This window comes from Coturnix japonica, chromosome 1, assembly GCF_001577835.2.
Source record: "Coturnix japonica isolate 7356 chromosome 1, Coturnix japonica 2.1, whole genome shotgun sequence".
In the NCBI taxonomy this organism is placed as follows: domain Eukaryota; kingdom Metazoa; phylum Chordata; class Aves; order Galliformes; family Phasianidae; genus Coturnix; species Coturnix japonica.
The window spans coordinates 116,373,952-116,446,040 of NC_029516.1; the positions used below are offsets into that span (position 1 = coordinate 116,373,952).

A 72,089-nucleotide genomic window follows, 5' to 3' on the forward strand; every position below is an offset into this window, starting at 1 on the left:
GTTTTCAAAAGAAATCCTATTTTGGTTATTACACATAATTACAAGACAGGAAAAAGTTTAGCTTTCTATCCTCTCTGTGTAAGAGCTGAAAACAGACCAAACTAGACAACCTTTCTATAAAGTCAGAACACTGTCCATGTAATCCATTCTGAGTTCCATGTCTCCAGTCAGCTATCAAAAGTGTATCAAAAAGTGTAGTGGTTTATCTCTGTTGATACTTTACATAGAAAATTTACCTGTATTTTGACTGTATTATTGTTTACTGTCATAAAACAATTGTATTTAGTGAAATTCATGGTGCTGATCCAACTCAGTTCTGTTTTCCACCAATTCAGCGTCAAATTTTGGATGGGTGAATCTGACATTTCCCCTGAAATTATCACATAATAGGATTGGTTAAATTCAGGTTTTTGGGGTACAGAGGTTACTACTTACCAGATCTAAGACAAAGGGCAACAGGAGGACAAATATGTCTAAAGAGAAATGTCTTACACTTCACCTAAGAGGATATCTGCAGGAAGTGTTCTACTCACAGTTTGTGCACTGCCAGTCATCATACATCTGGGCAACCAGCAGCATCCAGTGTGTCATGAAGATGAGTCCAAGACAAGCAAGCATTTTTTCTTCCTTGGAGACAGAAAGCAGCAAAAGTTGTCTGGTGTGACAGATGTCAGAGAGAACTGCTCTCCTCTGAATTGGTCTGGTCTGGTCTGCTCATTTTACTTGCTTCCAAGCTATCTGCCTGTCTCAAAAGAAAAATTAGGTACGAAGAGGGGTGGGGATGTAAATCAGGTCACTAGAACAGAGCCTGTATGTAATGTCCCAGTGCTTGTAGGAGACTGATGTGCTAGTTAGAACCCACAGTCTTGTGTTTTGGTGAAGGAGGATGACTCACCCTTTTGTATGCAGTACACCAGGGTTGGTGTGATGTTGGTGGCTATGGAAACACCTGAGTATGGCCACGAGGGTATTAGATATACTGCCATTCAAAAGGAGTCCCAGCTCAGGTGCCTTTACAATAATGTATGCAGCATGGGTAATAAACAGGAGGAGCTGGAGGCCATTGTGCCGTTGGAAAGCTATGATATAGTCACCATCACAGAAACACAGTGAAATGACCCACACAGCTGGAGTGCTGAGCTACTGGCTACCAACTTTTCAAAAGAGGTAGGCAAGACAGGAAAGGCAGTGGTGTAGCCCTCTGTGTTAAGAAAGACTGTGAATGTATTGAAATTAATGATGGTGATGATAGGGTGAAGAGCTTATGGGTCAGAATAAAAGCAAAGGCTATAAGACTGATATTATTGTGGGAGCCTGCTATAGACCACCCAGCCAGGATGAAGAGGTGGACAAGGCACTTTATAGATAGTTGAATGAGGTCTCAAGGTCACTCCCCCTTATTCTTGTGGGGAACTTCAACTTCCCAGACATCTGCTGGGATTTATAATACAGCAGGTAAGGAACAGTCCCAAAGGTTCCTAGAATGCATGGGAGATAACTTCCTGTCATGGCTGGTGCGGGAGCCAGTGGGGGGAAGCAAAACCCTGGACCTGCTGTTTGTTAACAGAGAAGGTCTTATGGGGATGTAAAGGCTGGAGGCCATCTGGGGCAGTGATCATGAGATGCTAGATTTCTCAGTCCTTGTTGAACCATAGAGGGGAGTCAGCACAACTGCCACCTTGGACTTCCAGAGGGCAGACTTTAACCTCTTTAGGACCATGGTTGAGAGGATCCCTTGGGAGGTAGTTTTGGAGAGCATGGGAGCCCAGGAAAGCTGGGAATACTTTAAGGAAGTTATATTAAAGGTGCAGTAACTGACCATCACCAAGTCACAGATGATGAGCTGACAGGCAAAGAGGATGCATTGGCTAAACAGAGACCTTTGGCCGGAACGCAAGAACAAAAGGAAGTTTATGGTTTCTGGAAGAGTGGGCATGCTACTTATGAGGATTACAGGTATGCAGTGAAGCTGTGCAGGAGAAAATTAGAAAAGCCAAAGCCCAGATAGAACTGAACTTGGCCACTAAGGTAAAGGATAAATAAATATTTTTATAAATGCATCAACAGCAAGAGGAAGGCTAGGGAGAATCTCCATCTCATGTTGGATGCTGAGGGCAACTTAGTGACCAAGGATCAGGATAAGGCTGAGGTACTTAATGCCTTCTTTGCCTCAGTCTTTAACAGTAAGACTTGTTACTCCCTGGGAAAACAGCCCCCTGCGCTGGTAGATAGGGATGGGGAACAGAATAAGCCCTGCATGATCCATGATGAGATGGTTTTGGACCTGCTCTGGAAGCTGGATGCTCACAAGTCCATGGGGCTGGATGGACTGCACCCTAAATTGCTGAGGGATTTGGCGGATGTGGTTGCCAAGCCACTCCATCATTTTTCGGCAGTCCTGGCTACCTGGGGATGACCCAGTGGATTGGAGGCTGGTGAATGTGACACCCATCTTCAAAAAGGCTGGAAAGATGATCCTGGTAGCTACAGGCCATCAGTCTCACCTTGATGCCCAGGAACCTATGGAATCTTGGAGCCATCATGGACCAGTTAAAGGTCAATGAGGGGATCAGGCCCAGCCAGCACGGGTTTACGAATGGTAGATCCTGTCTGACAAACCTGATTTCATTCGATGACAAGATGATCTGCTTAGTGGATGAGGGTAAGGCTGTCAATGTGGTCTACCTGGGCTTCAGTGAGGTCTTTCACACTATCCTCCACAACATCCTCATGGAGAAGCTGGCTGCCCATGATTTGGATGGGTGTACGCTCTGCTGGGTGAAACAATGGTTGGATGGCAGGAATCAAAGAGTTGTGGACAAGGAGTTAAATCTATTTGGCAGCCAGTCACAAGTGGTGTCCCGCAGGGCTTGGTACTGGGGCCACTTCTATTTGACATCTATATTACTGATCTTGATGAGGGGATTGAGTGCACCCTTAGTAAGTTTGCAAATGACACCAAGTTGGGAGGGAGTGTTGATCTGCCCAAAGAGAGAAAGGCACTACATAGGGACCTGGATAGATGGGCGAAGGTAAACTGTATGAGTTTCAATAGGGCCAAGCGTCAGGCCCTGCATTTTGGTTGCAAAAACCCCAGGCAACTTGACAGGCTTGGGGAGGAGTGGCTGGAAAGCTGCCTGATGGAAAGGGACCTTAGTGTACTGAAGGACAGTTGGCTGAATATGAGCCAGCAGTGTGCCCAGGCAGCCAAGAAGGCCAATGGCATCCTGGCTTGTATCAGGAATAGTGTGGTGAGCAGGACTAGGGAAGTAATTCTGCCCATGTACTCGGTGAGGCCACTGGTGAGGCCTCACCTTGAGTACTGTTTTGGGCACCTCAGTACAGAAAAAATACTGAAGTGCTGGATCAGGTCCAAAGAAGGGCAACAAGGCTTGTGAAAGGTTTGCAGAATATACCCTGTGAGGAGAGGCTGAGAGAACTGGAGCTGTTTAGTCTGAGGAAAAGGAGGCTGAGGGGAAACCTTATTGCTCTCTTCCAGTATCTGAAAGGTGCTTACAGCGAGAGCAGAGTTGGTCTCTTTTCACTGGTGACATGTGACAGGACAAGGGGAAATGGCCTCAAGTTGCACCAGGGTAAGTTTAGGTTGGATATCAGGAAAAACTTCTTTACAGAAAGGTTTGTTAAGCACTGGAATAGGCTCCTCAGGGAGGTGTTTGAGTCACCATCCCTGGACGTGTTTAAAAATCATTTGGATGTGGTGTTCAGGGACATGATTTAGTGGAGGGTTGTTAGCTGTGGTAGTGTGGTTCGGTTGTGGTTGGACTCAATGAACTTAAGGTCCTTTCCAATCTGTATGATTCTATGATTCTATTTTACGATTCTAATTCTTGAGCAAGAAAAGATTGTATGGACATTTCAAGCAGCCAGAGTATCTTTAAAATGGATGGTAACAAAATCAACAAAGTTGTTTTTCACTGCAGCAAAATAATTTATGTGATGTTTTATAAAGCTGTTGATTTGGGAACCGTTCCAGAAATTCTACGTACATTCACCTGATGACTGCTTTCTTAATGTCTAAAGATTATCTATCAGGATAAGTAGACCTCAAGCATGTGAACAAACAGCCGCAAACAGAAAACATCTGAATTTGTCACCACAAAATCAATTTGCTCTAGATACTCAGTGATCAGTATGTTAAGTTTGGTTAAGGAACTTTCTTAGCAGGCAGTAGATATCTCACTTGTAAAAATCTTTATTCCACTCAGCTCATGTATTTCTGTCAGCTTTTGAGATTATGCCTGGGTCATCGTCCCTCCAGCCCCTGGCTTCCTATATTTATTTTAGAGCATTACCAGATAACCCCATAAACAGAACAGAAAGGCAAAAACAGACCTACCTTGTATTTGAAAACTTCTTTGTTTCATTTATCCTTGTATCATAGTCTTGAGGCTCAGAGAAGATGGAAAGACTTGCAATTGCAATGGTTATACAGCTACAAATAGGGCTGCCTCCTTGTCTCTTACGTTTTAGGGAACATTCATATCATCGGAAATGTTGCAAGATGTGATGCTCATCACTTCCCTTCCGACTGTTACAAAATCAAGAATCTTGACAATTTTAAAACCCACATTTCATGCAACATGAACAAGTAGTTAGCCGGTTAAATTTTCTTTGGTGTTGTATAGAATCCGCTAATACTTTGGAATCCAATGAATATGTAAAACCATTTCCTCTTACAGAGATTTCTCTCTGGCTGTAAATAATTCTTAGTAGTACAAAGCAGAACTCAATACAAAGCATATCTTCCCATAGACCAAGCATGCTTCCCCTGGTGCTCAAGGACCAGGTCCCATCCAACAGCATGACCAGGAGCAGGCAGCGGGGGATATGGGGCACTCCCACTTGCCTGGACAAGAGACAATGGTGGGCTCAGTTGGGCAGGGGCCATGTCAGGGCCAGGCAGGGCTGTAGTGAGCTGGAGCTTGGCTATTCTGCAGTCTCGCCGTGGCAGGGGCTGGTGGCCCCTGTGGTGATATTTTAAGGAGAATGGAGAGCCTGGGACAATAAAATTAGAGCCATAGCAAATGCCAGGGAGAATCTAATAGGGTTTTGAAAACTGAAGGAAGACAGAGTTTTTGTGCATCTGTCTCTCTCTCCCCTTTCTCCTTGAGAGATATCCTTTGTCTCCCTCTTCCAATAGCATAGTTCCTAGATTGTTTAGCAGTCTCCCACCCCATTCCTGCAGCAGATACCTCCAAAGTAGGAGCTCTGCACCCCTTCTGGCACCTCACACTGCAGGAGAAGAGAAGGAAAAGTGTTTAGGTGAGCCCAGAGATTAGGCTGTAAAGGAAGAAGGCTGGAATAAATTCCACCGAAGTTGTATTAGTTGATCCTGCACCACTTTAAAAATGGTGTTTAAGGTCAGCTGATGCTCTGAGGGGGCTGTATCTCCAATGCCTACAGACATTTCCTGGGAGAAGCAGTGGAAGCACAAGCCCATATATGGCTGTGGCAGGATGGCTATACAGTGCCTGTATGTGACTCAGATGTTCATCACACGGGTGCAGACGTAGTGGGATGCTGGACAATTGCATTTTCTGTGTGCCTAAATTTGGTTCTGGGAAGTGCTATCAGCTTCCAGATTTCGAGCCCTCCCAATTACGGGGCTCAGAATGAGTGAATAAAGAGAAACACATCCATGAAGCACTGGAGTCTTTTTCTCCAGTGCAACTCCACTCCACTAGGTGGTTACTTGAGCCTCATGCTCTGACTCTGAAGAGCTCTCAAGCCCACAGCAAAAAGCAGAGGAGCAACACACTCTGGTACTTTCTGAGATTATGCATCTAAGCAACACATTGAGGAAGTAGGGGTTTTGAGGTTTTGGGGTGCAAATACTCCTTTTTCTTTTCTTTTTCTTTTTTTTTTTTTTTCCTTTTCTTTTTTCTTTTTTTTTTTTCTGTAACTAGAATATACTGTAGGAGAACAAGCCAAACAACCCACAAGAACAGTGCTGTTACCGCCACAAAGGAACTCTGTTACCCAGGGGATTTCTTTGCTTATCTATATTTAGGGCAAATCCTTCCTGAGATTTAAAAACTGTAAACAAATTAAAAAAACAATAAAAATCACTAAGCAAAACTGTTGCAGTTGGTGATATTATCAAAGCCTTGAAGTCCAAGAAACCTGTGTGGAGTGGCTTCACTGTAACCCAGTAGATGAAGAATAATAGGCTCTTTCCAGAAGTAATGGAGGGCAGAGATAATGAGAGTGTTCTTTTAGTTCTATGAGGATCCTGCCACTACCAGATCAGAATCAACCTTCCTAGAAAATCCTAAAGCTTGAAGACTATTTCATTCATCATTCAACTTCAGCAATAGGAGTGCTCACATGTCTAAACAAGTGCCCACTGTCCAAACATTTTTTATGGCAATATGTTGCAGCTTTTGTATAGATTGCAACTTTAGAAATAGGAGTCAACTCTCTTCTTGGTACTTGCACTACTTCCTTTTTTTTCAGAAAATAATATATAGCAACAGGAGACCAGAATACAAGACTTCTGTCTGTGTGAACATCTGAATCACACAGTTAGGTTACACAGCCTGATCACCCTTTTCCTTACTTGATGATCATTACTTTGGGCCTTTGCCCAAGAACAGGAAGCGGATGCTCTAACCCCACCTTCTCCCACCTCCACTGTCTCATGTTGTTCTGTTGGTTTCATCAGTACATTAGAAGTGAATTCCAGATTTCTGAAGGGGCTTTGCAGCCTCACCATCTTCCCTAGTGAAAGCAAAGGGGCTGTAAATAAATAGTCCACTAATGGTTGTGACTGTGAAACAGAATAGAGAGAATTCAGTAGACATTACATGTTTTCAATTCTGTAGTAAGTTTTGGGTTTAGTTGGACATTTGTGATGCAGGAGTTCTTATTGTTAATAAGTTATAATTTAAAGAGCATGTTCCTTCTCAACTTCTATTTTTAAAGTTATACAAAAGAAATTGTTGATAAAACCTTATTTAGAAACACGAAATTAGAAAAATCTGGCCTCAAAGGAAACCTCTTGATCACACGGGGCTAGTGGATGTTTATCATCATCACTGAATTTTGTCTACTAGGATGGGATTTCAGCTGCCTGAAAAGACTTTAACCATTCTGAAATCTGGTGGAAGGGCAACATGGCAGGGTATGGAGAATTAGAGAGATCATCAGGAATCACGTTTTAATACAGATGCTGAACAGACCAAATACAGAAGGTACTCAGCTGGATTTGTAACTCATCAAAGAAGAGTTGGTCAAGGATGTGACAGTCAGTTTCAATCCTGACCGCAAGAACTGTCATGTGGTAGACTTTAAGATACTGTGGGAAAGGAGGAAGGCAAATAGCATAATATATATCATTAGGATATCAGTAGGATATCATTAAAGTAGTGCTTAGCTTGCCTGCCAGCAGCCTAGATTTATCTTCCATGTCCTTGTCTTACTGTGTTTTGGATATCATGACACAGACTACAGCTCCTCCCTTCGAGTCCCAAGTAACAGTTCTTGACATCTGCAACCTTTGCCTTACACAAATTCTTCCATGACAGAGCCATCCTCTCATAATTCATGGATTCAGATCTCATTGGTCTGTCCCCCCACTTGCTTCCTTCTGACACTGGGGATTTCCTATGCTGCAGAAGCTGTCTTGGTGCTTGTCTGATGGACCTGCTTTACATTATGGCATGACTCAAGGCACATTTCCCTCCAGTCAGGGCTATACTCTAGGCAGAAGTGAAATTCCCACTGGAAGCTCCAGTTCAATGAAAAGAAACTCATGATTCTTCAGTTAAAGGTATCCATACTGAGCCTTTCTTTGTAAATATGGCATATTTTTTTCTTAACATTGTCAGCACCTCTCCTGTTTCATGAGAATGCAATTTGAACATGCAAACCATTTGAGATATTCTGGTGTGCCAGGGTTTGTTTTATGATTCTGTTTTTGTTTGATTGTATGCTTTATACTTGCTTTTCTTTTTTTTTTTTTTTCCATTTATTTTATTTTATTTTATTTTATTTTATTTTATTTTATTTTATTTTATTTTATTTTATTTTATTTTATTTTATTTTTTTCCTGGTATAAACACAGACAAAAAGTATGAAATTCATTTCAGAAGTAGCTGCTTTAGTAATTTCAGAAAAGGCATTGGAAAAGCCAGTCAGGAACAAAATTGGACAGAATTACTTAGTAGGCATAGGAGATCTTCAGTATTTATTCTGGAGGGAGACTTCAAGTAATGCTCCTTACTATTTAGAGTATTCCACTAGTTGGAGTATATAACTCAAAATACTTACAGAAATAATATATTATTTCCAAGCAAATTATACAGAGGTTTTTTTTAATGGCAGACTATAGAAGACTGACATGATCAGGCAATGCTGTATCTCTGTTTACAAGATGGAGGATATAAAAAACCTGTAAATAAATGCCAGCAAGTATATATATAATCATTTGCATGAAAAAACAAAACTCTCTTATCTTGCACGCCATTATGCTGCTTCTTCAACAATTGTTATTTCTTCAGTTTCGTGCTTAATGAATTGATTCTCTGTCTGATAAAAGAAAAATAAAATATTTTGTTAACATTTAATGCATGAGATTGATCACTAGTTTATAATTTGAAAATGTTATTATTCAAGTTGTTACTATTTAATTATTATATAGAAGATGTAGTGGGACTCTGACAGTGAGAGGACTGCAGTAGATGAGTATATATCTTCCCTTCCTAATGAGCTCCCCAGAAAGGATCAAAGGACTTTCAGACTGAAAGGCAACTCTGGATGGGAAAGCTCATGTGACTAAGGAAATGAAAGTAGGATTTATAGAAGCTTCCAGCATGTCCTTGTAGGCATGTTTTTGCTTCCAGACCTGCTCATTGCCAGCTAAAATACTCTCTGACTTGTAGCAACTTTTGCACAATGCTCTCCAGACTGGAAGTTCTCCCATTTTTACTTGTGATATTTTCCTTGTTCTCATGAGTCTCTTAAGCACTCTACGTAGATCAGAACCTCTCAGCTTGCTGCTGTACTTTTTTTTGCTTGCTGTACCCTAGAAAATTCTCCTCCTTCAGCAGTATTGTCAAAATACATGGTCTCAACATCTGCTACGAGAGAAGTATTTTTAACCAGAAGTAAATTTCAATGTCTCTCCCTCTGCATCGCTACCAGCGGTCTGAATCTACATTATTACTGTACTGAAAAGCTTAGGCTATGGAGAGCTGGGTGAAATTGTTTATTTAGCCAATATCAAATATCTCTGAATAGAAAAAGAGAACCAAGAGAATTATTTGCATACAAAGCTCATCTTTCAATACCCCCAACAGAAGAAAAAGAAAGAATTATATCTTGTGCTTATAAACATTTTCCTGACATTTAGTTCATACAGTTGAGACTGCAATGGATCCTCCTTTCCAGATAATTTCAGGGAAATGGAAAGAAAACATACCTGGAAATTCACTGGAGAGATATCATGGAATGGATCTTTTGGCTGTAGTACAATAGCAGGTACTGTTTTCAAATAAATAGTTCTACAAGGTCAAAAAAAAGGTGGAGAAGAAAAGACTCAATATACACATTTATAAAAATGCATTCTATTATTACAACACTGAGACCTTATTTTCTGTCTCTGAGACAAAAATAATGAAAAAGTATCTAAAATTTACATGGGTCTAAGCCAGTGGCATCAGTTCATTGTTCAGAATTTGGATTATTGCAGTTTATTTTATGACTTGTTAAAGAGTTACGGGAAGTTGCCATTCTTTATCCTCTAAAACAGAAATATCCTTAAGCCAAGGGAATTATTTTACTTGCCACCCTCTACACGGCAGTACCTAAAGGCAGGAACTAAAGAGGAACTGATCTAAGACCTTATACCTCAGTTGGAAGGGGTTGTGCTATATTGATCAAGTAGTTAAAAAACATTTGGAATCAGAAATACTTGAGGCTCTATGGCTAGGAGGTCATGATACCTGCTATAATTCATTATCACCTTTCCCCCGTCTCCTCTGCTTAAAAGATATCATAACATTTCTGCTGGGGAGAAAAGAAGTTATTTCACATTAGAATGCAGTATACAAGTTTTGCACAAGAAAAAGACTTACATGATGCAGATGAAAAGTACAAGACTTGCTGCTATTGCTGATATCAGAAGTAATGTGTATGATGAAGTAGATGTCAGTTGTTCTCTTCCTGAAAGACAATAATCATCAAAGTGTTTAGTATCACAAAATAGAAAGGAATGTAAAGCATTTACTCTGATGCATGATGGTGTTTCACGGCATCATCCCATCACTTCTTCCTTGGCCTGGCTTCTCATTGCCTTGTAATATGTGAAGGAATGGGATGGCAGAGAGAATTTCTTCAGCAACTCGACACTTTACCAATGATTTTCTGAGGATCAGAGGTCTACATATTATTCCAAAATCAAAGTTGACAGAGAATAACAGGGAAAATGATAAACCTGTAAAAACAGAAGGAAAACAGGTGGCAACAGAGACTTGCAAAAGATGTGCTTTATCCACTGTTTTCTTGCAGGAAGCACTGTCACTGCAGAACAGTTGAATGCCTCCCTCATATTGAGAGGTATGCCAATTCTTTTCTCTTCTTCATCCCAGAAAACTGAAGAGATGTGCAAATTTTAAAGTGTTTCTACCTGGGAAGTAATAAGCGAGGCAGACAAATAACAATTGAGGAAAAATTTGTCAAGAAAATGATTTTCATTCTTACCAAACTCTACAGGTGTACTCCACTCCCCCCAGTTTTCGCTCACTAAGCAGTCATTGTTAGTAGCTCTGATTTTGACGGTGTACCTTTTATTTGCATTGAAGCTTTCAAATATATAGGAATTTCCTGTGATGATTCTTTCCTAAATATAAAACAACTAGACTGAGAGCTTTGCCTTCACTAGATGTACAGGTGTTAATGTATGTATCTGCTTCATTTAATAATGTAAAAAATTACAGAAGAACAATTTTTACATAATTCTGTGGACAGATGAATGACATTTTTTTCTTCCTCCTCTGTACTGACTTAATCTTTCAGGTGGTATTTTCCTGTTTCCTTCATCTTAACCCCATCCTGAGAAGTCATTCATTTATGAAGTAAAATTCTTCTCAGTTATCCGAATTTTGTGTCTCCAATCGTAATGTGAAATTCTGATACGTATTTCTACATATACATGAATTTGCTAGGAAGTACAATGAGCTGTAAAATGGAGGATGTGCGATTTGCGTAGGTGTAAGTTCCATGTGTGCAGGTATTGTTTGTACCATGTCTCATAAACAAAAATTTAAAACTGTACTGAGGAAATTTGTCAATAATAAGCATATTATACACTGCTATGCTGAAGCGAAAGCAATATGATCGCAGGATGTTCTTATACAGTAGGCTTTTCAACCCAGCATAAATTTGAGATTAATTTAGTAATAAAGACTTACCATCTTAGATGTGTCTTTCATTCTCTCCTCAGGATCAGCCTAGCAACAAAAATGAACTTCAATTTTTATGATTGTTCCTTTTGTTACTATATAATAAGATGTCCTACTTTAGAAATAGTTGATTTTTAGGAAGAAAAAGAGTACATTTGATATTTTGAATGCTTTTCTTTATACACTGTGAAGTTAAGCTGTTCTTCCACTGGAACATTTTTCCTTATCACCTGTGCTCTGAAATAATGAACCCTTTAAATGTGATTGCAGAGCCAAGAATCAAATAATTGAAAAACAATAACAAAATAAGCTTTTTCTTCACATGCCCTATGTGTGAATGATGTATGTCTTATTTGTACTGAAAAATATCTTGAAAAATACGAGCAAACAGTGTCATTTTTTTCCCCCCTCGAAACTGTGTATGTGTAACTTCTGCATTCTTAATCATTTAAATCAGCTGTTACGTCTCCCTATTTATTTATTTATTTATTTATTTATTTTATTATTTATTTATTTGCAGTTGGAACAAAGAACTCATGACTGATTCCACAAATATTTCAAACAGTATTCTTGATGGATATTATACTACTGTCCTTATTCATCCAAATCTTCAAAATAGTTGCAGTTAATGAACAGTCAGTCCACGTTAAGACCTGGAAAACCTGGATATTCTGTTTCAGTGTTATGATAGAATATTTCTTTTGTATTCAAAAACATAGCTGGCTATTTCCACTTGAAATTAAAAAGAAATGACAATGAACTTAAAGAAAACAAAGACAAAACCACACACATATAATAAAGCCAACAATACAAAGAACTGATGTGTATTGCTACCCATTAACACGTTTGTGATATCTGCAGTGCAATTCACGACAATCCTGACTGTATATAAGGTGCAGACTTACTTTAGCTAAGCCTTGGAACTGGATGAGATACAAACTTCAAGGTCAATCAAGTGGTTAGTGCAATCTGGCAGAGATGTTAGTTTATACAAAAACTGCATCCAAAAGAAATACACAGCTCCAGTTAACAGCAAAACTAGAAACACGGAACAATGAAACAAAGAACAACAAAAAACTAAGGAGTGCTTTGCTCAGACAGTACTATGTGTGCTAATTGATGCTGTCCACGTTATCATCTGCTTTTCTTTGCACTCTTTTTCTCTGGTGCTCCACAAATGAGTTTAACTTCATATATTTCCAGTCCTTAAACCAGCTACCTATGTTGAAATTCAGCCTTTTGGCAATTTTGAGCACTCACAGCAATGTAAGAATAACCAATGTACACTGAATTCACTATCTAATTCATGTTCTTGCTCAACTTAGTCTTTAACAGAAATATTTTCACCATTATTCGGACAGTCAACTTCCATATGTAGCAAACTCAAGAAGGTCAAACTAATGTGTCTTTTGGAAGAATGGACAATGGGGAGGGGGAAAGTCATGTTCTGTGTTTGTGCTAGAATAACTGTTCACCCTTGGTATGGAGAATTCTTGACCAGTTCCTTTAACGGCCAGCCAAAAATTGGACTGAAAGTAGTCCTGCAAATTGCTGAATCTATCTGTAAATGGCAGGTGTTCTCAGCTCAATTGCAAAGGTACTACATAGAAAAACAGAGAGGTAACTCAAGAAGAGAAAGAACGAACAGGGCATTTGTTGTATGATAGTGCAGGTTGAAATGAAGGCATGTGAAATAAAGTTAGGCGTTACAATCCATTCTCCTTACCTTGTTTTCTATGACAATTTCATATTTGAAACAAATGTCTCTGTCCACATGACTTGTATGAGGTCGTTGCCACTGAATTTCACAACTGTGATAAACTCCTGTACAGTTCACAGTTACATTTAATGGAGGGGTGAGCTTCTCTGAAATAATTTAATCAGAAATACAATTATTATAGGAATATGGCTGATTAAAAATCTAGTCTGTTTGCTCTGTCTTATAAAAAAAACCCCTGCATCTTTATGAGAATTACCAGATTCACCCTGTATTCAGAAACAGGACTTCCTGATTTAGTACTTAGTTCAAGAGTCTGGAGTATCAGACATCACTGTAGGTTAAACAAAACAGAACAAACTCATCGCTATATTTTACTGAATTCTGAAATATAATCTGTGCATTTGTTTTGTTTTGTATAGTTTTTGTTCACTGTTTTAAGGCATTTGGTTTTTTTTGAGGATTATTTATTATTTATTTATTTATTTTCTGTGCTTCAACAGAATTCAGAATCATGAGATAAAGACATAAACCCAACATCGAGATATTCCCACTCAGGGCATCCATAATCCATGGCTACTTTTTCCCAAAAGATGACTTTGTTCTTTCATAGTATATATGTGACGTCCGTCTTCAGAATTCTCCAATCTATAATATCAGGGTTGTCTCTGCATTCCTTTTTTTTTCACTCTTTTGACTTTTCAGTCACAAAGGCTGGGAAAAAAAGAAGTCTGAGGAACAACATTTCAAAACTTATGCTTGTTTTTCTTTTTCTTTCTTCCCCTCCCCCCCCCCGCCCCCTACTCCCAAGAGTTGAATTCCTCATTCTTTCAGCACAATGCTGGAAATAAAAGAAAAAATATATATATAGTCCTTACCAATTTTGTACAGATAAATTACTGTTATGTAGGGCAAAATATTTTGTCCATTTCTAGACTCATTCACCAGGAAATAAGCTTTCCTACTCCCTTTTATTGTCACATTTTGGAATCTGCATCCTGTGTGTCTTCCACAATTATCTTCAATGTAATTTTGGCATCTGACGTAATCTTCTTTCCTTTATATGACAAATTTCTTCAGTTTAATATTGATAATGTTACATGTCAGATGAGATTTCAAATTTTCCAAGGCAAGAAGACCTACTCACCTTGAGGTCTTCCAGTAGAGGAAATACTGAACATCTCCTGAAGCGTTCCTGTCCACATGCCAAGTGCAGTTCATGAAGGAAATATTATATATCACACAGACAAAATTTTCAATGGCTGCGACACTCATGCCTGCAAACATAGGAAGAATATCTCCTGTCCCCTCTGTGGAAAGACTGTATAACTTCTTAAATAGTGTAGAACTCTGCATGCACATTTAGTGATTTTTAGGCACCTGATTAACAAGCACAATCGCATACTGTTTGGGTCTTTCAGTTGGACATTTGCATCAATACAGCAATGATTTTAACCGTGTTGAGTCTGAAGATTGTCTGCCACTGTTACAGATGCTGAAGATATGGCTATGATTTAATTTGTTCAGGCACAATGACATAGTGGAAACTGCTAACAAAGTCAGACACTGGTGTGACTCCCACCTCCCTTTAGATATTTATAAACATTGGATCTGATAAATGTTTATAAATATCTGAAGAGAAGTGGGAGTCAGATGGATGAGGTTAGGCTCTTCTTGGTGGTGTGTAGTGATAGAACAAGGAATAATAGCCTAAAACTTAAAGAGAAGAAGTTCTGTACTAATGTGTGGAAAAACATCTTTACGGTACGGGTGACGGAACACTGGAGCAGGCTGCCCAGAGATGTTGTGGAGCCTCCTTCTATGGAGATACTCAGCAAGCGGCTGGACACCTACCTGTGCAACCTATTGTGGGGTGCCTGCTTTAGCAGAAGAGTTAGACTTGATCTCTTGAGGGCCCTTCCAACCCCTGTGATTCTCTGATGTTGTGATTCTGTGATGTGTCCTTTGCTTACATCCTCAGTTTATCAAAGGTCTAGTCTACAGTGGAATATAAATTCTCCAACTATGAGCCAGGGAAGTTATCTCTCCTGTGTATGTGTTAAGTGCTCTAAACTTATGAGGGTGAACTTACAAAGGACTAAGAATTTAATATAAGCTGCCCACTACTATTTTTTTCTGTGTTAAAACTAGATGATTACAACCTAACCCTATGTCTGTTTTCTGAAGGTAGGCCCTACAGAATTGTCATGATTTTGATGAGAGAATAGCATATTTTGGATCTTTAATTTAGAGCCATTGCTAACCCATTCAAGACTGATGCAGTTTGGATTTAATTGTTTGCATGTAACTTTGATAATATCCATATTATTAATACAGAAAGGTGTATCTTTCTTTTCTCTCCTCAACAGTGATGTATGAAAAAATAATTCTCCAGAATAAAAAGGAGCTTAAATGCATTCTTGTACCTAATATTTATATATTTGGTGGCTCCAGGAAGTTGCTCAGCTGTATGAAGGTATTTGGATCTTCTTTGCAGAATGTTTATTTCATTTGAATATATAATGAATGTAAGAACTTAATACGTGTCCTGACTCAAAATTTCCCGAGGCAAAGGCTGATATTTAGGAGAACTAATACAACGTTCTATACCTTAGCTACAAATACATATAAATGAATAACTTCTCATCACTCAGAACACCTCAGGGGAAACATCCTCTCAGGGGAAACATCCTCTTCACACCCAGCACACTGGTAATCAGGATCCACTAGGGGAATTATTATCAAGGACAAGATATTTCAATGGAGACCAAGCAACTATCTTATTTCTTAAACATCTGAAAATAAAGATGAGTAATTCAGGAGACAAAAAATATTGCCAAAATACTCCTGTTGATAGAGACATGTAAGCATTCAATATAGAGTTGTTTATATCTGTCTTACATATGTGTATCTATAAGCATATTACAATACACTCTTTAGAGTCCAGTGAGTATATCATGGTACTAAGATGACCAAGAGCATCACTCATTTCTCTGTTATTTTACAGATTAACCCAGGGTCAATCAAATCTATGCACTTAATTTCCCCATTTACAAATGGGGAATACTTCTGGATTGGAAATAAGGAAGTCAAAGAAGTGCAACAGCCTGAAGTATGGTCATAGGCACTGTGCAAGGATCTTAGAGGTTTAGGGTTTGTAAAGCCTTTGGTGATGCTGTAAATCTAAATGAAAAAGGGTTATTCTGACGTCAAATTCAAAAACAACCTGGTTTGGGTATGTACCAACAAACAGGTTGACTGAGGACATAATAGGGTAAAGGGAACTCCTAGGATGGCACTGTGGCATTGTGGTTGAAGAAAAGGCAAATGAAACCAGTTCCTTGACCTCTTCTGTTGTAACTTCAGCTTTTTATAACTAAGAGGAGCATATAAAAACACCCAAGTGTTCTTTAAACTTATGAGCCTGTGTTCTGCAGCCACGATTTTATTATGCCTACAAACAGACATGATCAGCTGCAGAATTATTTGTGAGTCACTTTATTCCCTTTATGGATAGAAATTTCTATCCAAACTCTGGGAATTTTTAATTTCTTCTTTATTTCCCTTTCCACAGTATGCAATACTTTGACTACCTTTTTTTTTAGGGAGCTGTTTATTTTTGAGTCTATCCTATTCAGTATAGTGTTACAATTTTGCCTTCATTTTTAATAACAGCTAAGTTCCTGAGATATTTCTCCCACTATCTTCAATTAGATATATTTCAATTAGATATTTAATTTTTTCTCCCTCCAGTTTATACTTGAGAGCTTGCCAGATTTTCTTAGTGCTTTCTTGCTCTACAATTTCTCTTTTAAAAACCCTTTATTCATCAGTTCTCTATCATCATTTCATTAAAGGTAGGTAGAACCATGCTGCCACGTTTCTCCTCTTTAGAAAAACAATTACAGTAGAAGAACAATACTTTTCTCCTTAGAGGTGGAAAGCTCTATCTTTTACATCTCATGCAATTGCTGTGAAGATTATTGGCCAAAATCATAAGGAAACATAAAGTATTTCCTTGCAGAGCTACTTCCACTATGCACCCATCATGCACTGTTGTTTAGGGCTACAGTTAGGGTTTGTGTTGCAGAACAACCCATCTTCTATTTCTTCTTTAAAAAATGCTCAGCCCTGACACATGTCCACAGGAGATGTCCATTTTAGACATTTGGAAATATCAGCTAGGTTGAAATCCTTCTACATTATCTGTTCTCCGGACTGATTAGTGCTCATAAGATGAGAAAGAACTGCCTAATAACATCCTGGTTGTAAGTAACATCTGACCCTGTAGCTTATTGTAGCTTATCAGAGCTTGTATCATGTTGGACACTACAGTGACTTTTTTAAGCAAAGGAAATAAATATTTATTATTGAAAATAAAATAATAATTAAAAAAAAAAGTAAAAGATTTTTCTTATGTCTTTTAAAAAAAAAAATTAAAATTATTTTATTTTAAACTCTATGCCTTAGTATGCCTTTAAGGCATATTCATTTTATGCCTTCCTTCTTTTGTCATTTTCAGTTAACTCTGCATATATGGAATATGCTACTCAAGTATTAATATTGGAATAAGAGAAAAGACACTTAAAAGTTCCATTTAACTGATGCTTAAAGGCAGCACTCCTAAAAGGAACTCACTGTTACAGAGATTTTGCTCTTTGAATGTGAAAATCTGAACATTTCCAGTCAGACTGGGCTTTCTTCAAGAGTATACTTGGATGAGCCCAGTAATACTGGAAACATGGTCACTCTTCATTTTCAAATATTTATACATAATACATAAGCTGTAGAAAAAAATATGCCCATATGCCATCCAAAAGTTTTGGCTACATCTGTCTTTGGAGACAAAAGCAAGCATTCTGCAGATAGTACCTATCCATCCCTCAAAGAGTTATTTTAAGAACATTAAAATTAACACAAATGTCAAAAACACAGTGTTTCTTTGCCTACCTTCTTTGTGGTAAAACTGTACAACAGATAAAGTCAAAAGCAAACATACCTTCTCCTTGCAAACCTGTTTCCCTTTGGCGGTTATAGCAATGGGGCACAGAAAAAAACAGAAGCTGTGAATACAACTCAGTGGCATATTTTTGTGTGCTTTGACAGTGTTATTTCATTATTAAGTTCTTCTAAGCCTCACGTAAGAGGGTGTGAAATCCCGCCTACATCTATTTCTTACTCATTTCCCTTACAGTGCACTTCCGTAAGGCAACGGGCAAACACAGACCATGTATTGCTATAGGGAGGCAAAAATAAAAGTGGTCTGACAGCTTCTTCACCACTTCATTCACATAACTTTCTTCTTTTTCCTGTTGCATGAGTTTCATGTGGTCTTCTGTATAGAGCACAGCCTCAGTGGCAGATGAAGATGTGAGATAAATTTCTGGGTTAGATACAGGTCGGCACCATTGTTTCAAACCACTATTTTCATCTTATTGCTGAGGGTCACCTTTGCATTATGCCTGATGCTGTGAACTTTGTAACAGCAGTTTCCATCTCTGCTCTATTCAACCTCAAATGCAGTTCCTATGGAAGCGTAGCAAACCAATGTTTCTAGCTCCCACAACTTCTTTGTCAGTCTTCCACTTGACAAGGTCTTTCTTGTGAACACACTTTTTTTCTTGGTACATCCAATGGACAGTCAAGTTAAAGTTTCTTTTGTCATTTAAAAGCCCTGAGGGTACCAAAGCAACACTATGGCACCTGTCTGTGTTAGTGCAGTGGTCCTTGGAGGTGTGCAGCATCACTTGCATGAACTTCAGTGTCCTCATTCAAAATGCATACAGTAATATGAGCACAGACCTGAGCTATCACACACTGCCCATTAATGGAGATAAGGAACTGCACAGATTAATAGGCTCTGAAGTGAGTAGCAGAAGGCCTTCTGCTATCTTGACTGATTTTGAGACCAAAGAATGTGCTTGGGTTCTGGAAGACATTTACCCAAGCAAAGCAGCTTTCTGAGAACTGAGAAACATAGCATCTGCCTTTCAATGTACTACATAGTACCTGAAGGGCACATTTTTGACTGCTTAGGGCATTAGTGCTTTGGGTTTCTTGGGTAAATACCCCCGGAGGTACAAGAACAAATGAGAGCTGGGAGATACTTAAATACTTTTGTATTTGGGCGTAAGTGCTCTCAACTCAGACATGCAAAGTGCCAGGCAAATGAACCAGGGAGTGAACCTGACTAAGTGAAGACCTCTTACCCAAAGTAAGGCACAAAACCAAAATGGATAGGCAGTGGAGGCAGGGATATAAACTCTGGGAAGATTAGAGGTATGTGGTCCAGGGGATCAGGAAATTCAAGGCAAAGCTGTGCCTGAGCTTTGCTAGAGATGAAAAACAAAACCAAACAAGCAAACAAAAACAAACAAGAAGGACTTATTAAAACAAATAGAACAACAAAGGAACATAAAAGAAATTGTACTGTTCCTGGTGAGTGAAATGGAAGATATTCTAGACACACTGTCCAGTTCACAGAATCCAAGGGACTGTGAGAATGAAGATCACTGCCAGAGAATATCACATTTGAGACTATTTGAGGAATCTGAATGTGCACAAGTCCATGGGACCCAACTGAGATCCAACATATATGAATGTCTGTCAGCCTCATGAAGTTCCTGTGGCTGGAAAAGGGGAAACACAAACTCTGTTTCTAAAGAAAAAAGACCCACATTAAATAGAGAAAAAAGTTCTGGAGAACTACAGGCCAGTCAGTCTCCCATCTGTGCCCATCAAGATCATTGAACAGATCCTCCTGGAAACTGTGGTTGGACACAAGGAAGACTGAGAGGTGATGGGTGACAACAATCATGGATTCTCTAAAGGCAAATTGTGCATGTCAAATTTGGTAGAACTCTGCCATGGGGTTACAGTGTTCATTGGTGGGGTAAGAGTGACTGACATTATCTGCCAGGACTTGTGTAGAGCATTTGATGCTGTCCCACTCAACATCTTTGTCTAAAAATTGGAGACATCTGGATTTGATAGATGGGCCACTAATGGTGGATAAGAAATTGGCAGGATGGATGCACTGAAATCATTGCAGTAAATTGCTCAGTATCCAGATGGATACTAGCAACGGGTTGTGCCCTTCAGAAGTCTGTTCTGCAGCTGATGCTGTTTAACATCTTTGTCAGTGATATGGGAACTGAGTGCACCCTCAGTAAGTCTGTGGACTACATCAAGCTCAGTGGTGTGACTGACATGTGCTAGAGGGACTTTGGCAGTTTTTAGAGGTTGCCCATGTGAACAACATGCATTTCAGCAAGGCCAGGTACAAGGTCCTGCACCTTGGTTGTGGCAGTCCCAAACATGAATACAGATTGGGTGATGAGTGGATTGAGAACATCCCTGTAGAGATGGACTTAGGGGTATGTATTGGATGAAAAACTGAATATGAGATGACAGTGCGCACGTGCAGTCCTGAAAGCGAATTGTGTCCTAACCTGCATGAAAAGTACAGTACAGTGGACAGCAGGATGAGGGAGGCAATTTTCCTCTCTACTTCACTCTTTTGAGATCCCACCTGGAAAAAGGCATTCAGTTCTGAGGTTCCCAGCAGGTCCAGAGAAGGGCCACAAAGTAAATAGGTTGGGCTGGAGCACCTATCCTCTGAAGAGAGGCCAAGTGTTGGGGTAGTTTAGTCTGGAAAAGAGAAGTTTCTGAGGAGATCTTATAGAAGCTTTCCACAAGAAAAGTGAGCTTAAAGGAAAGAGAGATTCTTTACCAAAGGGTAATATCTTTAAGCTAAATTAGGATAGATTTAGATTAGATACTAGAAAGAGATTATTTACTATGAGGGTGGTGATGCACAGAAACAGGCTGCCCAGAGAAGTTGTGGTGCCCCATCCCTGGAGGTGTTCAAGGCCAGGTTGAATAGGGCCGTGGGCAGCCTGAGCTGGTGGGGAACTCGAAATTACATGGGCTTTAAGGTCCCTTTCTCATCATTTAATTACTTGAACAGAAAGTTATTAAACAGCACTCATACAATGTTCACTGAGTGCACCAGTCTTGTTACACAGATCTGTTACATTTCACTGAAGGAGTTAGAAATAATTTCAGATTTGTCCTGATTCTGTTTTCTTGTATTCTGAACAGCTTCACTTCTACCAGCCTTCTTTGTTGTGGTGTTTTGTTTTGTTTTGTTTTGTTTTTTTTCAATTTTATTTTCTCCTAATCAGAGGAGGAATTGGGAGTTGCTTGAGAAGATGTTTCATCTTCCTGAGGTTTCAATTCCCCAGTTTTATTCATAGATCAGAGAGCAGACAGTAGGCTGTTGCCTGCTATAGCACTTCATTTCAGGAGCTGCAGAAGTAAGACCTTCTGTTCTCTTTCTCGCTTTCTATTGTACACACATTGTAAAACTCGAGTGTGTGTGGTTTCAGGATCAATTTTTATCAGCCAGCCTGAAATCTCATTTTCAACAGGGTATGTTTAACCCATCCAGATATGTGATAATAGTGCTGGGAAGGTTGGAAACTAAACAGTTGACTTTCAGATTCATCTGCAAATTTTGCAGCATGAAATAGGTCTTCTGTTGAAAGGAGGTAATGAATGTAATTAAAAACTGTATCACAACAAATAGACACACATTATAAAAGAAATAGGGTTATATAAACAAACGTAACTGAGGATGAATAATCTTCCTATACTTGCATGTCTTTTATTTAAATTGTGTTTTCTAAAATATTTTACAGTTTTTTATGCTATCACATGGTTAATGGGCAGTTTATTTTGTTGTATGGGAAACTACTGAAATTCTTTAGTTCATAACTCTATATGTGACTTTTTAAAGGGAAGATTTGTTTAACCTTTGAGATAAGGACATGCTTGCCCATGACATGATGCTTCCACATCATGTAATCATTTGGGATGGCACTGAACCACCTATATTTTCTTTTTTAAGATAGTACTGAGTAATTGATTGGCATAAGTGTAAGGAGTTTACTCACAATTAATCTCCTTGCAGTGATTCAGGTGTATTTTCAGGTAGATGTGAGATTCACAGCTGGACATCTGACCAAATGACTTCTGACATTTGGGATCCTATGAAAATGTCAAGGATTTGGGACTTATAGGCAGCAAGATCTGATGAAACTACACTAGTCTCAGCCACCTAAAGCTGCTCATACTATGAGTGCAAATCTTTTTGAATGTGAGAGCTGTTTTTTAACTACTGACCAGTAGTTAAAAAGGGGAAGAAGGAGGAGCCGGGTAACTATAGACTGGTCAGACACCTCCATCCCTGGAAAGGTGATGGAACAACTTGGTGCTGTCTCTAGGTATATCAAAGATAAAAGGGTCATTAGGGGCAGTCAGCATGGCTTCACCAAGGGGAAGTCATGCTTAACCAACCTGATAGCCTTTTATGAAGACATAACCAGGTGGATAGATGATGGGAAAGCAGTGAGTGTGGTCTAACTTTACTTTAGAAAAGCATTTGGCGTTGTCTCCCACAGCATCCTCTCAGCAACCCCAGGTACCAGTGTAGGTAGGGGACTGACCTGTTAGAGAGCAGCACAAGGGAAAGGGACCTGGGGGTCCTGGTGGACAGCAGGATGAGCCAGCACTGTGCCTTGTGGCCAAGAAGGCCAATGGCATCCTGGAGTGTATTAGAAGGGGTATGGTTAGTAGGTCAGGAGAGGTTCTGCTCCCCCCTACTCTGCCCTGGTGAGGCTGAAACTGAATATTGTGTCCAGTTCTGGGCCCCTCTGTTCAAGAAGGACAGACAGGAAAATACTTGAGAGAGTTCAGAGCAGAGCCACAAAGATGATTAAAAGAGTGAAGCATCACTCTTACAAATGAAGTCTGAGGGAGTGTATCTTTAGTTCGGAGAAGAGGAGACTGAGGGTTGGCATCCTTAATGTTTATAAAAATATGTGAAGGGTGAGTGTCGGAAGGATGGAGCCAGGCTCTTATCAGTGACATCCAATGGTAGGGCAAGGGGCGATGTGTACAATCTGGAACACAGGAGGTTTCATATAAATATAAGAAAAAACTTTTTCATGGTGAGGGTAACAGACGAGTTCCAGAACACTGGAATTGGCTGCCCAGAGGAGTTGTGGGATCTCCTTCTCTGGAGACATTCAAAGCCTCCCTGGACATGATCCTTTGTAACTCGATCTAGGTTTTCCTGATCTGGTAGGGGGATTGAAGTCCCTTCCAATCCCTGACATTGTGATTCTGTAAGACAGTTTGCTTACCTCAGAAGGGAGCCAGTTTCCAAGCTCGATCTATGTTTGCAATTATTTCCATGTGTAATACTGAATTTTTTTCCTTGGCACACTTCCAAGTTGTGAAAATATTTTAAAACATACTTTTCTATTGTCGTAAATTTGACCTTGCTGGAGGACTTTCACTGCAATAATGAATAGTGTGAAGATTGAAATTCATTATAAAGGTGCACTGTATAGAAGCTACTTGGTTGACTAATCAGATCACAAAGTTTAGAACAGGAAGTGGGATATAAGGATATGGAGTAAATTGTATAATTAGTGGCTATTGTAATGCAGTCACAGAGGAATTAAGACTTATATTGTGAAGGTGTGAAGAACTGCAGAATGGCAGTTCTGACTGATTTTAGATTTCCCCTGAAAACAAGTGCTATATTACCAGTGGTGAGGTTGGTATGAGGAGGTGGGAATTCTATGGCTTAGGCTTTGTTTCTCCTTCTCTGGTGAGACATTTCACACAGAGATAAACACATGTAAGGATAATGTTGTGGTTTCACAGAAAAAAATCAAGAGATTCTTTGAACCTGGAGTGAGTAAACTAGACAGGTCGTGATAAGGAAGCTAAGAATTGCCAGCAGGAACACTTGCTTATTCTTCCCAACCTGATGATACTGCTGAAGTCTTCTCAGCAAGGGAGACATATTCCTGAAGCAGTGAGGTACAGAAGCGCACATATGCCAGAGCATGGGGAACAGACACCAGGCATGTCCACAAACATATGCTATATATAAGGCTGCAATTTTACCACAAGTTTGTTTTGAAACATTTCGCTATAGAAATGTAAGTATGGTTGGGAGTAAGCCAGCACATTTATTCGGTACTACTGCTCTTATGAAAAAGGAAATGAGAGAGCAAAAAAACTAACTGTAACTGATCTGTTCAGAACTGACTTGTTCTGATTGCTGCTCTGTAGAGGAACTGAAAGACTCCTACTATAGGATAAAGTCTGTCCTGTGACTTTTGTGTCTACTCAGCTTCTGTAATTCTTGAAACTGGGCCCCGTACACTGTCAGAAACTAGGTTGCTCTCAGAAGTACAAGTTCCTGCACTGTTAGTTAGGTTGTGATGTAATAGTTACAGCAAATTTGGATACAAGATATTGGGCTAGTATAAAAGCCTTAATTTATTGTTGTGTAAACATCTTTAATTGTGAAAGAAGTGATTATAGATTAGGAAAGCTTTAAACCTCATTAATTATATAGAGTAAGCTGTGCTCTATCAATGTCAGTGTAGGTATTTAAAATAGATATTGGGAAAGTATAACTTGACAGAAAGACACAAAATGCAACAACAACAAAAGGCAATTCTGCAGTGTTTGAAACCCAGTTTTGTCACTGGCGGCCTCATTGTCAGTGCTTGAGCTAGACATGGATGTTTTCACTCAATTAGTTAACTTGAAAATGGACTTCCTCTTAGCTGCTGTGTCAGTCTGGAGAGTGATTTGATCTGCTTATGGAAGGGAGGGGAGCTGCATGCCAGAGTAGTGTATAAGCAACCCTTACTAGTCCTGCAGGTTATACCACAGATTCCCTGGGTCAGTATGTCAGTATTTTCAAAATCAGAACCATTGCAATGGCTTCACGTGACTATCTTTGACCTTTAATTTAAAGCATAACAACTTAATTTAAAGAATTCTGTGTATGAGAAAGAGCATTGCTGCTATTGTTCTGAAGAAGCTGATAATCAAAAGACAATCTTTCTTTCTCCTTTTTTTTTTTGTTTCTGAATGTATTTTAAATTTTCCACCTTTAATAGGAGGTCCAAGAAATGGAAAGAAAACAATATTAGAATCATAGAATTGTAGAATGGCCTGGGTTGAAAAGCACCTCAAAGATCATCTAGTCTCAACCCCCTGCTATGTGCAGGATCGCCAACCACCAGACCAGGCTGCCTTGAATGCCTCCAGGGATGGGCCATCCACAACCTCCTTGGGCAACCTGTTCCAGGGTGTCACTACCCTCTGAGTAAAAAACTCCTCCTAATATCTAACGGAAACCTGATGTGTCTCAGTTTAAAGCCATTTCCCCTTGTCCTATCACTACCCGCCCTCTTGAACAGCTGTTCAGCTTTTTACTCTTGTTTTGTACTTTAAAAGAGGAAACTGCAGTCAGCTGCAGCTGATACTATGCTGACCTCACGTGTAAGTGAAGTATAAGGACTGGGTATGAATTTGTCTTTAATGGCACACTTATCTAGATGTAAGGCTATCCACTTAGGTACAGTAGAGCCCTGTTGTGAATATTACACTTACGTGGTAGCCAAACTAGTGCTTCAATTCTCCTCATGTAGCAGTGACAAGTTCCAGAGTTTCCTTTGATTTCTGTTTACTAGAAGAAATTCTTCACCTTCTTTTCTTATGTGAAAGCAATGGTTGATGCTTGCATGTCTCCGATGCTAGACTACCATCATGTGGCCAATTTGAGAATCTTCCTGAATAACAGAAACGAAGGCTGTTCCTCAGCCCGCAAAACATCAAGGCACCGCCTGTGTGCAATAATGAGTCTGCAGGTGGCTTTCAGAGGCCTTAATTTTGCTTCTCAATTGCAATCCATAATTTCTTTATTTTCATTACTCTGCCTATTGGCTCCTTTATGTTTTGTTATCAGAGGAACAGAGATCTTCCGGTGCAGTGCAAGCCTATATTTTGGACTAGTACCTTGTATCAAATAAAAACTGTTTTACTGCACTAATACTTCTTTATGTTACAGTGCAATTAATATTTTAAATGTGTATATTATCATGGTATTTATTGCAGGATAGTCCTTTTTGCTGAGTATCTTGATCAAGAAATAACCCAAATTAAATGTTTAACGAGGCTAATTTGCCTTATCTCTTTTTACCCGTATACACCAAATTGCTTAAAAAGTGGAAAATTGGATATATTTTAAACAAATCTCATTAGCTATAGACATTGCTGACTCTTGTTACTGGATGTTATTTACTTTACATTATTTACTTTATATTTTATATAATTTTATTTCAAGCAAAATTAGAGGTTATAAACAAAAATATATCAAAATAAAAGTTCTGCTGGCAGATTTTCTATACTGTTGATGAGACTAATGCTGCATTTGCAGGTAGGCTGACTGACAAGAGGAAACCATGCTTTTTCTTATAGTCATTTTGCACTTCAAATGTAAAGAGAAAATTAAAAAAGACAACGGAAAAGGGATTAATTTCTGAATTATAGATTAAAGTTTCATATTGTTGCCATGTGCATCTTAGTTACACCATGGGATAATTTCAGGATTAAAAATGAACCAGGTGAGTGGAAAGCCTTCTTGCTAGAGTATTGCTTTTTCATTGGCAGTAATAATAACTGGGCAAGATTTGCTAAGATATATATATATATCTACTGAAAAAAAAACTTGTCATTTAAAAATTAATTTGTCCTTGATCTTGCAATGAAATCATGAATATTACCTGCAAGGATGTCTCACTTGCCTCCACATTAGAGTAAGCCCTCTGGTTTTTGGGCACTCTCATTTTGTTTGATGTATAATATTCAATTCTAATTTTTGTTGTATTATAGTGTATTACAGTGTGATATCTTGCATTCCAATATCTTATCTATTTTCCCTTTCCCGGGGCATGGGCCCATGGGTCACCCTGTCCCACTAGTCACAGGACCAGCCAAACCAGCCCATAAACAGCTGACAACCACACACTGATCTGTGGAACCTGTGAGATGTGAGAGTGCCACAGTCCCTCTTTTATTCACTTTACTGTATCAGCAATTAGATGCTATTTCAATGAGGCAGAAATGGGTACAATGCAGATAATGAGTACTTGAAGGAGATCTTGTTTGTTTCTATGGAACTCCAGCTTGGGGAGCTGTTGAGACATCTTTTTGTAACTCAATATATAATAATCTCTAAGATTATACATGTTGATGATGCTACAGCTGGTAGTACCTGGAAACCTCTATTGCTCCTCAGGAGGTAATTGCTTGTGATTCTCCCGTGCTTCCAGCTCTGACAGTACTCTGACCATAAAGATGTGTTGTGGTGATAAAACTTATTTAGCCCAAATTACATTCAGAGATCAACTGAAAAATTCTAGATTGTCAAGTCTAGCCATCCTGACCTCTACACTACAGAATTTGTATCTGAACATAATATTTGTACAACAGAGCTGAAAGTTTCTAGTTACCATTTTGGACGAAAGAGCCTCAACTTTCTGAAAATTAACTTACAGTTAAAATACTTGTGGGTCATGGGAAACAAAAGGTAAATATTAGAACAGCATCTTTCCTCTCCCTGCTTACAAGCTCAGACTTAGATAGACACCAAAATTAACAGTAATTTCTCATCCTGATGTGGAGATACATCTCTGTACAGTGCCACAGATGTCTCATCTGACACCAGTACTGGTGCTTTCAGTGGTGAGGTTACCTGCAACAAGTATTATCTAACTCAGTCTTGTTTGCACAGTGTTTACTACATCTCCTCTGATTCTTTTTTTTTTTTAATATATTATTTATTTTTCCAAGTATTGGAGCAGTTACTGTGATTCCTCAAAAATAAACTTCTGACAAAATAATGAACAGCTGCTTAAAAGGGAAAAAAAAAAATGCTTAGCCACGTACTTGTGTCAGATAAAGCAAAATGGAAATGATGAATGAATATGACTCAGCTGAAAGCAGGAAGTTGTTTAAGAGTGAAGGCATCCCTTACTCATCTAAGTTTTCTTGAGTCAAGAGAGTTGGTACTGCTTGTATGATCAAGTGCAATAGAAAGAGCTGTAAAAGGAAGTAGTGTCCAGTTCTGTGCAGAGATCTGATTCTTTTTTAACAGTTAGGTTATCTGGTCACACAAAGAGAAGTGAACAAATGAATCTATAATGAGAGGGAAAGTAACACTGAACTGAGTGCAGGAAGGGGTTTAGAAGTAAGGAAATACTGGATGAGCTCTACCTGGGAGAATGTACTCAGAAACAGGAATGGAGCAAAGCTGTCAGCTCTTAAGGACACCCTCCTGAGAGCACAGAAGCTCCCATCTCCCAGAAGAAGAAATCAAGCTGCAGAGGTGGGAAATTAACGGAGCAAGGACCTGCTGGTCTAACTGAGGGAAAAGAGGGACATGTACAGGCAGTGCTAGTCCCTTCCAGCCTCAACCCATTCTATGATTCTGTGAGGCAATGATTCTACAATTATGTAATAGTGGAAGCTACAGCCTTACCAAATATGTAGAAGTAGAAGGATAATCATGTTTCATTGGGAATCTCCAACATGCTAAATGGGGAATTACCAAAGCTTGCAAATAGCACTGTAGAATGCTGTACATTTTTATCTTCTCCATCAGAAGCATGTGTGTCCTCATTGTAAGACTGAAAGAGTGAATTGTGTGTGGACTGCAACAGCTGTGAAGATCTGCTAAAGGTAAGGGCTAACATTACTTTTCCAAACTTCATGCAAGGATCATTCCTCTCTTCCTGGAAGCCAAAGCTTTCTTCTCCTCCTCTGCTGAGGAAGTCAGAACTGTGCTAGAGCAGCCTTCCTCTAACAGATTTTAACCTAACTTTTTCTTGACACCTTATTTATGTATTTTGTATCCAGTGACACCTGAGTAAAAAACTTTAAGATTTAATCTGGGAAATAAAGTATGCAAGTATTGTCTAATGTGAACCTGCAGACTTTTCTGCCCCTTACTCAAAACAAAAAATAAAACAGCAAAATGAACACCTAAACAAATCACAATTGCTTTCAAAGTAAATGTGTAGATTTTAGAAGGCTCTTCTTCCAGACTCTTCAAAAATTTAGAATAAACCTGCTTTGTTGAATGTCTAACGCATGAAGTTTATGTATATATATATACATATATATTAACTTGTTGCAAATGTCAGTGCCCATAGGTCATTCTTTTGATTGAGAACAGAATTGCTTCAAAGAGCACATGCAATGGTTAATCCAGATCTATGCTCGGTTGCTTCAAAGCATCTGGAGTGTTGTGACTGATGAATGCAGCTTGATGACTTTCAGTGTGGTTTCTCCTCTTATATTCTCACTCAAGTGAGACTGAAGTTCCACAAGAATTTAGAGGAATTTTTTTTTTGTTGATTTAGCTCCAGGAGATTAATAAAGAGATAAGAGTTTAATGAAGCAGAATATCAATATTGAACGGTATATTATAGTATGAACAGGTGATCCTGGAACCTATCTTTCTATAATATGGAATTAGTTTCTAAAAATCTGCCTAGGTGAAGTCAGTGCCAGTGATTTTATCAGTCTGTACAGTTGCAGAGAAGTTGACTATTAGCAAATCTGTTTCACCAAAAAACAATTTATCTGCTTGCAATTGCTGGGTTGGTGAATTTCATATCATCAGCTTTCTTGGCAACAAGCCAGTTTTCTTTCAAGTGAGTGATAAAAGATCTGTAGCTACTGTTTTAAACTTGGGCAGGTAGGGTTTGGTGGGGAAGGAGTACCATGAGGATGAGAAAGTCTTTCCAGAAATGATGATTGTTGCTTAAATGTTCTGGACTGCATAGAAAACTTCAAAATACTGATCAGAATCTGATGTCTGATTGCCCATACAGTTTCTCTCTGGGATGATGATCAGGTCAGTGACGAATCGCAGTAACTGTGGTGAGACTACGGCTTGAAACAGATAACTTTCAGTGTGAAAACAGTAGATATATACCTTGAACATTTATAGGAAGAAAGACTGCTGAGGTAAGCTATTTTTCATTACTGTTACTCAGCTTTCAAGGAAACTGGAGAAAATTCCTAGATTCTTGAGAATATGTTACATATTCCTTATATAGGCAAGTGATTACTAATTTCTATAACAATTTCTGAACAGATATTCAAGCACTTACAACAGAATTTGTACTATTTATGCGCTATATGTGCAAATATATCTAGTGTGCCCCGGTGGCGCAGTGGTAGGAATGCCACATTGCAACACTGGAGGCCCTGGGTTCAAATCCCCCCTGTGGCGCAAGTGGTAGAAGTGCCGCTCTGCTACACAGAGGCTCGAATCCCAGGGGTTGGACTCGATGATCTCTAAGGTCCCTTCCAGCCCGCACGAGACTATGATACTATGATGATACTATGATATATTAACATCCTATATACTATATATACTTTAACTGCTGTCAACATGTGGAATCAAATAAGATAGAGACTCATCTCACCTTAGGCTAAACTCATGCAGTCTATCAGGTGAAGCATACTTGGATTTGTCCAGATCACTGTTAATTATCATTGAATTTCAAATCCTTACAATTACTACATATGCAATCCCTCCCCCACCTCCCCCGTAGAGACAAACCTTTTAAAAACTGTCAGATTTAGAAAAAAAAGAAGATTCTAGATAAAGAACATTTTATTTCATTCCTTTAATAATGAAGCACTCTTAATATTCTCCACACTTCTTTACACAATAAGTTTAAGAATGTTCTTTGCCATGGTTCATTCTATGTTTCTCCCCAGTCAGAATGTAGAAAATGCTTCAGATGTTCAGAAACAATCCTTGTTGTTATAATATCTTTAGACTTCAAGTTTTAATACTTCAGATGGTCTCCTGCAAAGCTTCACTTGATTTGCAAATTGTTGTCAAAAACTGCTTCCTATTTGAATTCCTGAAGATTTTGTAAAGACTCCTGTGTCCTGCAACTAATTGCTTCAACTCAGAAACCAGTCTTCAATCAGGAGTAATTTTGTGCTACCCCATGACTCTCTTTGGCCAGCTAACAAAGACAATGCACGTGTGCAGGTGATACAAAGACAAGAGTATTAGTGACTTTTATGCAGCCAAACCTGAAAGGGAAAAAAGCCTCAATTCTCACTCAGAAAAGATGGGAGCTCTGTTTTTGTTTTTTTCCCCCTGTCTTTCTCTCCCTTCTCTGTCCCCATGCTAGGCTGTGAATATTCTATTATAGGTACAAAGTGGGTCCAATTTATTCTAATGCATCTATAATGACGATACTGTCAGTGCTATCAGCACTGTCTTCTAATTCAAATCTTCCATTGATTCTTTGTAATTAGCTAAGAACAGGCATGTTTGTACAATATTGCGCTATTTTAAAGGGCTCATTCCCTCCTCAGTGCAGTCATCTTATCTTAGATTGTTCTCCAAACTTGCACATTGGTCTCTGATAAACCTTTACATTTAGGTTTTGACTGTAATTTATATGAACTTTTAGAGATTTAGAAAAACAGATAAACAAAAGCATTCCAAAGTTAACTTGTCTGGTCAACAGACATTGCTGTAGCAATGTAGCAATGATAGCCATTCGCTGTAGTTGGCAATTTTTGGAAAGAAGAGAATATCTCTCAAAGAAATGACTTCCTCTGGCTAACCTTGTTTTGCTATAGATACATGTGCATCTATCCACTTTGAAAAGCACTAGTGAAGTTATCCATAAGAAAATAAATGTTACGTATTGAGACTGTAGGTTCAGAGTAGAAGGTCACGTGGACAGCTACCACACCTATTTTGTGAAACAGAAATGTTGAGTTCAGCTTCAAAACAGAATTAAAAGATCCAAATGGTGGTTGATCAGTCACTGCAGTAGAAAACTGTGATACCAGAATTTCTTTCTGATAACAAGAACACATGATTTCAGGTCACTCCCTTAATGTTACTGATGCCCTTTCATTTTGCCTCATTATTCCCCTGCAGTATGGATGGCTTGTATCTTTGAAATACCAAAAAATGAGTTTTTCTCTTCCTCTGTTGATGTAAACAGAGGTGGATTTAAAGAGCAACTCAAATGCCACCGGCACATAGTTACAAGCATGAGTTGCTCTAACTCAACACAAAACAATTCAGGGGAACGAGAGAAGGGAAAATCCATGTCATGTAGTCACATGCATGAGACTTCAGTGGAACTATGTTTTAGCATGATCCTTGGATGACCACAAAACAAGTGATTGCTCGTTACTGAATTTTGCATAGATTATTGGCTTTCTGGAAATTTATCAGCAATTCCTTTTCACAGGCAGCTAACTCTGGGTGAAGTAATGCTAACTGCTTTGCTTTTATGGATACTTTTACGTATAAAACATGCTGTTTTTATAAACACAAATCTACATGCAGTTCCAATGAAGAACCTCTGTGTAGCTTGGTGTAAGAATCTACTAATGATAGAAAGAAGTGTTGAACTCCTATCATTTGTACTTTTCTGAATAAGGTTAAAAATGTCTGTGGGCATTAAAAAAAGGAAAATCTTCACAATATACTTTTCTTCAATTTCATCTTTAATTACTTTAAATTATAAGAAAACTCCAAATAACATACTTCTTGGTAGTGAGTGGATTTTCTCTGAAGTCAACATTGGTAGGGTTTTATTAATGTAGGAAGAAATATGCTGCAATTGCTAACATGCATTCATCAATTCAGTCTACAAACAATATTTAAACCAGATAAAATAGTTTGCTACTAAGCAGGAGGCATATGAAAATAAGTTTTTAATATATTAAAAACAAAGTACTGAGCCTGTGGCCAGGTTTGCTACTTATACCACTGGATTTGAGACTTAAAGTCACATTCTTCTCATTTAAGTGGAGTGCACCTATAAACTTAGTTGAAGTTGTTAAGAAACACCTCCCCTTGTCTAAGCCATTGCTAGAGAGGCAATACTTCTTGTATACACTCACTTTTAAGCTTAGGTCTGATAAACACCAAAACAAGGGAGCAGTAAGAGGTAAAAACGTTCTTTTGGCTTTATGTTGTATAACTATATTGTCTGGTGTTAAAAATAAATTTACATGTGAACCTAAATGCATTATTTTCTAATCTAAACCCAAGATTAAATTATGGAATCTACGAATCAGAGAAATACGGGCATAAAGTAGTCACATTAATCACAGCAGAAATAAACAGCACCCATATTATTAAAAGAATGAGATATATTGTACATAACCAAGGTACAAAGCAGCAGTTTTGGAGGCTTCAGAATCCTTAAGAATCAGGAACACTTTATTGAGCTTTTGTAAGTCATTTCTTTTTGTTTGCTTGTATTAATTTTATTTTAACTTCTGTATTTTTAATATGGATGATAAAGAACAAAAAACATTTCCATATTTTCCTTTTATAACCTCTGCATGGGACTAAATGGAAGACATTTTGCAATTAAAGCCGGGGAGGAATGGAATCCTTACTCTGTTATCACCTGTCTACTGTGCCTGGTAGCTAAAGATGAGGAAAACTGAAGTAGAAGAGCCAGTTTCTATGCTCTGGAGTGGAGCATAGCAGCATATAGATAGCATACAGCAGGAAAAATCTATTTGATTTGTTCAACTGTTTGTGGCACTGCATGTTAAATGAGGCTTTTGAGAAGATAAAGAGCTTGTCCAATTCAGTGAATTTTAAAAAGGCAGTTAATAATACATTCTTGACACATTAGATACATTTCAAGTCTGTGCACCAAAACCTGGAAAGTTTTAAATGTTCAACAAATTACTTTTAACTGGAACAAAGAGGCATGTGAGTTCCAAGCCATATTCCTAGAAAGACAGGAGTGAATTATTCAAAATTCTCCCATCAAACTCATCTTAAGGGGAAAACTAGAATACAAAACATCAGCTTGTACAAATAAAATGATACATTAATAATAAATCCATGAATTAGATGTCAAGTTGGGCAAAGCTTCTGGGAGTAAAACAGATAACAATGCCTGTTCAAGGGGTAGGAGTTGTTTGTTCTTTTACCTCCATGAGATTTCTCCATTTAGTATTCTGTCATTGCAGTTATCACTAAGTAATAAATCTACTTTGATTTGTTGCACTTTGAAGCATGTATATTAATCACCAGAAAACCAGAACAGTGGCAAGGAGGGTATGATCTTCCTTGGATTTTGATTTCATATCTACCACTTGCACTACATAGTTTAATTTATTCAGAAATATGAAATATTTTTCTTAAAAGATAAAAACTCACTGCACTATGTAAAATGTTTGGAAATCTTTCTCATTAAGGTTACTCATTAAGGTGTGTCGCTTTTCAAGGTGTTCTGAAGAATCTGACTAATGTTCCAGTTGATGTTCATGGTGTGTTTTTGTTCCATGGGAGGAAATGACAGCAGCAGTGGGCTTTCCTGAGATGGTATCTCGAGAAAAAGGGAAGTCTCCTGAATCATTTCTCGCTATAGTCTTTGAGACATTCTCCCATGTTTATCTCTACAGCTTCTCAGCCCAAGTAATGCTGCATGCAATTAACATGGATTAAAAAGAAGGTAAGGCTTGGAAAAACAAAGGTGAATAGTCTGCTATTTTAACTATATACACTTAAAATGTATTTATTTGACCTATGTTTTTTATTTCATTATTCCTTAGTCAATACCAGTGTTATGTACTATACATATGGGGGCTTCAGAAGATATGAATCTGTAGCCTTAAATTATGTGTTAATTTTAGATATTTCTTCATGATTCAACCAGTTCTCGTGCTGCTTTTAGATTTGCATTTCAGCTTAAGAATGAAAGTTTTATTGCTTAATGATTGAATTTTTCCTCTAAATTATACACAGTGTATTTTTCAGGAACACCTGAGATGGCCTTTCTGAATGATTTAACAATTTCTTTCAAAGAAAATATAAAAAAATATATTCTTAGATTTTATCTTTTCTATTTAGAAGTAGTCAAATAATCAGACTCATGAACGTTTCAAAAATGTCTTTCTTTATACGTATAGCCAGTGCAACCATCTGTGCTTCAGGGAAATCTTCATTCTCTTGAACTTTTAAAATTAAACAATTATTTTTTCACACATTCATATCAGCTTGTCTAAGTTTTGCTCAGACATGTTTTGCTACTTTCATTTTCTTGCCCTAACTATCTACTTCCCAGATTCACCAGGTGTGTTTTGCATATTCCCTGCAGTCTCACAGCTGTTCTGGTGCGAGGCAGGCAGATTGCCATGCGTTACTTCCCCTGTACATAACTCTAGCAACCCACTATTGCAGAACAAAGATGTTGCTGGGCAGCAACCATCTGGCATTGGTTATACCTGGAATCCAAGAATAAAAGCAAGGAGTTAAGCAAATGACAATAAGAACAAAAGGTGCTAATTATAAGAATAGTACTTTTAAAATTATTAAGAATACTTTAATCTCCCAGCCAACAAACAGGGCTCGAGGAAATGGACACAAGTTGCATTAGGGGAGGTTTAGGTTAGACATAAGGAAACACTTTTCCTCTCAGAGAGTGGTCAGACACTGGAATGGCTGCCCAGGGACGTGGTGGAGTCACTATCCCTGGCAGGGTTCAAGAGATGTCTGGATGAGGAGCTATGAGATATGGTTTAGTGGCTTGTGGTAGTAATGGTGATGGGAGGACAGCTGGACTAGATGATCTTGCAGGTCCTTTCCAACCCTGTGATTCTATGATAATAGAAGAGGTTTGTTGTGTGATTTTTTGACAAATTGTTTTGGAAAACAATCTGACTGTTGATTTTTGGTTATTTTTTATATAATTTACATTGTTCACATAGTTTTTATCCCATTAAAATAGCTGAACTGTCTGCTATTATATTTGACTAGAATTTATTTTTCCGGAGTTGGCCTTTAAAACACAAAAAGTCAGGCTGTGAATATTATTATTATGCATCTCATGAACTGAATTTTGGCACCATAAGCCAACATAAAGCTGTTGGTAATTAAAACAACACTCTTTGCTCATGTTTGAGAAAAAATGTTCTGTGACCCTGCTCATCTGAATGGACATTAATGAAAGTATGCTTGCTTTGACAAGTAGTGTTTCTAAAAGCCTTTTACATATGGATGTCTTTTCATTCCCCTTTGATCACCTTTAGTGTTTTCCCTTTGCTGTATTCTGGGGACTGATTCACTGACTGTTTCATGAGAATGCATTCATACAAGTCCATGGAGCCATACAACATGCATCCCAGGGTCATGAAGGAACTGACTGGCCTGGTTGCCAAGCTGCTCTCCATCATATTTGAAAAATTGTGTCTGTCAGGCAAAGTTTCTGGTGAGTGGAAAAAAGGAAATATTAATTTAATATTCAAAGAAGGGAGAACTAAAGACCTGAGGAACTCAGACCTGTGAGCCTCACCTGTGTACCTGGGAAAGGTACCATGGAGCTGATTCTCCACATGTGAGATGTGGAGGTGATATGAGACAGCTAGTATGGCTTTACCAAGCGTAGATTAACGTGCCAGATCAATCTGATGGCCTTCAGTGATGGAGTGATGGTATCGATGGACAAAGAACATCATCTACTTGGACTTGTGCACAACCTTTGACATGATCCCGCACCTCATCCTTATCTCTAAATTGGAGACATATTTTGAAGCCTGGACTATTAGGTAGACAAATAATTGATTGGATGGTCACAGCTATAAGATTGTGGTCAATGGCACTATGTCCAAGTAGGGGGCGGTCACAAGTGGTGTCCCCAGGGATTTGTCTTGGGACGAACGCTCTTCAACATCTTAATCAACAATATAGATAGCAGGATAGAGTGCATCCTCAGCAGGTTTGCTGATGACAGTAAACTGAGTGGTGCAATTGACACAATAGAAGGGAGGAATGCTGTCCAGAGGGATCTGGATATGCTAATAAAGTGGGCACAAAAGAACATATGGAGGTTTAAAAAGGCCAACTGCAAGGTGTTGCACTTGGTTTGAGGCAGTCCCAGATATGAAAACAGACTGGGGAAAGAACTCATTGAAAGCAGCCCTGTGGAGAAGAACTTGGGAAGCCTGGTGGATACAAAGCTGGACATGAGCCAGTAGTGTGTGTTTCCAGCCCAAAAGGCCAACAGTATCCTGGGCTGCATCAAAAGAAGGGCAGCCAGCACCCCTCCATTCTGCCCTTGTGAGGCTCTATCTGGAGTACTGTGTCCAAACCTGGGAGCCACAAGTAAAGGAAGGATATGGACCTGTTGAAGGAGGTCTGGAGGAGGGCCATGAAGAGATGATGCACCTCATGAAGAGATGAAGAAAGGTTGAGGGAACTGGGCTTGTTTAGCCTAGAGAAGGCTCCCATGAGACCTCATTGTGGCCTTCCAGTACACGAGGATAGTTTATAAACCAGGAGGACCAACTTCTTACACAGTTGGATAGTGATGGAACAAGGAGGAATGGTTTTGAAATAAGAAAGGGGAAATTTAGGTTGGATGTTGGATGAAAAAATTTCAGGAAGAAATTTTTTGCTCAGAGAGATGTGAAGCACTGGAACAGGTTGCCCAGAGAGGTTGTGGATACATCATCTCTGGAGGTATTCATGGCCAAATTGGTTGAGATCCTTGGCAGCTTGATCTGCTGGTTGGAAACCCTGTCAATGGCAGGGGGTTGGAGCTTGATGATCTTTAAGGTCCCCTGAAACCTAAGCCATTGTATGATACATTGAATGTGTGTTAACATAAGACATGACCTGTGGGGTCATCTCAGCCGCAGCAGCACTTCTGCTATTGGTCTGCAGCAATGGCAATAGGGGGTATCATTTGGATATAATCCACAATTGTGGCCAACTTCTGCACCCACAGTTGCTGAATTAGAGATGTTAGAGCTTATCTTCCCATCAAACTTATCAGTCCCTTTCCACATACCTGCTGTTCACAAGTTTACTTTGCCCTGTTCTCAGCCTGCTGATATTGTCTTCCGTGACACCTCACATGGCAATAGATTGCCAGAGTTCATTACGCTCTGAGTGGAGGATTGCCTTCACTGTTGTACAAAAGGTACTCCTAGGAGCAAGTTGCCTCTGGGAAACAGCAGTGCTTTTTCCTGAAATGCTCTTTTTTTACTCAAACTGGTGGTTGCCTGTAAAAATATTATGCAGTCTTGGAAACCTTCCTTTTCTACCACTGTTTCCTCTGTCCCTCTGAATTCAGTCAGTTATATTGCCTCACAGATTATTTCTATTTTTGTTCCTAACACTGACAACATTTCCTTCTTTAAGATTTATTTTGTTCCTTTTCCTATTTTAAGTCTTTTCACTTAAATTTTCCGCAAATGTCATGGTACTAACAGCTACAAATATTTCATATTTAACTTTTTTATGTTTTTCACCCCATTTTTTTTTTTCTTTCTACAGACTTAGGTAAAGTACATAAATGTTCCTAGGAATACTTTCAATTGCTTTATTGTGGGATAGAGTGTAAACAAAAGTGAGAGCCCAAGAACAATACAATTCATTAAATGACCTCTTGCTGCATTGTACCAAAATAGCATTATAAATGCACCTATATGTGCATGTGCATGTGTCTGAGCAATTTATATATCTTTCTAAAACCAACTTTAACCAGTGCACAATCTGTTCGCTTTCTGCATCCCAAAGTTAGCAAAGGTGGTACAATCTTCCCGATACTCACAAATGTCATGATTAATCTCTCCTCTCCTCAGATACTTGCAGTTACTTGGAACAGGTAATCTGAATTACAACCCCAAAGTGACAGTTGGCCTGCTGCTGTTAGAGACTAGGTCACTCACACAAATAGAGCTTCTGATTTTGTATCTATCCAAAGTTACGTCAGGCAATTCCCACTCAAACTGTCTGCCATCAGGCACTATCGATATTGTAATTTATGCGATCTTACTGTACAATCAGTGCAACATCCCAATTTAAAGCCAGATCAAAGTGATAAATATCCTCTTTATGGTACACAGCCCAAGTACAGGTTTAAATACAAACACCCTGGTAACATAAGACACTGAACAACAAGACTCATTAACCATGTGTCATTTCATGTTTACTTCCTAGACTTCTGACATCACTTCAGTGGTTAAGTGACTGTTTCATGTTATTTCACAGATGAAAAATGAAACCATCATGTTCTAAGTGAGCCAAACTTGGAACTAAATTCTCAGTTTCTACAAATCTGTGACCCTAAGCATTTGATATGACACATGTTTCATATGTTCCTGTTGTGCTGGTGTTAAGCTTTTTCCAACATAAGACACTATTTTCCACTGGTTTGGCAAGGAGACAACCAGATGTAGTGGGTAAGTAAAAAATTAAATAATGTTTCATCCCATGCTAGTCATCCCAGTTGTCTGATCAGATCTTTTTGTCAAGTCTCTTTCTACAACCAATAGGAAAATTGCCCAAGGCAGATAAAAGGGAATTACCTGACATTTCAGATGTAGATGGGTAAACATGAATCTCATTATTAAAGTCACTTGTATTATTGAATGTAAACACCTATTCTATGTGAGAACAGAACTCCCAGGGGGAGCTGATGAGTGTGTAGGCCTTACTGGGAGACAAATCCTTTGTGTATATAGTGGGGGATCACTTTTCCTCTCTGTAATGTCATTCTAACTGCAGATGAACTACGGCTAAGGAATGATCTGCAGGTTACCAAGAAAGAGTCACAAGTTATTCTGTACTGGAACAACAACCTAACAAAAGAAGAGACACAGAAGTACACTGTGAAGTATATTCTGAGTTACACGTTTTTTGATACATCTCAGGAAAGGAAAGTAAGTTGGTTACATGTAGTTTAAAGTGAAATCATACATTACTTCATTTGATGGATGAAGTTGTGTAATTTGTCTTTCAGTTGTTACTACTGTCTGTTTTAATTCCTTCTTCCTCATTTTAGGAAAGACTACAGGAAAAGAAAAAAAGAATACGTCTTGAGCTACATACTGGTTTTAAAGCTAAAGTTAAAACACAGATTTTTATGAAAGAAACAGAAGACCTAATTAAGGAGAGCAGCTGGACAGAATATACTTACAGGTCTCCTCCAGGTCAGCTATTTACTGCATGTCATTAAGACACATAAGAATTCCTGGTAATGTTCTGTCTTTCTTGGAGACATACAGTTTCTAAAAGCTAATTATTATCTTATGCCTTTAAAAAAATATATTCATTTAAGAGAATGATATTAGGCATCTTGGAGTATTGGTAATTATTTAAGACATGTTCAGATTCAGCTCAGCTGAGTGAGATATCAGAACATTATTCCAAGTCTCCATCTTCCCTAACTCCTAACTCTGTTGAAGATTGCCTTTTGTATTACCTGGTTTCAGGAAATCTTAGGACAGTAGAGTTCTTCAGCTAGTATTCCAGACATTTTTTTTCTCTTTAACTGTGTTATTAAGGTTTTTTGTTGTAGTGCCAGAAGTGCTTCTCAGTTATTGTTGCCCCAAAAGTCCGTTTGTTCTCACCCAGTACTTATCCGCCCCCTCTAGAAATAAGGATACAGGACAGGTTTTAAAGGTATCCATTGTGTTCCTAGAAAATCTATGTAACATAAACGTCACACTTTCTTTTTTTTTTTTTTCTCCTTTCTTTGTTGCAGTATATATCCAGAATCTTTCATGCATTATATATAATATTTCTTTTTTAAATTGCACCTGGCATATTAAAGCAGAAGATCCTGCAGATGTCCAGTATTTTTTTTCATACAGGTAAGGATCTTGCACAAAATTAGTAAATTAGTATGAAACTATTGTTTGTTTGTTTTAAAATACTAAATCTGTCATACCTTGTCCAAGATCTACTGTACCTTGATCTGAAAGAGTCATATTATTTTCCCACAGACACACAGAAAAAGATTTTGAATGCCAGCAATATATAAAAAATGCAAGGAATAAAAATATTGGATGCCACATGAAAGATATATCTTTCAAACCACTAAGAAAAATAATTTTAAACATATCTGTAGTAGATCTGAGAAATAATTCAAGAAGACTGTCTTATTATAAAGGTTTTACACCTCAAAAAATAGGTAAGTATTGTCTATTACTGCCTATTATGAAAAACTCATTTATTGGTTATTTCACTGACCTGAAATCAAGGAAACAGAGAAGTGTGACAAAGTCAGATTATTATTTCCAACTTGCTATATATTTATATCTCTGGGAATTTTACACAAAGATAAAAAGCAAAAAGAGATTGTGACTCAAAGGCCTTTAGTTTTATTCTTTGAAGTAATATCATTATTTAACTATAATTGCCTTTTAGAAAATAATAGAATATTGTGAGAAAATGTTTTAAAGATTTAATTCCATGTAATTTGAAAAGCATTATGCAATTCTTTCCTCTAGTTTTTCTCTTTGCTGTCATTTCTTTCTCTTACTGTCCTGAGGAAAACAAGTTAACGTGGATTATAAACACACATCCATCATTAATAACTGTATTTGAGAATATGAGTGTTATGAAACATTAAAAACATCTCTATTTATTTATGAAGCCATTTTTAGTTAAAAATATTTTGACAGTGATTTTTAACTACAGTCGAGTGATAAGATACATTTATTTTTCCTAACTTCTCTGTGATGCTCGAATTAATCACATTAGTAAGAAATTCTCCCGAGCTTTAGCACAGATTGTAGACTCAAATACATTTCAAATTATGAATGTATTGATCATATTTCAGACATGTAACACAGGAATCAGGGTAACTCAACTGAAAGCAAAAACTCAGTCAAATGAATGAAAATCACTTCTGAGCTAGATTTGATTTACTGTGTTTTCATACATTAGAATTATTGGCTTTACCTTAGTGTTTACACTGCAGTCAGACATAGTTAAAAGCAGTATGTTCTGTTTTAGCAAAATAAATTATCTTCAAGAAAACACTGTGCCAGGTGTTCCATAGCCAACCTGGAGGAGCTCACTGCTGGTTAAGCCAGCAGCTTCCCCTCCTGTCCCAGTGCCAAGCAGGAACCCATCTTACTCTTAAAATACGTTGCAAAAGTTTCATGACATGTAGCAAACTTACCTTCAGCTTACAGGGCAGCTGTCTGAATCATAAAGTGTTTAAGGTTGGAAAAGACATCTAAGATCATCCTGTCCAAACCTCAGCGAACTCACAACAGGATGATCTCCTCTGGGGAAAATGTCTCAGAGGTGAAAAGTATGTCCTTATCACTTTGGAGGCTGAACACAAAGAAGATGTTGCTTATCTTCCTCACCTTTCATGGCTTCTGGTGCACTTTGAGCCATAAGATGAGCTCTGGTCACTGCCAGTAGGGTCAGATTTGGGAGCAGGCAGAACACAACAACTTTACAAGGCTTAAGATTGGTATAGATGCTTTTGTTGATTTTGTGGAGTCCTCTCATTGCTCCAAGATGAGATTCCTCTAGATGGGAGAGGAAAAATAAAAGCCCAAAAGGGAACCTCAGCACGACATACTTTCCTGCAGAGAATGACAGGGCCATGTAGCCACAGCCGCAGGAAAACACACAGCACCACAGTTCAGCCGTGCAAACAGCCCAGTCCCACAGCTTTGTGATGAACATGTCTCTGCTGGCAGGGCTGATTAGAGAACTGCAACTGTAGTTCATCCCTTTGTGGCAGTGCAACATCAGCTGGGAAGGGCTCTTGCTGCTTGAACACCCTGATCACACCTGTACCCAGATCAGCACCTCAGCAGATTCCATGCAAGAAAGTGGCTGTGGACGTGCATATACACACCAAATGCTAAAACCCTTTGAACAAAAATGTCCCTTGGTTCCAAAACAGTTTACCTCCCCTCTCTGAAAAAAAAAAACGCATGGCCACTGCACAGTGGCCACTTCATGATGGGAACACAGTGGAGGTAGTGGTAGAATTGTTTGAGTTGGAAGGGACCCTTAAATGTCACCCAGTCTAACCCTCCTGTAATGAACGGGGAAATCTATGGCTACATCAGGGTGCTCAGAGCCCTGCCCAGTCTAATTTTGAATGTCCCCCGGAATGGGGACATGTACCATCTCTCTTGGCAACCTGTGCCATTGCCTCACCACAGTTACTATAAAAACTTCTTCCTTATATTTAGCACTATTTTTTCCTCTTTTAGTTTGAAACCATTTCTCCTTGCCCTGCCACAACACAGACTGCTAAAAAGTCTGTCCTCTAGTTTCTTATAGACCCTCTTTAGATAATGAAAGAATGAAAGATATACTCAGGTCCCCCTGGAACCTTCTTTTCTCCAGGCTGAACAGCCCCCGTTCTCTCAGCCTGTCCTTATAAAGGAAGTGTTCTGTCCCTTGGATCATTTTTGTGGTCCTCCTCTGGACACATTCCAAGAGGTCCATGTCCATTTTTCATCTCCTAAGCTTGCACAGTTCCAAATGAAAAACATCCCTCTATAGCAAGTTTTCTTCAATTCATTTGCAAGAAGAAATAGGTGTTATAGGCATGTGTAATGAACCTGGCAATGTGAATAAGACCTGCCACTAGTTGCCACATCTTCAGTATCCCATCAGAGAGAGCTCTCACTCCATTATTTTCAAAATTATATCACTGGGCTCATAGGCAGACTTGTGATATCCCATAAGATGCAGTGGAAATGCCAAAAAAAAATATTTTCCTTTATTTTGAGGCAGAAATAAATGCCATTCAGTGAGTGACACTTCTAAAGAAAATGTCTCATTCACTGAGTGTTTACTTTACAAGTGGCAACTCCGTAATAGTCAGTTGTCTGTTTCAAGGGCATGATGCACATAAATAGGAGAAACAACACAAAGTGCACAAACCTCTCTGTACTCATTTTCAGAGAAACTGAACCCACCGATCAACGTCTCTGTTTCCCTTGAAAACAGAAGTATTAAAATTTACTGGAAACCCCCGCCTACCATTGGGTCAGGAGAAAAAAAGTGCTTTAAGTATCAAGTGAAAATAACAAACAGTAAGGTAATCTTTTTTTTTTTTTTTTATTATTCTGCATAGCAGATTTTATATAAAAAACAGGCATCCCTTGTGTTTAAAGGAATTAAAATTCAAACTAACTTTGAAGAAATCTGAAGTTCTTTCATAAGTAGTCCAAAATCTTTTCTTTCTCAGCAAAAAAACAACACATTTTTTATGACTTTTTCAGATTTATGCTCGTGCTCAAGTGGGCTTTTTTGTCTTGTTGTCTTGTCTTGTCTTTGTTATGCTTTTCATTAATTTGACTACTACATTAACAGCACTTAGATTTCTGACCTTTTATAAAAGATGCTTGTGAATACTGAGAAACAAAATTAATGGTAGAAACCTTTTTTTTTTTTTTTAAGAGAGGTAATGTTCAACCAGGAGAATATGTTATTAAAAAGCATTCAATTGGGCAGATTTCAGCTTACCATGTTTGATCTGAAATTGAAGTTGTCTTCTTCTCTACAGAAACAATATACATATTTATTTACCCTTTTACTAGTATAAATATGCTTAGCTTTTTTCAAAGTTTTTCTGAAGGAAGCAAAAGATGTTAAATGTTATTATACCTGTACTTTTTGTTTGATGAAGAGAGTTATTCCAACTAAAGGACGTATTTCTTTTGCTAAGTGTTTGCTGTGATGATTCTACTGAAACAAGAAAAAATTTTAAATCATATACTGATTCAAACCAAAAGACATTAGAAGTAAAAAGAGAAAAACATTTACGTGAATTAAAGATAGTGATTAAGGATGGATTGGAGCACCTTACTTACGAGGTACAACTCAGAGAGCTGGAACTTTTCCTCCTGGAGATGAGAAGGCTGAGAGAGATCTCATCAATGTGTATAAATACCTGAAAGGAGTGTGCAAAGAGGACACATCCCAGATTCTTCTCTGTGGTGCCCAGGCCAAGAGGCCTTGGACACAAACTGGCATGTAGGAGCTCCCTCTGAATGCCAGGAGCACCCTCTGAATGCCAGGAGCACTCCAGTGATAGAGCAGTGGCACAGGCTGCCCAGAGGCTGTGGGGTCTTCTTCTTTGGGATCTCCAGCAGCTCTCTGGACATGGCCCTGGGCACCTTGCTCTGGGTGGCCCTGCTGGAGCAGGGTCTTGGCCTGAGAGACCCAGAGGGCCCTGCCCACCTAATCCTATGACTCTTTGAAATTACATTTTTTGTTTGTTTCGTTTGTTTGTTTAAAACTGAATGTAAATATATCATGCACAGAGCATTTTGAATCTTTTTTGCCTGGATAGCATCTCTTCCTTTTTGATGTCCCACATAAATGTTGAGATAACACGTAAAAGCATCTTGTTAGAAAAATGCCTGTAGATATATTAAAGCATTCTCTTTTCTAGACAGAAACTTAAAAAAAGCTTGATTTGAAGTGTAGCTGCATAACCCTGCATTTTAGCTGGAAATTAATTAATTGTGGAAAGACAGTATTGATTAAAGCATGTGGTTTTCTGCCATAGAAATATAACTCTGTCAGCTCTCAATGTACTCCTCAAAACTAAAATATATTTGCTAATTTAGTTTGCAATATTAATTTGTTCCTGAAATTTGTAATCAGGCTTTAGCCTTGCAAAGATTTCCTCTCATACTTAATTCATGTCTTATTCAGTGAATAATTCATGTGAAATGCATGTGAATCCTTGCAGGACTGTGCTTACAATTTACATGTCAATATTGTTATTTCTACATTCAGAACTAAAATAATCATTCCTGTTATTTGCATATATTATATATATTTAATAATCTTTCACAGTGTATCAGCAGCTTCTTTTAACAATAAAAAATAGAACAGGGTTGTAGCTTAGGTTGTGAAGCATGGTGGAATGTAGTGGCAGTACCAGCTGGCAGTTTAAAATTATAGAGTAGCAAGAGTTGAAATGTTTTCACACAGCTTCTTATTTATACTCTCAAAGAGTAGAAAGCCAAGAACTTGACTGAACATATGATACTGAGAAGTTCAGATGCATATTTGAATGTGAATTTTCTGAGACTTTGGTTTTTTTTATTCAAGATCTCTTTTAAGCTGTGTTTTCCTTGAAGCACCTATATCTTTGCTAACATACCTGACTACTCTATTATAACAATAAAGAGCTATGCAATAAGGTAGACACATTACTGGTCACATAATATCTTCAAAAATTACAACAGATTTTATCAGTTCAGATGCAGTGATAAAGATGATAGACAGCCGCCAAAGTTACATGGGCACATCTCATATCCCCCCATTGCAGCACATGGAAAAAGAACTTGGGTCTCTCTGTGGATGTGTCAAGGCTCCTCAGTCCTCCATTTTTATTTTTGTTTTTCCAGAAGAAAGACGGGTAGTTCCCATCTAGGCCACCTCTGCAAATAGGTATCTTCTTAACCAACCACAAGTCTAACATTTCGAAACCTTTGCTGGTTACATCCATGGATTTGATCTCCAGCATCTTTACTGGCCTGGAATAAACTTCATCTGTTTTTCTTCTCCTACGCAGCTGCTCCTTTGTTTTGTACACAGCTGCAGGATATAAATGTAGGAAAGGAAAATCTTTGGGGGCATAGAAGTGATTTTTCACAGGTGGGATGGATGGAGAGATGGGGGAAGAGTTGACTAACAATTCAAAACAGACATGTGAGGGCATTTGCTAAGTGAGGGGAGCTTAAGTAAGTTTGAGGAGAATCAGCATTGAAGCTAGTAACAATTGAAAGAGTTGTTATGTAGCCAAGGAGTACAAAATGAGGAGACAAAGGTAAGGAAAAAAACACAGTGATGTTACAGGAGGAATAGGAGGGAGGAGAATGGAGCATGATTGAGGTTGTTAGTTGTTAATAGGGTATCCACAAGCAGAGTTATAGATATTTCTTGGCAGACATTTATGAGGATAATGACCAAAATATGCAAGTCTATGTTTTTTTCTTATGAATACCAAAGGAGGTAACTTCATGGGTACTTATGGGTGCAGATAATAATACTGTAATACAAAGTGCTTAAAAGTAGGGAGTAAAGTCTACAGATGCCCGAAAGCCAGGAAGGGTTAGAAAATAGTACAGAAAGTAGGGTTTGAATCTGAAATAATGACATCTGAAATCAAAAAGTCAAAATTGAGCAATAAGGAAAATACTGTTGTTAGGAAGTATAGGTCAAACGTGCAAAATCCAAATGAGGAATTAATGCGTAGGCAGAAATGCAGAAGAAGAAAGGTCTGTGGATTACAGTGCGCCACAAACTGAGTCAGTAATTCCATGTCATTGCATAAAGGTCAAAAGTTGTGGAAGTGTATGAAAGGCATGTCATATGTATGATGTAGGTTTTGACTAATTCACTCTTCTAGATACTGAATTTGGCTCCAGTTTTTGTAGATAGTCTGAACTATCTGTTGTGAACACACTTGTGTATTTTTTATCTTTTGAAGTGGCATACTTTGATTTATAAGCACAATTAAATATGCTTGAATGTGGTAAACTAATAGACAACCCTCAGCATTAGACAGCTGAAAACTGTTTCTTTCTACCTGAAAACCAAAGGCAACACACTACCCCACACAAAAACCTTAGAACTTGTTATTGTATTCACCCTACACTTGGTGCGAGAAAAAAAATTAAAGGGGAATCAGTGCTTTCAGATACTTACCGTTTGACCAAAGCTGATACACCCTTATATCTTATCAGTTCCGTCCTCTTCTTGATTTTCAAAGTTTTAATATGTGCTATCAAAAATACAGATTGTGCCTGAATATAAACAATTTTTCTGAAAATCTTTTTTTTCCTACCTCCTAGATTTGAGGTATAAATAATAGTTTTTGACATTCCTAGACTTGTATCTGCTTTCACTGCAAAATGAAATCACAAAAAAAATAACCCCTGAAAATTATCTTCATAGATTGTAGATGTCACTGAAGAGAAATACGAGTATCCACTTCTTAGGCCAACAAAAAAATGTACTGCAGAAGTGAGGGCCAAGAAAGAGGTGTGCATAACAAACAAGATTTGGAGTGATTGGAGTGAACCGGTGATTATTTATGATGGTAAGTTATCACATATTTAGCACTTGTAACTCTTGTCACTGTATATGTTAGTATCACTCAGCATATTTAATTTCTGTTCTCCTCTTTGCTGCATCACTGTACTGCAGCATACAAAAAGATCCATGGTCTCACAGCTTTACATGCTGTGGGGAAACAGAGTCCTTGAATAAATGGGTTGTATTTCCTTGGTCCTTAGTTTAGCACTGGGCTGTTCTCATAACAGCCTCTATAAGGCAAAAAATGGCACACAATACCTCCCTGCCTTTTCTTCAATGAACAGATTTATAAATTATTTTAGCTGGGTTTTGTAAGCCAAGAAGCTCATGAATGTCATAATATTCATTAAGTCACAGTCATAAGGAACTAAATCTAACATTTCTATTACTGTATCAAGCGAATATAATCTGGACTATTGTGTCCAGCTCTGGACCCCTCAGTTCAAGGACAGGGAACTACCTGAGAGGGTCCAGCACAAAGCCACAAAGATAATTAAGGGAGCAGAGCATCTCCCTTACAAGGAAAGGCTGAGGGAGCTGGGTCTCTTTAGCTTGGAGGAGACTGAGGGGTGACCTCATTAATGTTTATAAAAATATATAGGTGAGTGTCAGGAGGATGGATCCTGGCTCTTTTCAGTGATGTCCACTGGTAGAACAAGGGGCAATGGGTGCAAGCTGGAATACAGGAGGTTCCGTATAAATATAAGACAAAACTTCACAGTGATGGGAACAGAACACTGGAACAGGCTGCCCAGAGAGGTTGTGGAGTCTCCTTCTCTGGAGACATTCAAAACCTGTCTGGATGCATTCCTGCGTGTATTAATCTAGGCATTCCTGCTCTGGCAGGGGGATTGGACAAGATGATCTTTCAAGGTTCCTTCCAATCCCTGACACTCTGTGGTTTGGTGAAATATTTCTCATCTGACAGAGATGAGAAGTTGTTAATCTCTAATTCAAGTACATGTGCTTTGACTCCCACTGTTTGTGTTAGTACAAATTAAACAAAAGCCATGTTTTTTCCTTCACCTCCTATGTCAAGATTTTAACATTTGTATGCTAACAAGGGAAGCTGGTACTTTCCATGGTTAATAAAATGCCTCCAGATACTGTAGCTTCATGATGTCAAGTTGGGTAAAAGGGAAGTAGTAGAGTGGGATGTATAACACTCAATATTTAGGTAGAGAAAGTGGTGCACAGACTTGTCCCTGAACAATGGCATGTAAAAATGTTTAATACTACTATTAATAAAACAACATGATATAAATATTTAATGCAACAGACTATGTATTTTGCAATATGCCTTTCTGATCCATTAAGATTCAGATATGTGCTTATCTGAAGAGACAGGAAACATAAGGGCAGGCATTACTATTTTTGCAATGGATTGAATGTAAATTCAGTTGTAGATTTTACAGAATGTTGCCTGCCTACTCTGTCAGATGCCTCACCACATACTGCTGTTCTGTTGGTACCTCTCAGCTACCATCTCTGTTGGACTAGAGTCACTCTCTCCATTTCAGAAGCACTTCACTTCTGATATGGTTGGAGAGAGGAGGTCCATCTGCTCACTGTGATGAAAGAGAGGATGCACTTCCACCCATCAGAGATTTGAATTGTCTGTCAGAAATTCTTATTTCTTCTCACTGAAGAGAAAATGAGTCTTGGTCAGTAGCGTGGCCAGCAGAAAGGTCAGCCTGGTGCCTTAGGTTAGGTTGGGCACATTTGAGCTGAAGTATAGACAGTGGAGGGAGGGGAAATTTTAAGGGCTTTCCCTTGTGGGGAGATGTAGATTTACCCAGTCCCTACCAGCCTCTCATCAGAAGAAGGAAATGGACCTAGGCAGTCACTCCTCCCAGTTCCAGCCTATAAAACCTTGCTTTCAGCAGCTGCAGCTGTCCTTCAACTGTTTTCAACACCACTGCTTTCCCAGCTTCCTCAACAGCTGTTGTTGGGGTTAACCATCACAACTTGTTTTCTGTACTGCAGAAAAGATCATGGTAGACAGGACTGCCATTGCTTATAAGATGTCATATCTGCATGTGTTTGGTGCAGCAAGTTGATTTGCCTCTGGAGCATGTAACTCTACACAAGTTCATGTAATATTTCATGCAATTTCCCTTCTTCCTTCCTGTATTTGGAGAGGAGCAGTGGCTTTTGTAATATGAATCTATGGAGTATATTACACTGAGGGATCACAGACTCGGGCAACCTTTTTAAACAACTCCTTTGATACTTAGAGTTTTCTGTCTGTTTTATTTTGTATTCAGCTGAAATTATTTTGGCTGTTTTTAACTGGGAAAATATATAATAAATGGATGTTATGAAGTGTATTTTAATAGTGCCTAGACTTTTTTTTAAAGACTGTCATTAGTAGTATAATTCATGGTAATTTCATGGAAGCCCCATACCTAATTTTTTAGGCACAGTGATTTTAAAGGACTGAGTGAAGTAAATTGAAAGGGGGAAAAAACAACAAAAAGAGAACCCAAAAAGCAACAACAACAACAAAAAAAAAAACATCAAAAAACAACTTCCATTGGGCATTTTTATTTCAGAACGTGTCAGTTTTTCTGCTGAAAGTCTTGATGCAAAGTGAGCTGACCTGTTTTTGTTTTTTTTTATTCTTATTTTTTGATTTCACATTTGATTAATCTAAAAAATCCATTTCTTTAAGAATGCATTTTTCAGAGACATTTCGTTCTCCATTTTAAAAAGCTGATACATCAAAATGAAATAACATAATTCAAAACATAACTAAAATATTTGTTCTGAAATGTTCCTTTGACATGAAAAGAATTTGTTAATTTTCTCATGGGAAACATATTCATTTTCCACCAGAATTAGCATATGCCCTTGAAAAATAAGACAGTTTAAACTGAACTGTTTGGTATAGAAACTTTCTGCTAAAAGAGAAATGTTTGATCAGCTTTATTCATATATAGAAACTTGAAATAATTGGTCTAATTTTTGGAGCTTCTGAGCATTCATAGATCACTTTGAAGTTAATAGCAATTCAGAGGTGTTCTGAATTCTGCAGACGAAGCCAATTGTTTTGGTTCAATTTACTGTTGCATGTGACTGAGTTTAAGCATTTGCATCTGAAAAACAAGCAAATGAAGAAAAAAGCCCACTCAAAACAAAACCCCAAAGCATAAAATAACCTAACTAAAAGAACATGTGCCTTTTGTCTTCCACCTTTCTGAAACAAAGAAAGAAAGGAAGAGGATCAAACCTCTTTGTGGTTTGGCTGAGACAGAGAACACTGCTTCCTCTTGTCTTGAGTGTGTATGTGATATAGAATTACCAGCAGAAAGATGCAGATCATCTCCAAAATGACGTATTATTACTGCATTATCCAGAAGTTGTTTTGAACATATTTTCTGAACACTCAACCTGAAAGATGAAGGAAATACTTTCTTTTCAGCTTAAAGTCAATGGATAATAGCTTTGTATTTTAGTAGAGCATAAAGGTTTGAGAGCTTTTTTTGTTTTCACATTAATTTTTTGAAATTTCGTGTTTTTGTTTAAAACACAAATGGCTTCAAACTATTTTGTTCTATGAATTTTATTGATATTGGCCATAAAACCATTCTGACCTAGGACTACTAACATTTTAAGAGCTGCTGCTTCCTGTTTTCCTTCAAAGTGCTTAGTTCAAAGTCATGGTTCTAAAGCCAGGTATTAAACAAAAACACAATTTGAAAAAAAACAAAACACATTTCTGGGTTATTGTAGAGGAAGGAATACAAAGTGCAAAATGGTAGCATTTTCTGAATAATATAGATTTGTATTTCAGAATGTTTGCTTGCATTTCTTTAAGTAAGTGAAAAAAATACATTGCTTCTTGATTCAAAGACAACGTGTTTGGTTGTTTTTGTTTTTGTTTTTTTGCATTTGACAAAAAGATTTTGTTTTCATTTTGCTATAAAACAGTTACAGCTGTGAAGGCATGAGCAGACAGCAGCAGAGGGCTGGTGGTGTGTGGAGATGAGATGTTGTTACAGCAGTAATCTTGAAGCAGCTTGGGCAGCAGGAAGAGTGTCAGCAACCGAAAGACAGACAGAAGAGCCTGATATCCAGGCTGGATGGAAGTATGCAGTGAAAGGGCTGGCCATGCTCAGCACAGGAGAGCAGAAATCCAGGGAAAGGAGCTAATGTAATACACTGGTGCAGGGGAAGATGAGGAAAGTGTGGGATCAAGGTAGCAGCAAGGCTGAGGGCTAAGAGGAGAAGGAAAGAACAATGCTGAAGTCAGAAGCCCAAATTTCCTCTAAAAACCTTGGTGAAAATATTCTTTAAATCTGTAGCAGCTCATGAATGGTGAAATATTTATGAGTCATTAATATATAATTCATCAATTTATGAACTACCCTTTCCCATATTATTAACATTATCATTTCTTCTTTTTAAGAAAAAACGGTGGACAGCACGCTGCTAAGCTTCACATTGTTCGGCCTTCTGATTTTCCTTGGAAGTTTGCTGATATGTGCATGTAGAAGGTAATACACATCTCTGACAGACAATACTTTTTTTTTACTTTGGTTAGAGAGATCTTTTCAAATGATTTAGTGCTTACAAAAACAGTTAATTATGCAGCAACAGCTATTGCTTTATCAGAGGTGTGCAGTAATACACTGCTGCTGAGCACCTCAGATTCCATCACTGTCCCTGGAGTTCCAGTCTCATAAGATGCTCTCAGCTGTATCTCTGCCACTACCCTGACTGCTCCTCTCAGTGTGATTTTGCCCCATGGTTTTATGAATTCTACATTCTGAGCTACCAACACTAATCACACCAAAGATGAATTGCATTTCCCATGTTGCCCAACTTCATTTCATAATTCATGGGTATTGCCTAGGGCATTCCTTTTGTCTAACTCAGACAGCTTACAAGAAATAAGTAAAAAAATGAAAGTCAGGCTGACAGAAATAATTTGCTTTGCTGTACCATTAGTGTCCTTACACCCGCCATAAATTAATGCAGCCAAAAGACTGCACACCATATCTTTTCTGCTCAGCTACAGATATAGCAGAGAAGGCTTACTTGAACTGGAAAAAAAATAGATCAGGTTAAGCTGAAAACTCAAGATGTCTTAGTGTTTGAAGGTGTGATACAAAATGGAAGCAGTGTTAAAAGTAAATTAATTAATTGATTGAAAACCAAATAGAGCTCCTCGTTAGGTTAAAAGAAGTTACTATACACTTTATCTCAGCAAACAAGATCTCAAGGATCTCTGGATATGGAACTGTTAAAATACAGTTATAATAAATAAATAAATAAATATAAATAAAATGCTTCCATTGGCACAAGGAAAGCAATTAGAACCACCTACATCTAAACATAAAACAATATTCTGGTCAAATAATAAGGAGTGCCTCTGGTCTCAAGAGATCAGTTCCGCTGGTAGATTTATTCTGTAGTAAATTTACATAGTACTGAAAACCAACATAAAACCTTTGTTATAGCGCAGAATGTTTTCATGGTTCTGTGCAGACCTCATTCTCTTCCAACTTGAATTGTGCTAGATTTCAGTAGAGGAATCAAAATACATTTCTTACACTACATCTGCCCCTGTCCTCTATGTTTCTTCCTTTGATTATAATATCTTATAGGTAGTATTTTTACTTATGAAAACAGGAGCATTTTTTTCCAGCTATAAGCATGGTAGCATGCCACAGGCTTTAGTTTTTGTTGGAATTCAAATGCAGGTGCATATCCACACGATCCTTTTGAAACTCTAGCAAGTCAAAACTGGTGAGGTGAAGAAGAGCTAGGAAAAATACTGAGCAAAATGTCTGTGATGAAACAAAAAGGAGTAGAATAGCTTTAGAAATGGAAGATGTCTGCCTCATACAAACATCTAACTCGTTGTTTTTTTTGGCCCCTACAATCTTCTCTTAAGTGTTCAAGATGCCTTTCTAGTCAATGGAAAAAGCTCAGTATCTCTGGAGGCTATTAGGCAGCTCCTGAGCACCTAACTTTAGATGTATTTGTTACATTCACACTGAATCTTTCACTTAGACCACAGACTGTGCTCCATTTTGAGTGGATATTTTCTCTCTATGCTTCTTACTCATTTAAATTGCTACCCAGTATCTGTTTCAGATGAATCTACTGCAAAGTATTATTGAATAATTTTTTCCTGCAGATATTCTAGAGCTGTGTGTCTGTCACTCTCTTGTAGGTATGGATTCCTGGAAGTTATAACCATGCCCTTTCCAGGTCCTACAGATAAAGTTACAACTTGGTTAGCTGAAGATGAGCCTCACCACCAGGTACGGTGTCTTTTTTCTCTTGCTACAATGATATGCATAATATTACCTGTGATCAAAGTATCATAACATTGCATATGTTTTGAAGTTTCACCTGGAGTTCATTCTACAAGCCTTGGGCTGGCTCCCAGGAATGTTCTGTGCTCCTCTTACTTTATAGTCATCTTCTCAGAAAAGAAAAACCCAAGAGTGCACCAGAATTGTACTAAAGTTATCTTCTGTTCCTAAGATTTGATCATTTCTATCATTTCTGTCCAAAAATACCTGACTGAATTTGACCTAAAGGTGCCATATTTGCTGCCTATTCTATGCAAATATCCTTTGGTACCCTTTTCACCAGTAAGTAACTGATAATTACTCCTGTGGCTTTTGAGTACAGCCTATTGGAATGTAAAAAAAAAATTATCATTAAACATACATAAACTCTGTATCTCCTCGCAACCTAGAACTGCATTCATTACTATTCAGGTGTCCATTTTTATTCACTGTGCAACTCGAAAATTGCAGCAATCAGTGACCACAAAAAATATATTCAAATATCACTAACAGAGGAAGAAGACAGTTCTGTTCCCTATTACAGAACACCACACACACTTTTGACAGGAAAATCTCAGCATAACTGTAATTATTGTCTGGACAATTACTATAAGTGACTAAGATGACTGTTGATAACACTTCTAGGAAAGAGAAATTGAATAAAACATATGGAATTGATTAGTATCTCTAATATCGCTGACACCTGAAATAGCAGAGATTTTGACTTTGGACATTCCATAGGAGTTAAGAAGATTGGGAAGAATGGTGCTGCAATAAGCTGTTTTATCCAGAACATAAATATAATGTTTGAAAGCTGGACTGTTATTTTGACATAAACTTTTAGTCAGTATTCTGCAAGGCAACAAGCAAAAAATGACAGGGTTCATACCAATGAAGTAAATCTGCTTACGAACACCTTTTAGAGAGAGAAGGTAACTAATGTGATCTCTGTATCACAGTTATTATTATGGAGGAAGTCATTAGTACTAATCCCAGGTGCATCAAACAGATATCATACTTTTAATAAAATTCAGACAGAATTTGCAATAACATAGAATGTAGATGCACATAATGCAATTTTTATTTTTATTTTTATTTTTTAACAGAAACAAAATTCAGTGCAAATGGAGATGCAGTCAGAGATCATACTGAGAATATCAGAAGGTAATGGAGATGAAGACATTCAACAACATACCCATCTGAAAGAATCTGAAGACCTGTAGAAGTGTTAGGCTTTTGCTTTAATTTTTATCTTCATGTAAGAGCTAACTTTCTGTTAAGTGGATTCTCACTGATCTAAGAAAGGCTGATACTGGAGTTTGTCTGATCAGGATGGTTTGAAATGTTTTGAGTTCTGACATTGTGCAACTCTTAAAATGTGCTTTGGAGGTATACTATACTGCAGTCTTTCTCTAACTACTACTGACTTCAGCCCAGTAAAAGCACAGAAGTTCAGACAACATGACTAAATAATTGAACCCACTTTGGTCAAGGTGGAGCTAGAGTTAGTGCTGCATTAGCTTCCAAATAACATCCAGTAGGTCAATAACTTTAAGATAGGCTCTTTATACAAATACCACAGTACATATTCAATATCAGATTAAAGAAATAGGAAGCAATGGAAGCAACAAACATTTCTGGAAACTGAAGCAGAAACTCACAATTGTTCTCTAGAGCTTCTAAAAATATTGTACACTGTGTAAGTAGATATTAACTAGAAAAAGTTACATGTGAAAACAGTTATTTAATATGATAGACCTATCCTTTTGCATTTAGCAAAAGGAGAAAACATTAAACAAGGTAAAAAATACAATGTATTTAACTTAATGTAATTGTTTAAATAAGTATAACTCAGAGAAGGTATAGCTTTGAACTGAACAACTACTGTTACTTAATTTTCCCTATCTTTGTGAAGAAATATGCCTCTATATGTCCATGATGTAGCAATCCATATAAGTTCATACATAAAAGTTCATTTATAGGGTAGAAAAGATGATCCAGGGACTTACTGTCCTGTTAGCCTCATCCATGTGCCAGGGATGATTGTGGAACTGATCTTCTTGGAACCTATGCTAAGGCACATGAAAGAGAGGGAGGTGATATGGGGACAACCAGCATGGCTGGTTGAATGAACAAATATACCTTCTATATTGGTGTATCTGCATTGGTGGACAAGGAGAAAGCCAGTGATGTCCTCTATCTGGACTTCAGTAATGCCTTGGACATGGTCTGCCATAATGTCCTTCTCTCCAAACTGGAAAGATATGGATTTGATGGGTGGAATGTCTGATAAACAAGAAACTGGTTGCAAGACTGTACTCAGAGAGTGATGGTCAATGTCTCGATGTATGGATGGAAAATGGTGACAAGTGGTGTCCCTCAGGGGTCAGTACCGGGACCAGTACCTTTATCAACAACATTGATATTGGGATCAAGTGCATCCTCAGCAAGTTTACAGATGACAAGAAGCTGTGTGGAGAAGTCTGCATGTCTCAGGGATGGGATGCCAGCCAAAAACCTAGACAGGCTTGAGCAGTGGGCCCAGGTGCATTTCATAAGTTTCAGTAAATTCAAGTGCAAAGTCTTGCACCTGCATTGTGGCAACCCCTGTTCTCAATACAAGCTGGGAGATGTATTGATGGAACACAACCCTGCTGAAAAGAATGTGGGACTGCTGGTGGATGGCAAGCTAGACACAAACCAGCAATGTGCTATCTGGGCTGCATCAAGAGAAGTGTGGCCAGCAGATCAAGGGAGGTGACCCTGCTCCTCTGCTCTCTGGTGAGGCCTCACCTGGAGTACAGTGTTCAAATATGGAGTCCTCTGCACAGGAGAGATTTGGACCTGTTAGAGCATGTCCAGAGGAGGGCCACAGAAATGATCCAAGGGATGGAAAACCTCCACTACAAGGACAGGCTGAGAGTGCTCGGGCTGATCAGCCTGGAGAAGAGAAGGCTCTTTGGAGACCTTTCAATATCTAAAGGAGAGCTATGAGAAAGAAGGGGACAGACCCTTTAGCAAGGTCTGTTGTGATAAGACAAGAAGAAATGGCTTCAAACTAAATGAGGGGTGATTTAGATTGGATTATTCCTACAGAATAATTTTTTTATGACACAGGTAGTGAGGCACTGGACCATGCTGCCCAGAGAAGTGGATGCCCTGTCCTTGGAGATGTTCAAGACTGGGCTTGACAGGTTTCTGCAGAACCTGGTCTACCTGTAGATATCCCTGTTCATTGTAGGAGAGTGGGACTAGACAACCTTTAGGTATCTCTTCCAACTCAAACAGTTCTAGGATTCTGTTTTGAGGCATGCAGCCAGGGTAGAGTATTTGAACTGCTAGCTGAGGCAAGAGGTGCAATACAGGGCCTTGATTTTGAAAGAAAGATATATTTCAGTAGATTTCTATTATAGGAGAGCAGTACAAGTTAAAGATTCATTTAATTCTATAGAGGGCTAGGGAGAAACCTAAAAAATCCTTGGTTTCTGTCTTGTCCCACTCAGTATTTCAAAAGAAGTGAATCTTTTTCTGCATCCTGAGTCATGTCTTTCCTAATCAGCAGAGCTCACTACCATGACAGAATCGTCCAAGACTCAGAGAAATAGTACAAATAAATTTATTGAGATCTTTCTACTTGGAGGTAAAATTGGCGAATTTGCTAGTAACAATTTATAAGCATTATAAGTAAGAGTATTTGGTGCAGAAGTTATCTCTATGCTAAAAGTTCTAAGACAATATTAGAAAACAGCTGCTACGAGAAATGAAAAATAAAAGACTATAAAGAGAAAAGATAGAAAATGGGGAGAGACAGGTGGGCAGACACAGACATACAGATACACAAACACAGCAAGGCAAAAATGGTTTACCACTCCTCAGTCCAGCAATGTCTTAGCGTCAGGGGGTGCTGATCTTTGGTAGTGGTAGGTTATCCAAGGTGTGATGGTCAGTTGATGACAACAATAAACACACATGTTCTCTTACCTATAGTCCAGAGCTGTTGAGAGGGCTCTTTGGAGTGACAGCATCTGGCTTCCAGGCTTTCCAGCAGGAACTCTTTTGTTCCTGTCTTGTCCAGGCCTTGCAAATTTAAATCAGCAGAGACAAGAGGAAGCAAGGAGATGCCAGCTTGTATCTTGCCTTCACAGGATACAATGGTATCATCTCCTAACTTCCTGTATCAAGCTGAAAATATTTGCTCCCAGGCCAAGTCTTCAGCCAGAAAACATTCCTGGGCCTTCCCATTCAAAAGCAAACAGCTTCTGGCTCTGTCCAAAGGAATGCTTTTAAATGTGAAACTGTCCACAAAGTGTTACTGGGTGTCATGTTGATTTGAGAAAATATGTTCTGTACCAGTCTTGCATAGCTTCCTTTCTGGTCAAAAATAATTGTGATTGAATAAAATATTTAATTCCACCTGAAATATCAACTTTCATTTTATTGCTGGGAACAACATAGAAATTTTGTTTGCAATTTTTTATATTTTTTTAAAAAATTCAGTAAATAAGTTTTCGTTTGTTTGAATACTCCTTTTATAGCCAAGATGTCTCTCTTCAAGGAAGAATACTGCACTCTTTCTCCTTTCCTATTAAGAATGGTAAGATTCAGGGCTTTGAGCAGCCTTGCCTAGAAGATATCCCTGCCTAGATGAACTAGATGATCTTAAAGGTACCTTCCAACTCAAACCGTTCTATATTTTTATGATCTCAAGAGCCCAAGATGGAATTGCTTAATGAAGAACTGTTATTGACAGTGTTTGATGTAAGACCAGGTTCATAACTACAGGATTAAAACAATCAACTTTACTTGGTAGCATTACTTTAGCTGTCTGAGTGGTGTTTTTGTGTGTATTTTTTATTTTATAGGAGGGGAGGGAGGGAGGAGGAGTTTTTGGGTTTTTTTTTGTTTTTAAGAGAAGGGAAAGTCCGCCTTACCTATGAACATTAGTGCTTTTCCCTCTGTACATATTAGACAGATAACTATGGAAATCAGCAGGGAGAAGATGAATGGTAGATTTGAGGTACTGAACCAGATTTCAGTAATGACTACTCCTATAATGACAACTCCTTCTCTTCCTAGTGTGCATCTTCAGCAGTCGGCATTTTTCTTTCTCCTGGACAATTTGACATTTTCTCTGTGAGCAGTCAAGGCAGTTTATCTCATCAGCTGTTGCACAATATGGCGATGAACACTAAAGTATACAAAATCTCACTTAGCTGGACTGCTTTGTGAACGAATTGGTTACCTTTATAAGATTTCACATTCTGTACTTAAGTAGTGTGATGAGACACCAGAAAGTGCATTGCTCACAGAGACTATCCACTTTCTCTCCACTCTACATATGTAGAAGGATCTGGAGAAAAAAAGTATGCATATACACGTACATATATTTATCTATTTTGACTTATAAACTCCTGTGATATATGAGTGGCTATTTTTATGTTTTCCACTTCAGCCAAGAGCATATAGCACACAGAGATTTAGAGCTAAACTTATTATCTTGCATTTATGGGTTTTTTTGGACATAAGAGACTTTGTTGATATATTTTTTTTTTAGTTTCTGGAAGCTCTTCTCTTTGTTTTGAAAGAAAGATAATTGCAAGAGGGAAAGGTAAATAAACAAAGCAACCTTTAGATCAGAGACTTTGCGTAAGGACTGGTCATGTTGTCCACTGCTGCCATCTACAGTGCACGTAACCAACTTTTAATGAGAAATATTCCTAGTTTTCAAACCAGTTTAACTCAGGGCAGGTCTTCTGATTTAATTGCACTGATATTAATGAAGACATCCTCTCTCTGGACCCTGAAGACTTCACTTTCATTACACACAAAATCCATCTCCCCTAATTTTAGCTCCCTCATATTTAGGCATCTAAAAGCATCTAATCAAACATTAGGTGTAGGGACCTGGGGTACTCCTCCAGGGAGCACTTCATTCCAACCTTAAACATGTGTGCAAGAGTAGGATGAATAATTTCTTTGGAAATGTCTGTCTCTTTCTCATTAGAACCCAAATGATCAGATTCAGATTAGATGCCTATGTCAAAAGACATGCATATTTTATTTTATTTTATTTTATTTTATTTTATTTTATTTTATTTTATTTTATTTTATTTTATTTTATTTTATTTTATTTTATTTTATTTTATTTTNTTTTATTTTATTTTATTTTATTTTATTTTATTTTATTTTATTTTATTTTATTTTATTTTATTTTATTTTATTTTATTTTATTTTATTTCATTTTATCTCTCTATCTACATGAAAGGAGAGGCTTTGGCCAAAGCTCGCCTTGGCAGGTACAGATTTGCCTTTGGGAGGTTTTCCAGCACAATTGAGGAAGTCACAGTTTGTATATAAGCATGTTTCAGGACATCCTTATTATGCCATCAGCAGTAATTTTGATCAGAAACAGCTTTGATCAGTATGAAAGGAAACACTGAGCTGCTAAATTTGGGCCAAATCTAAGGCTACATTTTATTCTTCTCTCTAGCGGAAAAGTTTGAGGACACATGTATCTAACTTACAAATAACTGTATCCCATTATAAGTTTCACCAAAAATGCAATGTATTGATTAGATAAAGTGTGCATAGAATCATAGAATTACCAAGGTTGGAAATGACCTCCAAGATGATTCAGTCCAACTGCCCACCTACCACCAATATTGCTCCACTAAACCATTTCCCTCAGTACAACATCTAAGCTTTTCTTGAACACCTCCAGGGGTGGTGACTCAACAACTGCCCTTGGCTTTCAGCACCTGACCACTCATGAGAAGAGCATGTATTGTGTGTATATGTATCCTTACAGAAGAAACGCAGAAAGGGAAATGTTCCCTGTTTCGAAAAACACATCAATTACATCTGGATCAAAAGTATGGTGCATACTGTATTCTTAGCATACTGCCTCTATTTCTCAATTCCTACTGTATACATTATCTTGCTGGCATTTGAATGGCCAGTTCTAACTATCTGATACAATTGTATATATCAGAAGGAACCAGATGGCATCTTCAAGTTAAGTAACAGTAAAGATAAAGATGACATCGAGAAGATAAAAATGCTTTGGTGCCTGATGCAGCACTGGATTGTACTAAGAGTGGTATCACTTCATCTTATCAAGATTTAGTCCTGCCAACATCTTTTTGTTCATCTCCTCAGAATAACCCAGGTCAAAAATTAAGTTTTGAGTGCAAATTGCTTATAAAACCTATATCCGTGCTTCTGGTTCTCCTGACAGTCGGCAGGTGATCACTAACAAACTCCAGCCATTGGACAAATAATTAAATAATGTGTGTTTTGATATTTAGTTCAGGAGATTAATTAGAATTTTATAGACACAGAGAATCAGTGAACATCTGTGAATCTAATATGACTTTATTCTTACTACCCACCTCAAGGTTTCAAAAAGCTTTGAAAAAACACAGTGACACATATCTAGCTATGGTAAATTCGAAAGACCTAAGCTAAAAAACCACAAATGTAATACATAAGAAAATCAAAACTTTAACGAAGTAGGAAAGAAGAGATAGAAGTAGAGAGAAAAAGGAAAGAGTTCGTATTCCGTGCCATACAACAATATTTTTTATGTTTTCAGTAGCTCTAGCAAGCTGCCACTTTACATTCATATAGATGGAAAAGAATTGCATTTTATACAGTGATTATGTAAATATTCTATTCTAGTCCAATTCTATTATAGTTCCATTCCATACATTCCATTCTGTAAATATTCTAGACCATGCTAGCCAACTGATAGTTCTTTTATCCTTGATTTTGTTCAAGAGTCCACTATGTGGGGAAATCGTTTTCTACATTTTAAGATATACGACTGCTTACCAGAGGATGATGAAATTGTTCATGGGTTCAAAAAGAACCTGGACCAACTGATGAAAAAAATATCTACCAAAAGTCAATTAGATATGAAAACAACTCAGTTTTGGGCCCCTCTCTACAAGAAAGACATTGAGGCTCTGGGGCTTGTCACAGTTGGTGAGGGGCCTGGAGCACAGGTCTTTTAAGAAGCAGCTGAGGGATTGTTCAGTCTGGAGAAGAGGAGGCTCAGGGGAGACCTTATGACTCACAACAGTGACCATAAGAAGATAGTGTTGAGGTGGGGATTGGCGTCTTCTCCCACCTAACTAGTGAGAGGATGAGAGGGAGTAGCCTCAAGTTGAGCCAGGGGAGATTCCGATTGCACATTATGAAGTTTTTTCTCTGAAAGAGTGGTGAGACTACCCAGGGAGATGGTGGAGTCACCATCCCTAGAGGTGCTCAAGAAAATTTGGTGTTTTACTGAGGGATATGGTTTTGTGGGGTATTGGTGGTAGGTGGGCATTTGGACTAGATGATCTTGGAGGTCTTTCCCAACCTTTCTGATTCTATGATTCTTTTTAATGTGGTCCTCTAATCATAAACTGCAAGGTACAGGGACAATCTGACTTTGCTGATCACCTCTTGCTGCTGCTATTAAAGCCAAAGTTATGCCACTGGACTACGTCAGCCTTTGGACTGATTTGTTACAACTGTTACTTAGAGAGCAGCTGGAGAAACTGCTGAGGTACTATTTACCAAATAATGTTTTCACTATTGATGTTGAAACCAACTGCATGAACTCTTGCGTTCAGAAAAACAGGAATTCATGCTATTCAGCTAACATGTAAACCCCATTATATTTGGATAATGAGAGGAAGCTTTGAAAACATTTCATAAACTCACCCAGTTCATCTTCACTGTGTTAATATGGGGAAATTTTATCAAACCTGGACTTCCAGTGATAGTACGAACAGGGATTTGTCCACATACATAGTTTCAGTAGCTTCTTGATCCAGAGGATGTTCTTTATGGAACAAAATATTTCATTTAAAATATACTGCATGGGAAAGCTTTATCCTTAATCCATTCTGGACATGTAATAAAAAGAAATAGTGATGCATACACCATGGACTGTTCCAACATCTGGGAACAATAGAAAGCGGTGGATATAAGCAAGATTTTGCTCACTTTCAACAGGCTGAGAAGAATTTACAGTAATATATATTCACTATATTGTGAATGAAGTCAGCTTTGATGCACTGTAAAGCTGTCCTACTTGACTGAAGAGTCTGTGAAGTTTCAGGTATTCAGAACTATATAAAAACTGTAAATTATCCTTACATTTCTCAATTTATTTCTTTATGAAAACCAATAAAAAATAAAATAACAGAACACCTGTTCCATATGTAGAATATATATTCTGGATTCTTTAGACAGTAAACTGTTATGTTAAAGGGAAAGGTGCTTCTATTCTTGGTGGGCAGTTGATCTTAATAATTTGGAATTAAGAAACTTCTGTTAATTTTAAATTAAACTACTTGGGGATATTATGCTGTTTATCTCCTGCTGAATATCTAGCATGCGTACTCACACTAAATGTGGTGAAGAATCACTTTGCTAACATTGGGAACTTGGGCACTGTACTCCATGTGTGACCTGGGGATCTCCTCAGCATGGAAGTGCCAGAGACACCACACTAAGAGTGGTTTATCAATTCCTTCTCAGCTCTAGAGCCATAGTTTAGTCTTAATGGCACAGGAAGGTCTGAGGTGGACGCAGTTCTCTTCAGAGGATGAAGTTAGGAAAAGCATGGTGGTTATCAATCCTTATTTTTTGGTAATACAGTTTATCTCATTAAATTCAGCTTTTGTTGGGCATCTCGGCACTGGGGTGATATTTTGAAATTACTGAGAGCTCTTTCTTCTCACTAAAAATACCTTCTTTGTTTGTTTGATTGTTTTTGTATGCACTCGTTTGTGTTTTTTTCATGTTTAAACACTAGATGTCAGTCAGTCACTTCACAAAAGCATATTCTCAAGGCATAGTATGTTTATCTCTGGCAGCAAAAACATTTATAGGGAGTATTAAATATAATGAGACATCCAATAGAAACTGCAGAATTGCCAAACACAGTCATAGCAATTATCCTACAGGGCTTTTTATCAGCCACAGCCACTGAGATCCCAGAGACAGGGAGTATAAAGAAAATCTGTTTGCACACACAGCAGTGAGTGCTCACACTGTCCTCGTGAAATTTTCATTAATCTGTTGTCTAAAACTACAGATGACTAACAAATTACCAGAGTAAACCATCCATTCTATTTGAGCTTCTGGAGCATTTGCAGAACTTAAGGTTCAAAAGAAAGAACACTTATCAGCTAGGATGGAGAACCAAGAAGCATTCTTCTCTTCTGCATTTCCTGCTAGCTAAGTTAAAACATTGGCAAGGAGGCACACAGCTGTCTATCAAGAAGTTATGGGCCCCTCTTATTCTGATCTTTGGAGGTTGCTTGTCTCCATATCTGCACTATCATGCAGAGGCTTACATCTACAGTCAAGCTACATCAGTTATGGCTTTGGTAACTGAGGACTGCTTAAGCAAAATGCTTGCACTGACAATATAAATATTTTGCCAGATCTCCAACGGAGAAGCAGTGCATTTAGCTGGTGGTGAAGCACTGCAGCATGTCACTGGACTTTTTGGACCACGTCTTTCAGATAGCTCAGTGCTTTGTGGCTCTGGCTGTTAGTGCTTTCGTACAACAAGAGACACAAAAAAACTCAATCAGTCCTCATGGTATAATGATACACAAGAGGACCTGCTGGCTTAAGCACTGTGGTGTGACTAGAGATGGGGTCCACCACAGTAGATGATGACTAGATTGGGTCCACCACAGGACCCAAATTGCTATGCCCTCACTGATCTCTCAGAAGGAATTTGTGTGGTGGGATCCTGTCACCTCTCTGCTAGGTGACCCAGCACCTACCTTTCCTTTCAGACTATGTCATGGACCTGATTCAAATGCTTACCATTCCAGTAGATATCAGAGCACATGCATCCTCTGAGGTACCTAACCAGTGCCTTTAGCTGGGTTTTATATCTACGGAGCGTTTTGTTTTTCTTTTTATCTACCTTTTAATTCAACAATCTTAGTAGGCCTCCAAAAATCGCTCATGCATTCTTGGAACACATTCAGACTACCTTTCTGTCATGGAATAATATATATGTATGATTTTGTACACTCAGCTACACTTTAAGACAATGCCACTGTGAATACTGAATGGAAATCTACTCCAGAGTGCACAGAAAACCATATTCTACAGTTCTGATCTCTACGCTTTTATACATATATTTCAAATTGCAGCATTTCAGTTGCTGGACAGAGGAGATATGTCACATACTGACTGCAAAGCAGACGGTTTTTTCAGCCTATCTATAAGGTTGCTGAATCCTGAGGTTATGATACTTTTAACTATGCTCTCCTAAAGTACCATAGGTTGGATTAGTTCATCTGTCTCCATGTCAGTCCATGGGAGGAAGGACCTCCTAGGACACGTCATCAGAGGAGTCAGGTAACAACTTTCAAGCTAAATAACAGAGTTGTTATTGTTGCTCTGTACTTTGTGAGACAGAATACATGCGTGTGCAGGAGTTCTCTGTGAGAACAATTATATTTCCACCCACTCTGAACTCATCTTGCCTGAGCATAGGTCACCGCAGAAGGTGAGGGGAACTGGAGAGTCAGTCCTTTTGATCCTGAGATGATCATTGTGTTTGGGTCTCTTTAATATTATTTAGTTTGTTTGATCTCACATCAAAACTTTAGTAATTATTTTTCCTGGTGCTGGGAAGAAACAGCAGTAAATTAGTTCCTCATCTTTGTACCTGTATCTCTGCTGTGATCACTTGTCCATCCTCTCTTCCCTTTAGTTCAGGATAGTTTAACACCTGCACATCATCAAGGCCATGACAGACCCATGAAAAAAATATAAACAAGACATATTTATACGGCAAGCAATGTCTTTACTGAGACAAAGGCTGCACTGTGTGGGACAATACCTCGAATACCTGAAACAATAACTGTATCTGAATTCAACCCACTTAAGTGAGATGTCTCTGCTAAAAAATCCAGAACCCTTCTGCAGCCCACGTAGAAAGGCAAGTATCTTGCACTGAGGGCTCATTCTACCTTTTTCCTTTGGTTTTAGAGGGATCCTTTTACCGCTGAGCTCTATCTCAGTACATAAAGTGATATAGGAAAAGGTATTAATGATATCAAAGATGTAAAATGTTGTTATAAGGAGGAAAGTAGTGCAGTGGTGAAGGAAAAAATGGCTCTCAGATGTAATGTTTCCTCAGAACTGTCATCAGAAGATAGCCCATCTTGGGCATATATATCTGATATTTTTAAACTTCTGTCATTTACATCATTCTTCATTTAAGAGGATGCAAGACTGTTTCAAGATTCAACCATTATTGAAAATGTCTTCCAAACTGCATGAAATATTCATTTCTAACTCCATCTACAGCCACCTCAGAAAAGTGGGATGGATACTGGATTAATCTGCCTGAAACCTAAGATTGACCTGGGACCATAACAATTGTCTTTGCCTTACTCAGAAACTGAGGTCAGAACATGAAGCATGTGATACTAAGTTGATTTGAACTGTGATATATAGCCAGAAGAAAAACTATTGTTCCAAGTTATCGTGTGGGTCTTTTGTTGTAAAGTAACTGTATGAAGCTGAATTTGGTGTTTTAGTGCTGAAGTAAAACAAATGAGCAAGTAACAAAAGAAGTCCATGTTCTTCATCTACGAGAATTCTTTGATGGCTCTAAAATTTGTATGAGCAGATCTGACAAACTCTGCTCTCTCCCTTGACAACAACTTCCTTATGAGCTGTGAAAATGGAATACTTATAAGTCCTTTTACCCTTGGTCAAACTCTGAATCTGGCTTACAGAATTAAAAGGAAAATGCAGGTGACCAACAGACATAGCTCCATATACGTGCAGAGTATGATCAGCCAAACCTTGTTTTCCTAGTAAATCAGGCTCAAAGTTCTTGAAGGCACACTAGTATTCTGAACAATTAGATTGTCAAATTACAAAAATACAAGAACTCATGGACTCAAAAAGCTGAAGTTTTTTTCTAGTCAAAATAAGATATTTTCTTAAGTGAAACTGAGTAAAAGGGTTGTTTGAAAAACACAGTTGTTCTGCAGTGCTACATGATGAAACTCTGCCAGTGAAACCAAGTGAGATAAACACCAATCTCTTTGGAAATAATATGGGTTTATTAAATATTTTCCCTGGCTTAAAGAACCAGTATATAAATGCAAGCAATACAAACAGCATAACAAATTTGAGGATCCTGAATCAAATACAATTTCAATATTGTAAACATCACACAGGAGTCAAGATTAAAACAAAATATATTTTTTGTTTATCTGTTTAGTTGGTTGGTTGGGGTTTTTCTTTGTTTTAGTTTTGTTCCATATTTCTGTCAAAGCTAGATGATACTTGATATAAAGTTGCAACTTGATATGTTGAATCACATCACAAACATCCTGTCGAGACAGACTGATGGTTTATCTATTTTTTTTTCCTGTGTATTGTGTGGGTGTGCTTTTTATCTATTTCTTGATTGATTTTAAGAATGTTTGGAATACATAGGAAGGGCACTGTAAACATTCAGCATGTTTCAGTGGCTGTACATGCAATGTTGTACCATCAAAAAATAACACAATAAATCTAAAGTCAACAACAATAGAAGTCATTATGGCTTGTATCTGAGAAGGAACGAGGTGGACTAGGATCCTTCAGACTGGAACCAAAATAGCCAAGAGAAATGATATTAGGTTATAAACATAACAAGTCTGAATCTCCCCTGGGAATGGTTTTAATCTGTGCCAGGGGAGATTCAGGCTGGACATTAGGAAGTATTACTTCTCAGAAAGGGTAGTCAGGCATTGGAATGCACTGCCCAGGGAGGTGGTGGAGTCATCGACCATGGGAGTGTTCAAGAAACATTTGGATGCTGTGTTGAGGAATATGATATAGCTGGGAAGTATTGGTAATGGTTGGACTAGATGATCTTCTAGGTCTTTTCCAACCTTGATGATTCTGTGATTCTGTGAAGTCAGATAAACCTCTTCCAACTAAACTGCTGAAATGCAAAATCTTTGCCAAAGTGTGCTATGGATGCTGAAGTCAATATGACTGCAAAAAGTAATTTAGAAACCTCACACAACATTCATGGATTCATCAAGAACCACTGAGCACACTTTTCTAACTCAGGAAGACCCTGAGCTACAGACAGTCAGATGAGGGAAGGTTGCCTTCTGTGTTTGCCCTCTTCTTACATCCCTCCCTTGGCATCTTGCTGGACATTTTGATGATGCACTGTGCTCTCCTCACCTGCCCTGGGATGTTATCCTTGGCATGGACTCTTTCAGGCTGGACTCCTGACTACTTAGGGACTGTCTCTCTGCATGGAGAGGATCAGGCTTTGGGGGGAACATGCCATACCCTCCCTCCCTCCCCTGGAGGGAGTACAGAGTAGATTTTGAGCTAAGCTTACATATCTTATTTCTTGTGCACCTTTTGGTAGTGGAAAGAAAATAGGTCTTTGAAGTATAGATTAGCTGATAACTGTTGATAAAAACATGAGCAGATGTAGTCCTTATCTTTTTTCCTGGAATCTGTTTATCAAAGGCCTATAGAAATTTTCTAAAAATAGTTAACAAGCTCACAATATATAAGCAGACACGCTAACAATAAGCTACTGAATAAGAGCCCTAAGACTTTGGTCAGGGGCTTATGACTGCTGGGGCTGTACTATTAGTGTGGGTTGTAGGTATAATCACACTCCAGCTACAGAAGCTTACATGAAGACACATGCAATGCAAATGTGTCTCATCTATAACTGGTGGGTGTATTTTATATTTTGGCTCATTTTTCCACCTTCTTCCCTCCCCCTTCCCTTGCCCACCCCTCCTTCTACTGCAAAGAAATATATTTACTCAAACGTACTTCCTTAACATGGACGTGAGGCAGAGATTATCCATTTTGTTCAAAGAAAAAAAATAAACTTTCTTAGTTTAACTTGCTCTACTATCTCTGCTTTGTTGTTTGATAAAGAGGATAATGAATTTGGAGATAACAGAAAAAGGAAAAAGTGGCCTTTCTTGATCTATTTTTTTTCCTTGTTAGTACTCTGTGTAAGGTGCCACTATATTTTTAATCCCGCTTAATGTGAAGATGTTTCTAGTTTCTCTTGTCATCTATTCAGTTTGTCACCCACACTAATCAGAATGTATTCTTTCCTAATATAAATTTGCATTTCAGTGCAGAGCTGGGAAAGAGTGCAAGTTTGACAAATGCTTAATTTGCTTCATGTGGCAAGAGATTACATGAGTTGGCTTCAACATTAGCTGGCTCTGCTGGCACAGCTGTGGACCTGCAGCTCTTCTAGCAAGAGGTGGGTTTGTCCCTTAGCAAAGGTGAGAGGGAAAACCCACATTTCACAAACTCATTGTTAATAATGGATTGGTGGAGAAAAAGTCTGAAAACTTACATTACAGGTATGTACTCAAGACACCAATTTGCAACAGTGAATAATGTGATAAAATCAGGTCATTCTTGTAGCGCTGTTGTACATTCAAGCAGAAGAGCTGTGAATCAATACATTACATGACACTCAGCACTCAGGCTGACCCTCTCTTAGCTGAGAGTAGTGGTGTCCTGGTTTGGTTCTCTTGTCAAATAAGTGAACTTCTGCCCTAAAAGCTATGGAGATCAGATTACATAAATGAGTTTGTATGGGAGTGGGCCAGTGAGAAGAGGGAGCAGTAAAGGTGGGTGTCTTGTGGATATTATTCCTTAATCATTTTAAAATAGAATTTTTCCCTGTAGAAGCCAAGTAGTACAAACTGATAGACATCACAGACCAACCTGTTGTGTGATCTCAGGAAGCACTTTGTACTTAGGTTCTCCAAGACTAGATTTTGTGACTTATCTGTGTCGTGGAAGCACTCTATAGTCTAACGATGTAATTGAGGTTGAACAAGTCTTTGGCGCAGACATTGTTTTTCTGTATTAATCCATCAGCTGCTGAAGTTCCATGTAGCTAAATGAATTCTGGGGGCAGGGAGGGGAGAGGAAAAAAAAAACAACACATAATGTAAATAGCTTTTAAATATCAGTGTAGCATAAAAACTATTTTGCTTACATTCATATGCACTGTCATATCCACACATTTAGTTAAAGAAGAATATTTTCAGGAAAACTAGATATAATTTTTTCAACATGACTTTCCATATCAGTATCATATTTAAAATTGAAATAAGGAGAAAAGGACATCTTGAAGATACGTTTTTTTTTAACAAAATCAGAGTTCTCCTTTTCAACTCAAAAGCATTACTATCTTTCCATGAGCCATCCCAGCCTTTACTTGCCCTTTCCAGCCTGTTTTATGGAGAACACTACTAAAAAAAGATCCTAAATACATATTCTTTCCCTTTAGATCTAATTTGATAAGTGCTACTACCCTTAATTCCCCAAATACCTGCTGGTCATGGCCATCACAAAGTTAATACTGTTACCAGAAATGAGCTTAGCTTAACTGAAAACATGTGTTTGCCTGTACAATGGCATTTCAGAAAGCATGCTTCTATTTCACCATCCTCAACTTTTCTATGGATTGTTTGTTTGAAAACAACATTTGAAATTCAATTATGTTTGCTACAATTTTCAGAAGGGCCCTGTTTCCTTTTAAAAACAATAAACAGGAGAAAAAAAAATAGGGACTATCAAGAAAGAGATCAAACTGTTGTTGGTGCAAGAGACAGTCTCATTGACTGGCTTTCTTCCCTTTGTCTTTTAAACCCTTTAAACAGACTTATTTCCTATTTAAATGCATTGTCTATGCATACTCATTTCCAGTTAGCCGTATACTGAAAGATCATCTCAGCAGTTAGTAAAGATTACAGATACGCTGTAAGGAAGAAGGCACCCTGAATGAAGTTTCCCCCAAAACAAGTATTAACTGCAGATAGATTGGCAGTAGAACTGGAGTTGGCAGCTGGGTTCTGGATTCTAACACCTTGAGACCTTGTCTGAAGATCAGCTTTGGAGATAGAATTAACCTCATTAAGTTGGGCAAAGACATTCATGCTAGGAAGGGGGAGGAAGGTAAATGATAACCAGCAGCTCTGTGAAGGAGTGAGACATAGGGCTCCTGAGAAAGGGATGTGGAGTGGTGTACTACGGAGAGTCCACTTCCAACACTTGCAGATTAGCAAAACAATGATTACAAGACAGCAGTACAGAGAAATCCCCCAAACTCTAGAAACAGGAAACCTGCCCCTTTAAAGTATTTGTACACCTACACATGTTCTATGGGTAAAGAATCAGATGTGCTAGAGATATTTATACTTCTACAGGGCTAAAATCTCAATAACATCATCACAGAACTGTGGTAGGGTGCCTCCTGTGTCTGGACTGTTGCAATGGAAGGAAATAGGCTGTTTGGGAAGGACAAGCTAGGGAGATAATGAGGGATTGACACTCTATGTTCATTATTGGCTGGAGTGTGTGGAACAGTCCCTGAGGATGGATAAGGAGCTGACTGAGAGCTTATGGTGTAGGATTAAATGGAAAACAGGTCCAGATGACAGTAAGTGGGAATGTGCTATGGGTCACTTGATCAAGGAAACAAAACAGATGAGATCCTCTACACACATTTAGGAGCAGCTTCAAGTTCCCAAGCTCTGGTCCTTACAGGCAACTTAAACTACTCCACTATCTGCCAGAGGGACAACACAGAAGGTCATAAGTAATTCAGGTGGTGTCTTGAACGTGTTGATGATAAATTCCATTTCAAAGTGATAGAGGAGATAGCAAGGAGAGGCTTGTTGGAAACATGAACATCAAATACATTTTTGGATGTAGTGACCATGATGGTGGAGTTCCAAATCCTTAGGGCAACAAAGAGGGCACACAGAAAGCTCACTGCCTTGGACTTAAAGAGATAA

At 38.3% G+C, this 72,089-nt stretch overlaps 3 protein-coding genes across 6 annotated transcripts in view; 1 reads left to right on the forward strand and 2 right to left on the reverse strand.

The window, feature by feature from the left end:
* The window catches only part of LOC107306196 (granulocyte-macrophage colony-stimulating factor receptor subunit alpha-like), a 14,602-nt gene extending 10,054 nt beyond the window's left edge, over positions 1-4,548 (reverse strand). The window contains exons 1-3 of one of the 2 annotated variants that reach the window (XM_015849138.2): positions 4,358-4,548; positions 534-627; positions 237-370 (exon numbers count right to left, since the gene is read on the reverse strand). In XM_015849138.2, the coding sequence (XP_015704624.1) occupies positions 237-370; positions 534-618 (219 nt within the window). In that variant the 5' untranslated portion in view covers positions 619-627; positions 4,358-4,548. Of the gene's footprint in view, positions 1-236; positions 371-533; positions 743-4,357 lie in introns of both variants that reach the window. The other variant, XM_015849130.2, reaches the window with a different exon arrangement.
* A 3,638-nt stretch (positions 4,549-8,186) lies between these two features.
* LOC107306192 (granulocyte-macrophage colony-stimulating factor receptor subunit alpha-like) lies at positions 8,187-18,258 on the reverse strand. 2 transcript variants are annotated; one of them, XM_032441484.1, is made up of 9 exons: positions 18,140-18,258; positions 14,288-14,417; positions 14,019-14,197; positions 13,150-13,289; positions 11,433-11,471; positions 10,806-10,861; positions 10,098-10,185; positions 9,443-9,524; positions 8,187-8,550 (listed from the first exon to the last, which is right to left on the reverse strand). In XM_032441484.1, the coding sequence occupies exons 2-8, from the start codon at positions 14,413-14,415 to the stop codon at positions 9,465-9,467; spliced, it is 690 nt and encodes a 229-aa protein (XP_032297375.1). In that variant the 5' UTR covers positions 14,416-14,417; positions 18,140-18,258; the 3' UTR covers positions 8,187-8,550; positions 9,443-9,464. The 2 variants fall into 2 exon arrangements, with proteins under 2 accessions (XP_032297375.1, XP_015704603.1); XM_015849117.2 differs by having other exon boundaries at positions 10,723-10,861.
* Positions 18,259-27,962: 9,704 nt separating this feature from the next.
* LOC107306181 (interleukin-5 receptor subunit alpha-like) lies at positions 27,963-55,560 on the forward strand. 2 transcript variants are annotated; one of them, XM_015849097.2, is made up of 13 exons: positions 27,963-28,758; positions 29,916-30,051; positions 34,510-34,559; positions 39,101-39,291; positions 39,617-39,771; positions 39,894-40,041; positions 40,596-40,704; positions 40,837-41,024; positions 43,780-43,916; positions 47,795-47,939; positions 52,347-52,434; positions 54,120-54,210; positions 55,350-55,560. In XM_015849097.2, the coding sequence occupies exons 4-13, from the start codon at positions 39,189-39,191 to the stop codon at positions 55,464-55,466; spliced, it is 1,281 nt and encodes a 426-aa protein (XP_015704583.1). In that variant the 5' UTR covers positions 27,963-28,758; positions 29,916-30,051; positions 34,510-34,559; positions 39,101-39,188; the 3' UTR covers positions 55,467-55,560. The 2 variants fall into 2 exon arrangements, with proteins under 2 accessions (XP_015704583.1, XP_015704591.1); XM_015849105.2 differs by lacking the exons at positions 27,963-28,758; positions 29,916-30,051 and having other exon boundaries at positions 34,481-34,559.
* The last annotated feature ends 16,529 nt before the right edge of the window (positions 55,561-72,089 follow it).

Coding starts and splice junctions, on each gene's coding strand:
- LOC107306181 (XM_015849097.2), top strand. CDS start 39,189: ATGACACATGTTTCATATGTTCCTGTTGTGCTGGTGTTAAGCTTTTTC. Junction 43,917..47,794: donor TGAAAATAACAAACAGTAAG/GTAATCTTTTTT, acceptor TTATCTTCATAG/ATTGTAGATGTCACTGAAGA. Junction 47,940..52,346: donor ACCGGTGATTATTTATGATG/GTAAGTTATCAC, acceptor CTTCTTTTTAAG/AAAAAACGGTGGACAGCACG.
- LOC107306192 (XM_015849117.2), bottom strand. CDS start 14,415: ATGAGTGTCGCAGCCATTGAAAATTTTGTCTGTGTGATATATAATATT. Junction 14,198..14,287: donor CTCTACTGGAAGACCTCAAG/GTGAGTAGGTCT, acceptor TGTCATATAAAG/GAAAGAAGATTACGTCAGAT. Junction 8,551..9,442: donor TCTCTCCAGTGAATTTCCAG/GTATGTTTTCTT, acceptor TTCTTTTATCAG/ACAGAGAATCAATTCATTAA.